Source organism: Cetorhinus maximus, chromosome 1, assembly GCF_964194155.1.
Source record: "Cetorhinus maximus chromosome 1, sCetMax3.hap1.1, whole genome shotgun sequence".
Classification (NCBI taxonomy): Eukaryota; Metazoa; Chordata; class Chondrichthyes; order Lamniformes; family Cetorhinidae; genus Cetorhinus; species Cetorhinus maximus.
The window spans coordinates 203,086,618-203,158,706 of record NC_135879.1 but is presented as its reverse complement, the minus strand read 5'-3'; the positions used below and the strand labels follow the sequence as shown (position 1 = coordinate 203,158,706).

The window sequence follows — 72,089 nt, the reverse complement described above, 5'->3', positions numbered from 1 at the left end:
TAATATTTTCGTTCCCTTTTTGGAAAAGGAGACCCAGCTATTCTGAGTAATTACAGGTCAGCTAGTTTTACATCTAATGTAAAGAAATAACTTGCATTTATATAATGTCTTTTATGGCCCCGGGGTGTCCCAGGGCCCTTTACAGCCAATGACACATTTCCTTGAATTATAGTCACTATTGCAATGTAGGTAACACCCCAGCCAATTTGCACACAGCGATATTCCACATAATAGCAATGCCACAATGAGCAGATCATCTGTTATGATAATATTGGTTGAGAGATATGTATTGCGAATAACCTGTTCTTCGAAATATGAGCCATGAACACTTGTACAGGTTTCCTTTTTAAGGTCTCATTCGAAAGACATCACCTCGGACACTGCTGAGAGAGTCACTGGGAGAGTCAGCCCAGCTCAACATGATAGGTTAAAAGTTCAGTGCACCCACCCTCTTCAAATTTAGACTTGGAGCCGCCTCCATTCCAAGCCCATGTGGAACGACCCTGGATGCTGAGGCCTGAGCTAAGTCCTGGAGCCTTCAATTAAAGACGCTGTTCCTATCACCCTGCTCATTTGTTTAAAAGGAAGCCCTGAAGATTATCAGCAGGACTTTTTCACAAATAATGCATAGAAACATGTCAGTGATGTTTTCTGCACCAGTTAGTTTATTGGTACAGGTTCAGGAATGCTAACCCATTACCCTTATTTGTACATTCCGTTTGCTTACAACAACAGAAACGTTGTTGCCGTTCAGATTTCGAACACCAGTAGTAGTTTTGTTCGGTTGCTCCAAGGCTAGTTTTACAATGCACCGCTTGGGAACTGAAGCAGGTGTGAGACCGCCTTTTGGACGGAATCTCCGTTCCCAGGGTGTTGCACACTTCAGCGAAACCGGCACTTTCCGATTTACAAGTAGCAAGAATATATTTTATCAATATAAAAATGACAGTGTACGGTTACCAGACAGACATGGAAGTATACTTTCATAAAGGCACTGAAAAAAAAAACTAAGGAGTCGTTAATTAACAAGAAAATGTGATGCAATTCAGAAAAATAGTGAAGTTGTGCAGAGTGCACAGATTGGTCTGAGTTTTGATGTGTAAGTAAGCGACTTTAGTTTTACTCTTGGAAATTGGAAGCACTGCAGGTCGTTTACAGCACCTACTGGTCCTGATTGACACAGGAAGCAATAGTTCTTGGTGCAATTTAACTGACACCAGTGGGATTAGAGAAAGTTTTTTTGTCACGTTGACTAGCTTTACATAATCGCTCGTTACAATGTTTGCATTTCACCGGCATCCTCCTGACATCAAAGCTTCATGCAAAGAATTACATCAACAGCATGATTGAAATGTTGGGAGCTTCACATAAAGGAAAATGTTAGTTTAAATCTGTAGTTGAATGGTTTCCCTTCGCCCCATCCGCTTGCCTGTTTCTTCGGAGTGGGGCCCCGACTCAACTTGGAGATAGGGAACTTGAGGAAACAATTGCCCCTTGATAAACTACAGTAATTTATGAGCATTGTGATATCAATGCAGATAGTTCAAGCGGCAACACACCTCGCATATACAATGAAAACGGGAGAAGCACTCAGGTTGGCCTAAGTGTGATCTGGGTGAAATTTTTGACGTTTCACAATTTCGCAAGAACAAAAATAACTCTGGACGGAGTTTGTAGCCTCTAGTTCAGGACTGTTTGATTAAAAGTAACTCAAATGCCAAACATGACATGTTGATCAATACTTCAACGTGACGCACCCGTGAGGGAATAAACCGCTTAAAGCAGCCGAACACATAAAGAGAGGGAGTCGGATTTCAGTCTGCAAACTGGGCGAAACAGACTTAGCACCGAGCTCCCAGTTCTGTTCTTTTTTAATACACCGAACAGCCAGCTTTTGTAACATGTAGTGGAAATGACTGCCGTGTAATTGTGTCCATTACAGAGCAGCGTTAAACAGTAGGAGGGAGGACACAAGAGGGAAGTGTTCCTCTGCACAGGTAAGTGTTTCAAATGTTTTTTAAAAATCAATTATACCGTAAAATAATGAATAATCCGGTCGGAGCAGTTTGGAATAAATCGAATTGGAATAAGTGATTTACGCCTCCACGTGGTGATGTTTAAGGGCAAGCGCCAAACTTGACGGATAAACTTAATTCACAACGTGGTCAAGAGCGAATTCTACATAAACACGTTTACAAGTACATATTCTTTATTAATGCAAATATTTTACTATTAAACGAAAATGTGCTCAATTTTCTTGTCAACTTTATATATATCCATTGTTTGCGGAACAAAATTTGTCTCCCAGATAAATGAATAGATTTAAATATTTGTTTTTGTTTTTCTTAGTGCTTTATTAAGAGATTTCAAACTAACGTTTAAAATTTTTAATAATTCCGGTTTCTCGAAATCCTTGTCACCCATGCCTATGACAACTTTGCTTCATTTTATCAGGATTTCTTTACAGGAGTGAATGACAAAGGTGGACGCAGTGCCGTTGGAGTAATCACAGCTTCAGTTCTGCCGATAGCTCTGGAGTGTGACAATGGTGTTTGTGTAGAGTGAAATCAAACGCCATTATCACACTAAATAGCTCGGGTAGGAACCAGCTACACATACAAGGTCATTCAGCCAGAAACTCGCCACAATCCCTCATATCTGATCGCTTTCATTCGACACCGGAATGTTAATTACCATCACACATCCGCGACGAAATTGAAATGTGCTGCACGATGAAGCACTTTACACTGTCGATACTAATAAGAAACTGTGGTTAGCCTTGAATTTAAACCAAACCCGTGGCTACTTCTCCTTTACCCGACTCTTTGCAAATAGTTCTAAGACACAGCTAGTCTTCAGGGTTAAGGTGTTTCAGTCTATGCTCAGAAACAAATGGATGAAATTACAGAAAATGAATAACAAAACCCAGTGAGGTTAAATGTCAGATTATTCTCAAAATTTGGCAATTATGCATAATGACTTTTAATTTTCCAATTGCCTATGCTAGCAAAACGTGGCGAAAATACATTTGCAATATCCACACTGAGGGTGTGTGAGGTGGCGGACTCGATACTGGGTCACCCCGTTTTAATACAGTAACCCAGCAGGCTTTTGGTACCATACTGCCTGTACGCACATGTTCTACATCACATAAAGTACACTAATTGTGCAAGATACCATTTGAAAACAAATTTATAAGCCCCTGCAGTTTGTGAATGCATTGTTCAGTGTGGAGCAGTAGGAAGGCATCAGAGTGCTAAATTAGTTAATCTCCGCCTTGGTGGGAACTACATTTGGTCTCCCTCACCTCAGGACTGGAGAACGGGCAATGAGAAAAGTGCTTGTGCGCGGATGACTGGTGATGGGATCTAGGAATGGGATGAACAGTGATGGCCCACAGTAGTGTGGCCTAGCAGCTTAGGGTCTCAATGAACAGTGTGGTAGGAGAAACCTGCCTGCACCTGTAAAACTGCACCCGTGGAGTCAGCATTATTAGGAGGATGGAAGATAAAATGGATAGAATTTAAAAATAAGAGTCATGGCCATATATATTCTGTCACTTGTATACCTGGCCCAGCTGTCTAACTGTTATGGAGGTTCCCATGTGAATTTTATTACAATTACCTGGAATTGCTTTACTAAAATGAAAGGAAAATACTACAAATGCTGGAAACCTGAAATAAGATGCTGGGAAAACACCGCAGGTCTGACAACAACTGTGGAGAGAGAAACAGAGTTAACGTTTCGAGTCTATATGACTCTTCTTCAGAAATTCTTCAGTCCTGAACTCTTCTTCCATTCCAAAGAAGAGTCATATTGGGCTTGAAATGTTAACTCTGTTTCTCTCTCTGCAGATGCTGCCAGACCCTTTAGTTTTTCCAGCATTTTCTGTTTTTATACCTGTAATTGCTTATTTGGAGCAATGATGAGTGAAGACAGGATCATCCTGGAATGCAAAGATAACCTCTGGTTTCTTTTCTCCACCAACAGCCGTCTTCTTAAACGTAACCTCCCTTGCTCCTCCACCCTCACAGCAAACAAGGATTGCGAGAGATTCATGGACTTCTATGTTACTAAGATTGCGAGTATTCACTCAGTTGCCTCCACGGTATCCTTCCATTCCCCAGGTACACCAAGCCAAGCTTCCGTCTGCTCTTGTCCTCAGCTTAGAATATTCTCTCCCGCATGCCCTTTCCAAGTTTATGTTTTTTAAAATTCATCCACGGAATGTGGGCTTCGCTGGTGGGGCCAGCATTTATTACCCATCTCTAGTTGGCCTTGAGAAGGTGGTGGTGAGCTGCCTTCTTGAACCGCTGCGGTCCATGTGGTGTAGGTACACCCACAGTGCTGTCAGGGAGGGAGTTCCAGGATTTTGACCCAGCAACAGTGAAGGAATGACGATATATTTCCAAGTCAGGATGGTGACTGTCTTGGAGGGGAATTTCCAGGTGGTGGTGTCCCCATCTATCTGCTGCCCTTGTCCTTCTAGATGGTAGTGGTCGTGCCCTCATCCACGAGATCCACCTACTGTTCCCTCAATCCTATTTATCACTAAACTGCTGACTACCCAACCTTCATTCCTGGCCCATGTGTTAGCTGACATTATTAATAGCCCTGTCTGCTCAGGTGCTATCCCCCTTTCCTTGAAAGCTGCCATCATCACCCCTCTCCTCAAAAATACCAACCCTTAACCGCTCTGCTTTTGCAAACTATTACCCATCTTCAACCTTCCTTTCCTCTCCCAAGTCCTTGAACATGTTGTCACTTCCCAAACTATGCCCATCTCCCCCACAACTTCATGCTTGAACATCACCAAACAGGCTGCTGCTGCTGCTGCTACAGACCTGAGGTGACCCGAATCAAAGTCACAAATGCCATCCAATGTGATTCGGGCCATGGTGCACCATCCCTCATCTTTCTCAACCTGTCTGCAACCTTTGCTAAAGTTCACCACACCATCCTCCTCCAATGCCTCTCCTCCTTTGTCCATCTGAATGAGGCTTGCATGGTTCCATTCTTATCTAACCTGTTCTAGCCAGAGAATCTCATGCAATGGCTTCTCATCACACACTCACAGAGTTAACTTTAGAGTTCCCCAAGAATCTATCATTGAGCCCCACCTATTCCCCATCTACATGCTGCGCCTTGGCGATATCTTCAAAAACACATTAGGTTTCACTTCTATACTGGGGCCAACCCAACTGTACCTCACTAGCACCTCTCTCAGCCACTGCTCCTCTTGTTAGGCTGTTAGCCCAACGTACAATGTTGGCTGAGCAGAAATGTTCTTCAACTAAACATTGGGAAGACTGAAACCATTGTCTTCATCCCCTGGCTCTTCCTTATCCACTGATTACATCATGCCCCTCTCTGGCCCCTATCTCGAGGCTGAAGCAGACTCAGCGTAATAACTAACATTAAGCTGAGCTCATTACCCCATATCCTGTCCATCACTAAGACCACCTACTTCCACATCACCTGTCACTGCCTATCTGTGCTAAAATCCTCAACCATTATTTTTCTGTCTAGAGGTGACCATGTAAATGTTCTCCTAGTTGACCTCGCATCTTCCACCCTCCATACATTTTACCTGATCTAAAACTCTGCTGGTCATAAACTAAATTGTACCAAGCCCTATTTCAGTAACCACTCCCCAAAAGACCAAACGTAAAATCCTCATCCTCATGTCCAAATAGAAATGATGAAAGAAAGAGAGACTTGCATTTTAATATCACCTTTCATGTCCTCAGTGTATCCCATTACAGTTAATTAAGTACAGACACTGTGAAAATGCCAGGTCCCACAAACAGCAATGTGATAATAACCCGATAATCTATTTTATTGATGTTCATTGAGGGTTAAATATTGGTCAGGCACCAGGACAACTCACTGACACTAATTTGCATTAGCATCACTGAATCTTTTATGTCCAGATTAAAGGTTTGGCAGTTTTTGGTTTAATGCCACATTTGAAAGACAGTACATCTGACAGTACAGCACATCTTCAGGAGAGCACTGGGGTGTCAGCCTAGATTTTGTACTCAATTCACTGGATTGGGATTGAACTCACAAACTTGCAATTCAGAGACAAGAGCACTGCCACTGAACCTTGCCCCTCCCCTCTCTGCAACCTCCTTCAATTCTGGCCTCTTGTGCGTGATCGATTTCTTTCACTCACCATTGATACATGTGCCATGGCTGTGTAGGATCTAAACTCTAAAATTTCCTCTCTAAACATCTTTGCCTCACCACTTCTCTCCCCTCTATTAAGATGCTCCCTAAAGCCAACTCTTTTCATCAAAGTTTTAGTTACCTCTCCTAATGTCTCCTTCTTTCACTTGGTGCCAATTGTTTTTTTCTCATTTATCCCCTGTGAAGTGTTATAAATGCAATAAGATAAAAGCAAAATACTGCAGATGCTGGAAAGCTGAAATAAAAACCGATAATGCTGGAAAAACTCAGCAGGTCTGCACCTGTGGAGAGAGAAACAGAGTCAATGTCAGAGTCCATTTGACTCTTCTTCAGAAACTCAAAACATTAACTCTGTTTCTCTCCCCACAGATGCTGCCAGACCTGTTGAGTTTTTCCAGCATTTTCTGTTTTGTTTGATATATATATATGTTATAAATGCAAGTTGTTGTTGGATTGTTGAACATTCTTGGATAATTATCCAGTTTGTACACAGATATTACAACAACTATTTAATAACTAGAATACAAAATCAGAACATGGAGTTAATGTATTTTACCAATGTAATTACTAAACCCTCTGGCAGTAACCTCTGACCATGCCAATGTTGTAGATAATAACTGACATTTTAATGTGACAATTGAATTGTCACATGAATGTGATGTTCTTGTTCTGTGATTGAATTAACAGCAATGATAATAACTATACTTTGTCACAATCAGAAGATATAACCGGCAGAAATTGGCATTAACCTTTCTACTTTTGCAGTATGACATTTAACAGTTTGAGCATTTTATTTTATTAATAAACTGCTATATATTCAAAATCGGCTGATTCACCTAAGATTAAGTGGAAGATGCCCAGTTGGTCCCCTCACAATTTCCTTCCCACAGGGTTTATATTATTATCTCTCATACAGTTTAGGATTTCAAATATAAACTCTACTCAGATGACTGAGTGACAAACCGACTGCCACACGTCTATGTCTGCAACTCACCATTTGGTGACTTCCCATTTGTAACTTTAAATATTGGTTGAGTGGATCAGAGGAGAAGAGCGTTAATTGAAAATGGAAAGGTTGCCGATCCAACGGGTGGAAATCTCAGAGTGCAGGTTGATTCTGGAAAACGTCTCAATAGCCACCTCAAGAACTCAGGGAGAGAAATGGTAAATGTTTATCTACTTACACCGCCTCGAAAAAGAGAGGGAATATAATAGGAACATAGGACATATGAACAGGAGAGCCTATTGGGTCATCTGTGCTTTGTAGAAGATCATGACTGATCTATATTATAACTCCATCTACCTGTTTGAGCTCCATTGCCTGTTATTAACTTATCTGGGAAAACTGTCTAAATAAAAATAAGAGAAGAATTTGGCTAAACCTCTGCTATGCTTGTTTGTTTTTCATTTGCATTTATTTAATACCTTATCACACCTCTCAGAAAAATTCCAAAGCACTTCACACACATTTAATTGCTTTAAAGCATAATCATTTTTTGTAATGTAGGTATTATTAGCAGCCAATTTGCAAACAGCAAGGTCCTATAAATAGCAGCAAGATGACTGCAGTAACAACAACTTCGACCTTTAAGCACCTTTAAAGTACCAAAATGTCCTGAGACACCTCGCAGGAGCATTATCAAACAAAATTTGACACCAAGCCATTTAAGGGGATGGTAGGACAGGTGACAGGGTAGACATAAATGTTTCTAGTGGGGGAGTCCAGAACAAGAGGTAATAAATATAACAACTAATAAACCCAATTCTTACCCGAATAAACCCAATGAGAAATTCAGGAGAAACTTCTTTATCCAATGAATGGTAAGAATGTGGAACACTCTACTATAAGGAATAGTTGAGACAAGTGGCACTGATGCATTTAGGGAGAAGCTAAGAAATGACATGAGGGAGAAAAGAATAGAAGGAAATTCTGAGAGGGTTAGCTGAAATAGGATGGGAGGATGTTTGTGTGGACCATAAGCACCAACATAGACTAAAAATGTTGAAGGGATGTTTCTGGGCTGTGCAGGTCATGTGATCAAAAGCTTGAGCAAAGAAGTAAGTTTTAAAGAGCATCTTAAATGAGGAGAGGGAAGTTTGAGAAGTGGAGAGGGTTAGGAAGGGAATTTAAGAGCTTAGGGCCTAGGCAGCTGAAGGCACAACAGCCAATAGTGAAGTGATGACAATAGGGGATAAGCAAGGGGTCAGAATCGGAGGAGCGCAGAGGCTTCTAACACTGGAGGAGATTATAGAGATGAGGAATGAGGCAATCGAGGGATTTGAAAACAAGGATGAGAATTTTAAAATCAAGCCGTTGCTGTCCAGGAGGTTAATGAGTACAGGGATGATAGGTGAATGCGATTTGCTGCGAGCTAGGATGTGGATAGCAGAGTTTTGAATGTGCTCAAGTGTATTGAAGATGCAAGCTGGGATAACAGCTAGGAGTGCATTAGAATAGTTGAGTCTAGAGGTAGAAAAGGCCTGAATGAGGGTTTTAGCAGCAAATAAGCCAAGGCAACCAACCAATTAACTTTCTGGAGGCATGGGCCCATTCAACTGAGTGGAGGCAAACAACAATGGATCCTCCAGTCCTCCTCATTGGATGAGGAATAGTGATCAATAATGTCCTCCTTATGCAAAGCACCCCCCCCCCCCCACCCCCCACCACATCCCTGCTATGCTAGAAAGTGCAGAGCACAGAAGACCACCAGTGTATGTGAGACCCTGGATGGAGCATACAGAAGGGCTCCACTCGGTCAGTCGAGGCACCTGAGTCTCAACTTCAGCAGCCTGATGGCCTACTTGATGGTCGCTTGGGTGGACCCATTGCAGGTATTGTACCTCTCCTCTGCTGCAGTGTGAGGATTCCTCAGAGGTGTGAAAAGCAATGTAGCACATGTCCTCAAGAATCCAACCCTGAAGGCGCACAGGAGCCAGAAAAGCTGTGACAGCTGGGACTGCTTGAGTAAGTAGGAATCTTCCTGCTTCCCGGGAGCTGGATACATACCTGAAGGATCAGATTTCAGTGGTTGTAGATGAGTTGTAAGGACATAGGCACAGGAGTAGACCATTCAGCCCATCGAGCCTGCTCTGCCATTCGGTTAAATAATGGCTGATCATCTACCTCAATGCCACTTTCCCATGCTATCTCCATTTCCCTCCATGTCATATCCATGTCATTAGTCTCCAGAAATCCATTGAACATGCTCAATGATTGAGCTTCCACAGCCCCCTGAGATAGATAATTCTAAAGATTCACCACCATCTGAGTGAAGAAATTCCTTCTCATCTCAGTTTTAAATGGCATACCCCTTATTCTGAGATTATGTCCCCAGTTCTAAACTCACCAGCCAGGATAAACATCCTATCTACATCCACCCTGTCACGCCCTGTAAGAATTTTCTAAGTTTCAATGAGATCACCTCTCATTCTTCAAAACGCTAGAGAATACAGGCCCAGTTTCCTCAATCTCTGCTCATAAAACAATCCTGCCATTCCAGGGATTAGTCTGGTGAACTTCCATTGCATTCCCTCTATGGCCATTATATCCTCCCTTAGATAAGGAGACCAAAATTGTATGTAATACTCTGGGTGTAGCCTCACCAAGGCTCTGTACAATTGCAGCAAGACATCTTTACTTAACAAACATGACTATATCAACAAAATGCATGCCATTATTAATGATGGGTCCAAATTTGTATCCATTGAACCTGCCGCTCAATATGACCGGACAGCCTTGCTCAAAAGTAAGCTAAAAAAAATGCTTGCTGGACTTGTGTAAGAGCGATGAGCTGTCATGTGATATATATGACAGGGTTCGCCCTCACAGTTTGCTGCATTCGTGTATGTATGTACAGCCTAAGACACACAAAAATGATATCCCTCTATGCCCCATTTTATCTATGTTTAGTTCTGTATAACATGAATTAGCCAAATGGTTGGGTGAATTGTTACAATCTGTTTTGAGCAAGTTTTCCAGATACATCGATCTAAGATCCTCTCTTACAAATGTACTGATCTTGTCCCTTATTATGACAGCAACTCCACCTCCTTTTCCTTTTTGCCTATCCTTCCTAAATGATGAATATGCTTGGATATTTAGTTCTCAATCTTGGTCACCCTGTAACCATTTCTCTGTAATGACAATTAATTACCTCAATTTGTGCCTTCAAATCATCAACCTTTTGCGAATGCTGCCTGCGTTCATATAGAGTGCCTTTAATTCTACCTTTTTAACATTATTCTGATCCTATTTGATGTTTGCCTCTGCCTCTTCTGCCTTCTAATTTCTCTTACTTTTGTTCTACTTGTGTAAGAGTGATGAGCTGTCGTGTGATATATATGACAGGGTTCACCCTCACGGTTCGCTGCATTCGTGTAAAAAGTAATCACTTTTGCTTCCATCCAATCTGAGTTCACTCTCAGGTTCCTATTCCCCTACCAATCTAGTTTAGACCCTCCCCAACCCTCCCCTCCTCTTGTACATTGATGGAATGGAAGCCCTTCCTGTTAATGAAGGCTGGTGGCTGGTCTGTGGGAGCCTTGATGGCCACATGTGTGCAGTCGATCCAAAGACTCCCCAACCGTCTTGACCGTGGCACTGTTACTCTAGTAGAAGGATCTGGTACATTAAGGGTTAACCAGGACTGAGTACAGTACCGCCCACCAGTGATGTAAGAAGGCAACTGACCTAGAGCTAGGTCAGCAGTGTGGAGCCAGGTAGCAACATGTAAGGACATGCCATGAAGTTCTCGCCATACCTGTACCCTCTACTGTAAATATGTACATTGTTGAGTAACATTAATAAAGGCTTCTTGGTAACTTCTACAAGACTGCTTAATGGTATCTAAACACATCACGGGTAGCAACAACTCAACAAAACAATCACCTCTTGGATGCAATGTTGGGCTGCAGCCTTTGAGATCCCACATATAGCCCAGGTGGATCCCTGAAATGATCCGGATATGTAGAAGTTGAGAGCCATGGTGATCTTCAGGGTCACTGGTAATAAGTGTCCACCAAAGCACATTTATGTGCTCGTCCTTCAGCATGGCACATAAATCATTGACATAAATCATAAATCATTCCCAGCAGAGCCTCAGTCTGTGCCAACTCTACCACTCAAACATCTGTAGATAGCTGAGCCATGTACGGTAGGCTTGAATCTGGGAATAGGTCCTTCTTCACATGAGGCTGCTGGCACTCCCCATCTGCATGTTTCATCGGTGTGTCCACCTGGAGGGTGGCCCTCTTACTGCTCCTGCTGAGGCCCCAATGGTGTCTGGTCCTCTCTCCTTCTGCTCCACTCCTCACAGGCCCATAAGATTGGGTGGATCAGTCCTTCAGCCCATGGTTACAAGGTGACCAAGGTTGGGAAATAAATATTCCAGGGTACACAACATTTTGAAAAGACAGACAAAATAGAAAAAGAAGAGGAGTAGCCCTGAAACTAAAGGATAGCATAAGGACAGTAGTGAAAAAGGATCTTGGCTCAGAAGATCTGGAAGTAGAGTAAGTATTGGCGGAGATTTGGAATGACAAATGTCAGAAAATGCTGGTGGGAGTAGTTTATAGGCCCCCCCTCAAACAATAGTTATACCTTCGGAAAGGGCATTAAGTAAGAAATTATTGGAGCTTGTGCCAAAGACAATGTAATAGCTGTGGGGACTTTAATTTTCATATAGACTGACACAATCAACTGGCAAAGGTGGCCTGGAAGGTGAGTTTGTATAATGCTTTCATGACAATTTCCTGGAGGCAATACATCGTCAAACTGACTAGTGATAACACTATTTTAGATCCAGTATTGTGCCATGAGGCAGGGTTAATTAGTAATCCCATGGTAAAAGATTCTCTCTGAAAAGCTGATCATAACAATTGAATACATATAAAGTTTGAAACCAACACACTCAAGTCCCAGTCAAGAATCTTAAACTTAAACAAAGTCAATCACCTAGGCATGAGGGGTGAGCTGGCTAAGGTTGATTGGGTAAACAGACTGAAAGGTTTGGTGATAAATAAACAGTGGGAAACATTTAAAGAAATAATTCAAAATGCTCAGCAAAAAACAGTCCATTAAAAACAAAAACTCAGCAAGAAAGATCATACGCAGCTTACCCAGAAAGTTAAGTACAGCATTAGATTATGACATGCCCAGTAAAGACATGTGTCATGACAGCGGATCACAGCCCAAATTACTTACGGACATATTGAACTGTTTTAAGGAAGGCATGTGTTTTTTAAAAAGACCTATAAGCAAAAGCTGGCTGAGAATGTCAGGTAACCACTTGCTGAGAAATTCCTATGTGGATTACACTTGACCGACTAGTCCAGAGAGAACGGAATGTCGCACCGAAAAGGTGTCAAGGCCTACTTCAGACAGAGATACTTGAAAGGGAGATACAATGCAAAAGAACATAACGTAAGAACATAAGAAATAGGAGCAGGAGTAGGCCATTTGGCCCCTCAAGCCTGCCCCACCATTCAATAAGGTCATGGCTGATCTTCCCCAGGCCTCAACTCCTCTTTCATGCCAACTGCTCATAGCCCTCAACTCCCTAATATTTCAGAAATCTATCTACCTCCTTTAAACACTTTCAGTGTTCTAGCCTCCACATTCTCTGGGGTAGATAATTCCAGACATTCACTACCCTCTGAGAAAAGAAATTCCTTTGCATGTTTTAGATGAGTGTCCCCTTATTCTGTAAATATGTCCCCTAGTTCAAAATTCCCCCACTAGTGGAAACATCTTCTCAACATCTACCCTGCCAAGCCCCCTCAGAATCTTATACGTTTAAATAAGATCACCCCTCATTCTTCAAAACTCCAATGAATAAAGGCCTAACCTGTTTAGCCATTAATAAGTCAGCTCCTTCATCCCAGGAATCAGCCTAGTGAATCTATTTTGAACTACCTTCAACGCCACTATATCCTTTCTTAAATACGGGGACCAAAACTGTGCACAGTACCCCAGGTGTGGCCTCACCAACACCCTATACAATTGTAACAAGACTTCCCTATTTTTAAACTCCAACCCCCTAGCAATACAAGCCAACATTCCATTTGCCTTCTTAATTACTTGCTGCACCTGCATGCTAACTTTTTGTGTTTCAAGCACAAGAACATCTCGGTCCCTCTGTGCTGCATGTTTTTGGAGGCTCTTTCCATTTAAATAATAGTCTGCCTTTTGATTCTTCCTACCAAAGTGCATGACCTCACACTTTCCTACATTAAACTCCATCTGCCAAGTTTTTGCCCACTCAACCTATCTATATCCCCTTGCATGTTCCTTATGTCCTCATCATGACATGCCCTCCCACCTATTTTTGTATCATCAGCAAATTTGGATACATTACTCTCTGCCCCCTCCTCCAAGTCATTAATATAGGCAGTAAATAATTGAGGCCCCAGGACTAATCCTTGTGGCACTCCACTGTTACATCTTTCCAACCTGAAAAAGACCCAATAATCTGACTCTCTGTCTTCTGTGTGTTAACCAACCCTCAATCCATGCTAATACATTACCCCCAATACCGTGAGCTCCTATCTTGCGCAAACCTTCTATGTGGCACCTTATCGAATGTCTTCTGGAAATCCAAATACACTACATCTACTGGTCCCCCTTTATCAACTCTGCTTGTTATATAGAAACATAGAAAATAGGAGCAGAAGTAGGCCATTTGGTCCTTTGAGCCTGCTCTGCCATTCATTATGATCATGGCTGATCATCCAACTCAATAGCCTGCTCCTACTTTCTTCCCATATCCTTTGATCCCTTTCGCCCCAAGAGCTATATCTAACTCCATCTTGAAAACATACAATGTTTTGGCCTCAACTACTTTCTGTGGTAGCGAATTCCACAGGCTCACCACTCTCTGGATGAAGAAATTTCTTCTTATCTCAGTCCTAAATGGTCTACCCTGTATCCTCAGACTGTAACCCCTGGTTCTGGACTCCCCAACCATCGGGAACATCCTTCCTGAATCTACTCTGTCTTGTCCTGTTAGAATTTTATAGGTTTCTATGAGATCTCCCCTCATTCTTTTGAACTCCTGCAAATATAATCATAACCAACTCAATCTCTTCTCATATGTCAGTCTCGCCATCCCAGGAATCAGTCTGAATATCCTCAAAAAACTCTAGCAAATTTGACAAACGTGATTTCCCGTTCACAAAACCATGTTGATTCTGTTTGATTGCATTAAACTTTTCTAAATATCCTGCTATTTCTTCCTTAATAATGGACTCCAGCATTTTCCCAATGACGAATGTTAGGCTGACTGGCCTATAATTTCCTGCTTTTTGTCTCGCTCCCTTCTTGAACAGGGGCATCACATTTGTGGTTTTCCAATCCGCTGGGATCCTCCCGGAATCCAGTGAGTTCTGAATATTTTGACCAATGCCTCCACTATCTCTGCAGCCACTTCCTTTAAAACCCTTGGATGCAAGCCATCAGTTCCTGGAGACTCATCTGCCTTTAGTTCCATTAGTTTGTCAAATACTTTGTCCCTCGTGATAGAGGCTGTTACAAGATCTTTCCTCTCATTCGCTCCTTGCTTATTTTATATCTTTGGGGCGTTTATAGTGTCCTCCACTGTGAAGACCGATGGAAAATATTGGTTTAAATTATCTGCCATTTCCCTGTTCCTCGTTATCAATTCTCCAGTCACATCCTCCAAGCTCACTTTAGCCACTCTCCTTTTCATATACCCGTAGAAGCTCTTGCTGTTTGTTTTTATATTTTTTGCCAATTTACTTTCGCAATCAATTTTCTCCCTCTTTATTAGCTTTTTAGTCATCTGCTGCTGGGTGAACGCCTACTGCTAAATTATTCAATTGGGACATACATTCCAAGGGTAAGAAAGGACACACCTCTTTCAATTTAAACATACTGATTATGGGCAGTAAGAGAGCACATACATTCTGTCCAAGACAATTAAAAGAAGAGGCTTCTAATATTGCAAGGAATCTTCAGTCTAAAGATTGGGAGCATTTCAGAAACCAGCAAAGGGCGACAAAAAAATTGATGAAAAGGGGAAAATAAATGAGAATAAACTAGTGTAGTAATTATAGTTTGGGGAAATGTTGAACTGTAGCTTTAAGAATAATCCTGTGCTGTAAGATCACATTATCTGTGTAAACCAATGTGTTAGCAGCGCGGTGAACCCCTACAGACGAGAGTATTTCTTTAGTTATGAAGCTTGATGAATGCATGTGGTTGCTACTGCTGTCTTGTAAATAAAGCCAAATGTTTCAACTAAGAAAAGTTATCTTGAAGATCAACCCTATAACAAACTGGCAATGAGGATAAATCAGATTCGGTGCTATACCTCGCCCCGTGATTGTGAGTATCTAAGTTTGTTAAAAATAAGGGAAGATATACTCATCCAAAATGCCACAGTTTGGCAGAATCGATCCCTTTGAGCCAGCCACAGATGATTGGTCTCAATATATAGAATGTCTTGCGTTCTTCTTTCAAGCAAACAAAATCACGGGGGAGGAAAAGAGGAGACCGATTCTCCTGAGTATTTGTGGGAGCAAAGTCTACAGTTTAATTCAAAGCTCAATGGCCCCAGTGCCCCAGATTCAAAGACTTTCAGTGAATTAGTAGACCTTGTTAAGGGACATTTTCAACCCAAGCCCTCAGTCACGATGCAGAGGTTAGGTTCGATTCACGGAATAGAGCCCCAGGGAGACAATTGCTACCTTTGTGGTAAAATTAAAGCAACTAAGGGAATATTGTGATTTCAGTGAAACCCTGAAGACATGCTCAGAGATTGTTTAATATGTGGCATGCAGGGAGACACTATTCAGCGAAGATTGCTGGCTGAAGTGAATCTTGAGGCAGGATATTGAGGCCCGCTCACCTTCGCGTAAAATGACGCGGGATGATGTCAGGCGGAACTCCCGACATCACCCCGCGTCATTTCAATTTTCAGGTTGGCGGGGGCGCAGCCGAATCAGCTGTGCTCCAGCCGACCTGTCAATGGCCATTAGAGCAATTTAAAAACTAATTGAAATAGTTAAAGGACCTGCCTGTCCAACCTTAAGATTAGCGGGCAGGCCGGGAGCCCTGGCACGCTTCAGAAAAAGCATGAAACCTCATCCACGGGCGGGATGAGGTTTCATGTAGGTTTTTAAAAATTTAATAAAAGTTTAATTAAAAGTGATGGACATGTCTCAACTCATGTGACAGTGTCACACGAGGGGACACGTTGGGGAAATTTTATTTGTCTATACTTCACATGTTTGAATTTGGCGCCGATCTCCCTGAAGCAGCACTTAGCATGCACGAAAGAGCGCACTCTCAGCTTAGGGAATCCCCCCCACACAGGGAGCCCTTTCCTGGCGGACGTCACGCTGGCCGGGCCTTAATTGGCTGGCCCATGTAAAATGGTGGCGTGCCCCCAATTGGGGACGCTGACCGGAGGTGTGCCCGCTCCTGAACTTGCGCCCCAACGGGGGGAAACTCTTCCCTTGATTGTAAGAAAGCATTAGAATTAGCACTGGCAATGGTAAACACTGCAAGGGATTCACAAGCAATTCAAGGGGCGCAAAATGGCCCGCACTCCAAATCGGGCGGGAACAGTCAGCCAAAAGTGACGCGAAAAGCCAGGACTTCACCATGAAACGGGAAACAGCCGCCGCTAACTGAAAACTGAGAGGAAACAGCTTATCAACTAAATAAAAAAATAGCTTTCAGTGACGTGGAAACAATCAATCTTCTAGCGATTGGCAATTTAAAAAAGTAGAATGTTATTTTTGTCTCAGAAGCGGACACATAATGAGACAGTGGAAAGCCAGATTTAAACAGGCTTTCAACAACAAACAAAATCCAATGAAGTCTATAGTTTAAATGAGCCTGAAGTAGCCAATTCTGACATTTATTCATTATTCAACATGAAAGTTGAGAAGACAGAACCAATATTTGTTACAGTGCAAGTGAATGGTAAACCCTTAAAAATGGAAGTAGGCACAGGAGCTTCAACCACCAGATATTTAAATAAAGATGATCAGCAATTAATTTTGGAACAAACATCTGCCAAGTTGAAATCATACACAGGTGAAGAAATCCAAGTACAAGGTATCAACAGAGCAACTGTTCATTATAGAAACCAATTGGCACAGCTACCAGTGATGGTGGTAGAAGGTGAAGGGCCAAGCCTTCTAGGGTGTGATTGGTTAAAAGAGATTAAATTAAACTGGTCTGAAATCTTCCAGTTGAGAGCAGGTGGACTACCAGAGCTGCTAAAAAAATAAAAGCGATTCAGTTCTCAGAGTGGGCAGGGCCCATAGTCTCTGTCCTTAAACCAGACCAGACCGTCCAAACCTGTGGGGACTTTAAACTAATGGTCAACAGAGCAGCCAAACTGGACAGGTACCCTATTCCCAAAATTGAAGACCTATATACCAAACTAGCAGGAGGGACAACGTGTACAAATCTTGACATGAGTCACGCATATCAGTAACTGGAGCTGGATGACGCCTCCCAGGAATTCATCACCATAAATACCCACAAAGGGTTATACCAATATACAGGCCTGCACTTCGGTGTTTTCTCTGCCTGTGCCATTTTTCAGAGGACAATGGAGAGCTTACTGCAGGGACTACCTCAGGTTATGGTCTACCTGGACGATGTACTGATAACTAGATTCACAGAAAAGGAACACTTGGCTAACCTAGAGGGAGTCCTGAAATGATTTTTACAAGTAGGAGTGTGTCTGAAGAAGGAAAAATGCACTTTTCAAGCAAAAGAAGTCTATTTGGGCCACTGGGTAGATGCCTAAGGGTTACACTCAGTTGAAGAGAAGGTTAAAGCAATAAGTGAGGCACCTACACCCAAGAACACCTCAGAACTTAAATCAATTTTTAGGGATGATAAATTATTATGGGTGATTTCTACCAAATTTATCCACAGTTCTGTCCCCTCTGCATTCACTGCCACGAAAAAGCCAGTGTTGATTTTGGGAGGCACCCCAGATAGAAGCCTTCATGAAAGTAAAACAGCTCTTACACACTTCAAATTAGTTAATGTATTATGACCAGATGAAGGAATTGGTGCTAACCTGCGCTGCGTCATCCTATGGAGTGGGAGCGTACTATCTCATAAAATGGATGATGGCATAGAGAGACCAATAGGCTATGTATCCGGGACACTTACCACAGCTGAGAAAGGAAGGTCTGTCGATTGTTTTTGATGTAAAAATATTCCACCAATATGTGCATGGGCGACATTTCATGATAGTATCAGACCATAAACTACTTTTGGGTCTAATTAGTGAGGGAAAGGCTATATCTCCCATAGCCTCTATAAGAATACAAAGATGGGCCCTAATTTTGGCAGCAGATGAGTACACCTTTGTACACATACCAGGGATTCATATAGCAAAAGCTGATGCCCTGAGTTGCCTGCCTTTGCAAAAGAATGATGGACATGTTCCAGTTCCACAGCCTTGGTGATGAATTTTCTAGATTCCTCACCAGTCTGTGCCAGGCAGACAAGAAACTAAATGAATCGTGATCCAGTCCTGTCTCGAGTGAGAGACTAAGTGTTACATGCTTGGTCACAGGAGCCAGTCTCCGATGAGTTGAAAGTGTTCTTCAACCAAAGACACGAGATGAGCAGTCAAGATGGTACTCTATTATGGCATGCACGGGTAGCGGTTCCTCCACAGGGAAGGGAACCACTTTTAGTAGAGCTACACAGTGCCCATCCAGGGATCTCCCGAATGAAGATCATACCGTGAAGTTATCTCTGATGGCCAGGGATGAACGGCGATATTGAAAATGCAGTAAAACACTGTGTGCAATGTCAGCAGCTACAAAAGTTGCCGGTGGCAGCCCCATTATACCCATGTGATTGCACATTGACTATGTCAGTCCTTTCCTTGGAATCATTTTTCTACTGATTATAGATGCTCATTCCAAGTGGTTAGATGTTTATGAGGTAAAGTTGCCAACGTCGGGCACTACTATAGAAAAATTGTGCTAGAGCTTCACCATCTATGGATTTCCAGAGGTAGTCATCTCGGATAATGGCACTGCATTTACAAGCTCTGAGTTCCAATGACTTATCAGCCTGAACAGTATCAATCATATGAAGACTGCACCCTACCATTCGTTATCAAACGGGCTGACATAAAGGGCAGTACAAACTTTTAAGGCGGGAATGAAAAGGTTAACAGGTGCTTCGCTGGAGATCAAACTTGCTCGTTTTCTATTTCACGACAGAACAACCCCCCACAACACGACAGATGCAACACCTGCAGAATTACTGATGAGGCGCTGTTGTCGGAGAAGACTGAGCCTAACACTTCCCAATTTGGAGGGGAAGGTGGAGAAAAGTCAAGGGAACCAAAATGCAATGCATAATTTGCATAGTTGTAAGAGACAATTTACCGTTAGAGAAGCAGCATATATAAAGAATTTAGGTGGAGGATGAAGTGGTTCCCTAGTAAAGTAAGTCAGTGACCGGACCATTGTCGTACCATGTGGAAGTGGAGAGCCGGATCACCTGTAAGCACGTGGACCATTAAAGAAAAAGAGAAAAACCACAAGATATTGTTCCACTTGTAACCATTACGGAACAACTGATTCCTGTTGAAGTAGCTCAACCAAGGACAGATATGCTTGATGTCTCTGTCAGAGTCGAAGACACTAAACTGCACGTGCCTAATGAGGTACCTGATGTTAATGCAGTTCCAGAGACTGTGTTTCCTACAAAAGAATCTGAAGTTGTGGAGCTGCGACGTTCCACATGGATCAGGAAACTACCTGAAAGACTGAACTTGTAATTTCATGACCTTTGTAAATATTGTAATGTCATGAAATAAATATCCCTGTAAATAGAAAGTTGCAAAAAAGTCAACAGGGGAAGGAATGTAGTAATTATAATTTTGGGAAATGTTGGACTGTAGCTTAAAGAATAATCCTGTGCTGTAAGATCACATGATCTGTGTAAACCAATGTGTTAACAGCACGGGGAACCTCTACAGAGAGACTACTTCTTAATTATTAAGATAAAAGCAAAATACTGCGGATGCTGGAAATCTGAACAGATGAAGAGTCATACGGACTCGAAATGTTAACTCTGTCTTCCTCTCCACAGATGCTGTCAGACCTGCTGAGTTTTTCCAGCTATTTTTGTTTTTGTTACTTCTTAATTATGGAGTTTGATGGACGTGTGTAGTTGCTCCTGCTGTCTTGTAAATAAAGCCAAATGTTTCCACTAAGAAAAGTTGTCTGAAGATCAACTCTATAACAAATAGCCAAGAATATGAAAACATTTTAAGAGCTTTTGCAAATATGAAAAAGGAGACTAGCTAAAGTAAATGTTGGTCCTTTAGAAGCTGAGACAGGATAAATTATCATGGGGAATGAGGAAATGCCATTGAACAAGTATTTGTGTCTGTCTTCACATCAGAAAACACAGACTACATACCAGAAATAAAGGGTAACCAAGGGGCTAATAAAAGTGAGGAACTTAAGACCAACAGAGAAAAAGTACTGGAGAAGCTAAAGTGACTAAGATCTGACAAACCCTGAAGACCTGATGCCCAACATCCTAGGATTGGCATGTTGGGCCTTTATTGCAAGAGGATGAAGTGCAAAAGTTGGGAAGTCTGGCTACAATTGTACAGGGCTTTGGTGAGACAACATCTAGAGTACTGGTCAGATTTATATGCCCCCGTGGGCATATAAATCCAACCATAGCAGGCAGGAGATGTAAATTTGGGTACCATGGTAGTGGCGTTGTGCCTGTCGCCTATCTGCCACTGCTAGTATTTAACCTGTGGTGAGGACAGCCTGCTCACCCATGGACCAATTGTGGCCATTAAGTGGCCATTTAATGGTACACTACACTGAATGGATCAGTGTGTGTCTACCCTATGCTACCAGGTGTGGGTAACCCATTAAACCCCATTTGTGATAGGGATTGGGATTTTGCCTGTGGCAGTGGGTGCCCAGGCCAATTGTGACTGTGGCCTTGTGACTGGCTGGGTTGGGGAAGGTTGCCTCCTGTTCAGGCAGTCCGTCCCAATGGATGCTCTCCCAATGTAGTCCCCACACTATGTCTCCACCCCACCCTCCACCACTCCCCTCACTCCACAGCCCTGCCAAACCAGCTGGGCCCTGGTGAAACCCTGGACTTACCTGTTCTGACGTCTGTTCTTTGGGGACTGCCTGTAGCTCCATCAGTGATCACCTTTCCCAGTGGCACTGCTGGTATGAGAGAGTAGGGGAGCTGATGGCCATTTGATTGACCAGCAGCTCTCTGATGTGGAACTTCCACCTAGGTTGAGGTGAATGTCTCGCTCAGTACCAATTAACCACAAAACGGTCGTTTAATCATTATGGGATGACCATGTCAAATGGAGGCAGGCTCATCCTAGATTTTTTAGCTGGGGCAAGGCTACTACCTCTGTGTAAAATTCCAGCCATTTTATGCAATTGTGGTCTCCATATTTAAGGAAGGATATACTTGCGTTGGAGACAATACAACAAATGTTCATTAGATTGGTTTCTGGGATTAGAGGGTTAACCTTTGATGAGAGGATCAGTATATGGGCTTATATTCTCTGGAATTTAGAAGAATTAGAGGTGATCTCATTAAAGCATATAAGATTCTGAAGGGGATTGACAAGGTAGACACTGAGAAGTTGTTTCCCCTGGGGGAAATCTAGAACACAAGGGGCACAGTCTCAGGATAAGGGGTGGATCAGTTAGGACTTAGATGAGGAGTAATTTCTTCACTCAAAGGGTTGTGAATGTCTGGAATTCTGTACCCCAGAGGGTTGTATATATTTAAGGCTAAGATAGACAGATTTTTGGTCTTTTAGGGAATAGAGAGTGGACAAGAAAGTGGAGTTGAAACTGAAATCAAGAATTACCCATGAATGTATTGAATCCTTCGGAGGCCCACTCCGGAGGTCCCCAGCGTCACAGATGTCAGTCTTCAGCCAATTTAATTCACTCCATGTAATATCAAGAAATGGCTGAAGGCATTGGATGCCTTAAAGCCTATTGGCCCTGACAACATCCCAGCAAAGTACTGAAGACTTGTGCTCCAGAACTTGCCGTGACCCGAGCCAAGCTGTTCCAGTACAGCTGCAGCACTGGTATCTACCTGGCTATGTGGAGAATTGCCCAGGTATGTCTTGCGTACCAAAAGCAGGACAAATCCAACCTGACTAATTACTGCCCCATCAGTCTACTCTCGATCATGAGTGAAGTGATGTCAACAGCGCTATCAAGCGGCACTTACAAACCAAAAACCTGCTCACTGATGTTCAGTTTGGGTTCTGCCAGGGCCATGCAGCTCCTGACCTCATTACAGCCTTGGTACAAGCATGGACAAAAGAGCTGAACTCAAGAGGTAAGGCTGAGGGTTCTTGACTCTCCCTTGACATCAATGCAGCATTTGATCAGCAGTGACACCAAGGAGCCTAGTAAAACTCAAATCAATGGGAATCGGGGAAAAACTCCACACTGGTTGGAGTCATACAAAGGAAGATGATTGTGGTTGTTGAAGGCCACATCTCAGTCCCAGAACATCGCTGCAGGAGTTCCTCAGGGTACTGTCCTAGGCCCAACCGTCTTCAGCTGCTTCATCAATGACCTTCCTTCCATCATAAGGTCAGAAGTGTGGATGTTTGCTGATGATTGCACGATGTTCAGCACCATTCGTGACTCCTCAGATATTGAAGCAGTCCATGTCCATATACAGCAAGACCCAGACAACATTCAGGTTTGGGCTGTTAAGTGACAAATAACATTGGTGCAACACAAATGCCAGGCATTGAACATTACCAACAAGAGAGAATCTGACCATCTCCCTTGACATTCAATGGCATTACCATTGGAATCCCCCACTATAAACATCCAGAGGTTGCCATTGACCAGAAACTGAACTGAACCAGCCATATAAATACTATGGCTACAAGAGTAGGTCAGAGGCTGGGAATTCTGTGATGAGTAACATACCTCTGACTCCCTAGAACGTGTCCACCATTTATAGTCAGGAGTGTAAAGGAATGCTGTCCATTTTCCTGAATGAGTGTAGCTCCAACAACACTCAAGAAGCCCAACACCATCCAGGACAAAGCAGCCCACTTGATCGGCACCCCATCCACCACCTTAAACATTTAATCCCTCCACTTGATGCACAGTGGCAGCAGTGTATGCACCATCTACGAGACACACTGCAGCAACTCACCAAATCTTCTTTGATAGCATCGTCCAAACCTGTGACCACTACCACCTAGAAGGACAAGGGCAGTAGACACATGGGAACACCCTCATCTGCAAGTTCCCCCCCAAGCCACACACCATCCTGACTTGGAGCTAAATTACTGCTCCTTCAGTGTCGCTGGGTCAAAATCCTGGAATTCCCCTCCTAACGGTACTGTGGGTCTACCTACACCAGATAGAGTGCATTGGTTCAGGAAGGCAGCTGACCACCACCTTCGAAAGGGCAGTTAGGGGTGGGTAACAAAGCTTGCCAACAAAGCCAAAATCCCAGGAAAAAAAAAAATAGAATGGTGGATCAGGCTTGATGAGCCATATGGTCTATTCCTATCTATTTCTTATGTTCTTAAGTGATCTTGAATTTGACCAGGCTAATTCTGGAATATGGCATGTAGTTTTGGTCATCTTGTGTTAGAATTTCATTTAGTATTACCAACACAAAATTGGCAGAATCAGCTGAGCCAGTGCAGAAGTTTGGGGCATTTTAAACATAAGCTACATCAAGCGTAAATCAATTTTTACCAATCTTTGATGCAGGTTTACAATTTTGCCTGAACCCAGGCCTGTGCACAAAATTGGCCACACCCCAGATTAAATTAATGAGGATGGCCAGTTTCTGACAATTGCATCCACTTGAGGTGGCCCTTTAACTTGAACTTGATTTTTACGTGAAAAGACACTAATAAGTACATTTTTAAAAGTTTCTATTTGAGAATATTTCGGCCCATGACTTCTGGTCTCCCAGCCCCTGACTGACCGCCTGATATGCCCCTTGATCCATCGTACCCCACCCCCACCTTGCCCCCTCACCATTCAGCTAAAATTTCATTATGCAGCAGTTTAATTATTTAATTCACACCTATTAAAAACATGAATTACAGAAAACTTTACTTAAAGAATATAGAACAAAACTGGCTAGAGTTAAGATACTGATCAGCCATAATTTAATTGAATGGCAGAGCAAGCTCAAGGGGCTGAATGGCCTACTCTTGTTCCTATGTTCTTATCTAGATATCAATGAATGGGGCTTAGCAATGTGTGCAAGCATTCATGCAACAAGCTCTTGCTCCAGTCAATTCAAACTAGTCCAGATCTCAAAGAACTATTAGCCAGATAAATTGATGGCTCGCATAGAACCTCTCTGATTTTCTACAGCATTTGAGGTCCAGCAATGCCATCAGGTCCAGCAACCTGATCGATCTTCAGTGCCTCAAACCAAGCTAAAGCCATTTCTGCATTTACATTTAAGAAGTCAATATCTAATGCATTACTGTATTAACTTCAATAGTGAAAATAAGTACAAAATATGTATTTAGCATTTCAGCCATATCCAACTCCTCAATCCTAACCACGGTGCTAAACCTTTCAAAAGGCCCATGTGGTTTTTTTGGCCTCTAACAGAGCTTATAAAGCTTTACAATGGGAATGCCACCTGATCAGTTGTTTTTTTTCCCAATGCCTTTTTGGCATTCAATTGTGGCTTTAGTTAATTTCAGCTGTAACAGATACCTATACATGCGATCTTGCCATTGTTTTATACTTTGTGAAATAATTTATTTTTGAGGCTACTTTCCCTATGTACCTTTTTTAGATTTCAGCTTGGCATATACTCTCTTATTTATGGGAAGGACATAACAAGATGTCCTGACTATATATTTAAATAACCTTGTTTTTCTCCCTTATTACTTATTTCCATCGACCAGCACATCCCGATCTCCATTTCTGAAACCTTTCTTTATACCTGAAAATTGAGCAGGTATCAAGTTGTCTGCAGCAGTAATTTTCGCAACCAAATGAAATCTAATGATACGATGACTATTAATATGAATTGAGGGGTTGTTAGGACATGAAATTTTCCCACCAGAAACAGTGGCGGGAATAGAATCCATCATATGTTTCACATCTGTAATAAAAAAAGTATAGGAACATGGGGAATAGGACGAAGTGGATTGTTCTTTCTGAGCTGTGCAGTTACAATGATGGGCTGAGTGGCTTTCCTCTGTGCTTGGAAATTCTACGGTTCCCACATGGAAATCAATATCATCTCAGGAGCACTGATACTGATTAAATGCATTACTTCCCAACACCTTGAGTAAGGAAGAAATTCTTGCCTGGACCCACAACTATTTTTTCCCTGCCATCCTATTGATTGAATGAGGTAACACGCACTAATTTCTGACCAATTATCATTGTCTCATAATATACATAGCCCTTTTCATTTTAGGTATTCTGGTTGTGCTTCAAAGAAGATAAATGAAGTGATTGACAAAATTTCTGGGGTTTAAAGCAACCTCTTATATTCCGAGAGAATTTGGCTTTACATGACCCAAGTCTTGATCCTTATAAAATATTGATCAGGTCAGGAAGCCTAAAAAGGTCGCAGCCCTGGTGCTGAGATTCTATAATAGAGGCCATTGCCCGAATTGCTCCTGCTTGTGATAACACAAAAGAAGAAAGGACATTAATCAAAAAGCAGAATACATTGTTCTTTCTGAGGGAACACAGTCTTGAAGTGGACTGACTTGGCCCCAACTCGGTGCCAGGGTGAGTGATTTACCTGCAGAATATGTTTCTCTCTCCCAGTGAGCTGGTGGCATACTCCTGTACGCCACATCCTACTGCGATGGCAGCTGCCCTTTGAACACTTCCAGTAGCCAACTGCATCGCAAAGCAAGATAGTGCCTCCCTGGTGGTGGCTGCTACCAGGATCGGCTCACTCCTGAAGAAGTGGGCCCATTTTCTGGTTACAAATGTGTCACACACACACACACACACGGCAGTCAACCTCTTCCTCCCCTACCACCTCTCCCCAACCAATCTGAGGCTCCGCTTCGCAGAGTCTCACTACTGGGCCTTGCAGTCAGCCTCACCTCCCCGGGGCCCCAGGCCCCACACCCCGGCACTCTGCTCCCTGGGTCCCAGGCCCTGCTCCTGGCATTCTTCTCCCCGAGCCCTGGTTGGAGATGCTGGAGCAGCGCTCTGGTGAATTCTGGCTGCACTACACCCCTGGCTTTATGGCAGATAGTGTCAAAAGAAGGGGCAATGGCTACACTGCACACAGAGGATTCCTGAATAACTGCACTGCACTTTTTCTGAGGAGGCCCAAGCTCGAGGGTTGGGCGAGAAATGTACAGCTGCAATCCAGTGTAAGTAAAAAGGTGAAAGTGACAATCCGACTGTGATTACTGCTCCTCGGAAATTCTGGCACTTCATTCATGAAGGAAGTGAAAATTATACACCATTAAACTCATAAATGGTTCAATGTAGCTTTATTTAAAGTCATTTCAGTTATTTAAAATCGATTTACTCAGAGGTGGAAGACCAGGCATTCTCTTTAAATATGTTCTTTTTTTGTGATAAATCCATTTTTCAGCTGTATTGATAAAACTGTACTAGCTTACACTCTTAAATACTTCTCAATGAAATCCAAGGTTCATGGAAGATTTTACAGCTGTGATTGTGCAAATTAAGGTACATTATCATAATGCTTATGGTACTGGATTCAGTAATCCAGAAGCCTGGACTAATGATCCAGAGACATGAGTTCAAGCCCCAAGCTGAGTTATTTAAGTTAATTAAACTAATATGTAATAAAAAGCTAGTATCAGTAATGATGATCTATGAAACTACCGATTACATAAAAATCTGTCTGGTTTACTAATGTCCTTTAGGGAAGAAAATTTGTCATCCTTACCTGGCCTGGCCTATATATAACTCTAGATCCACAGAAATGTGGTTGATTCTTAGCTGGCCTTTGAAACGGCCTAGCAAGCCACTCAGTTGTACCAAACTGCTACAACAAACTATAGGAAGAATAAAACTGGATGACCATTCTGCATCCATGTAGGCCTTAGAAATGACAAAAGCACACCCAGCCTAGTCAACCCTACAAAGTCCTAAGTAAAACAGAAAATTCTGGTAATATTCAGCTGGTCAGGCAGCATCTGTGGAGAGTTAACGTTTCAGGTCGATTATGACCTTTCACCAGAACAAAGTCCTCCTCAATAATCTCTGATGAATTGTGCCAAAACTGAGAGAACTGTCTCACAGACTAGTCAAGTAGCATCCTGAAACATTCACATTCACCAATTCATACCTTATAGCCAATGCCCCAGGCTCCTTCCTCACCATTCCTAGGTATGTTCTATTCCACTGGCAGAGCAGACTCACCAGAGGTGGTGGCACAGTGGTATAAATTGGGATGGAAAGGCATTGGTACCTCTCAACGTTGACTCTGGAACCCATCAAAAATTTTCAAGGAAAATTACCACCTAATCCCCTTCCTCAGTTGATGAATCAGTACTCCACTCTATTGAACGCAACTTGGAAGAAGCATTGAAGCAGCAAAGGCACAGAATTTAATCTGGATGGGGAACTTTAATGTTCACCACCTAGAATGGCTCATTAGCCTAGTTGGCCGAGTCCTGAAGGATATAGCTGCTAGAGAGTTCCTATAGTAGGTTGTGAGAGAACCAGCGTAAGGAAAAATCCTACTCCACCTCGTCCTCACCAATCTAAGTATTTCAGATGCCTCTGTCTATGACAGTATTGTTAGGAATGACCACTGCACATTCCTTGTGGAGACAAAGGCCTGTTTTCACACTGAGGATACACTGTATGGCACTACCACTGTGCTAAATGGAATAAATTCAGAACAGATCCAGCAGTTTACAACTGGGCAACAATATGGTGCTACAGGCAGCAGAATTGTATTCCACAACAATCTATTAAAAATAAATGACAGCCATTCACTGACTCATTCCTCAGGACAATGCCTTGACCAATCAGGGTCAAGCTGCCTGGTTTAAACTTCAAACAATGCTCGGCAGTTAACTGTCAGTCACCATCAATTGGTGCACTCTCCATGGCAACACCCCTACCAATCAGAATCCACTTGCCAACCAATTGGCACTCGCTATTCATTTGGTATAAATTGTTGTTTTCCCCCTTATATTGGTATTCTTGCAAAGTGTCCTGATGAGCGCATGATGAAAAGCTTCGACATGTCTCTTTTTTCAGTAATAATCAAGCGCTGCACTACCAAATGACTATTTGTAGCAGTTTATCATGTTACAAAGCCTGTACACCATTCAGACTGGGGCTGGTAAGTTGCAAGTTACATTTGTGAGACTTAAGTGCCAATCAATATCCATCTCACCTTGAAATTCAACATCATCAAATTCCCCTACCATCAACATCTTGGGGGTCACTACTGAAAAGAAGTTTAACTGCACCAGCCACATAAATACTGTGGCTACAAAAGCACGTCAGAAGCTAGGAATTCTGTGATGATGAATTCACTTCCTGACTCCCCAAAGTGTGTCTACCATCTACAAAGCTCCAACAATACTCAAGAAGATCGACACTATCTTGGTTGGCATTCCATCAACCGCATTAAACATTCACTTCTGCCACCACTGGTGCACCATGACTGCAGTGCATGCCATCTACATGATTCACTGTAGCAACGTACCAAGGGTCTTTCAATAAGACCTCCTAAACCTGTGACTTCTACCACTCAGAAGGACAAGGGAAGCAGGTGCATGGGGACATCACCACCTCCACCTCACACATCATCCTGACTTGGAAATATATCACCATTCCTTACTTGTTGCTAGGTGAAAATCCTGGCACTCCTCCACTAACAGAACTGTGGGAGCACCTTCACCACACAAACTGCAGCAATTCAAGAAGGTGACATCATTACATTCTCAAGGACAATTAAAGATTGGCAGATTTTCCTTTTTTTCAAAGTAGTAATCTTTCAAGCTCCACTGGAGATTTCACATTCCCATTACAACTGAGTTACCCAGTGGACAAAACAAAATAAAACGACCTCCTCGCTACTGACTGTGTGATAACAACATATGGCATGCTTATGCATGGAAATAGAATTTATAACTAGCATTTAATCTAAGTTACAGAGAATCTAGGTGTTATTAATATTTAAATACCTACACTGACTGTTGCTTTGAAAATCTTGAGCAGAAATGATAAGTAAGTGAGAAATTTCCAAACTACCATTTCCTATGCTCTTTGCAATAACCAGTGCTTCTCTCTTCAGTTGAGTTATCTCCAATGCATTGCTCAGGGGTAAAAAGATCAAATTTTCATACTCTCACTTTCCACATAACTGCATTTCTGCTTATCTCCAACTTCCAGCAGAACTTTTGGCATGTTTCAATTATGGAGAAAGCAAGGAAAACATTAGATAACCGAATCTTGGATGACGATGGAGTGTCTCGGTGTTTCAGTGGCAGAGATGCTGAGGTATGGGAAGAGGTGGACAATCTTATGAAGGGGGAAGGTAAGCAGTCTTGGTGATAGAAAAAAAATGACATCTAAAGGTCAGCTCAGGAGTAGCAGGATGCCAAAGTTATGTTGGGTCTGGTTTAGCCTGGGGAAGTTAGTGGCAAGGGAATAAAGTTCATGAACAGGGCTGAAAATAGTGGCTTTAGTCTTCCTGATGCCAAGGAAGTTACGGTACCTCCAAGGCTGGATGTCAAACAGTCCAGTAAAGGTGTGTTGGTGAGATACAGCTGGATGTTTTTAGCTTCCATGTGAAAATTGACCCCATGCCTATTGATTAATGCATCACACTATCTTCTATCTTGGATATTAACATGAGGTTCTCCTAACAGAATGAAAATAAACTAAAATAAATGAACAGAATGACCCTACCATATACAACATATACTTAACATAAGATTAAGGTTTTATTATATGTTTCTGGGGAACACCACTATTTAAATAGACAGATAACCTTACAATAGGATTACATTCATTTAAAATGCAGTCACAGGTAGAGTTGGCTTTGCCATTTTTTTTTACTTTAAGAAATCTAAGTGAAGCAACAAGTTCCAAACTTCAGGGCACCAAAAAAGCAGAATAAAAGTAGGAGAGAAGATAAACCAAGAAGTAATAATTAGATGAAACCAAGCTTGAGATTTTAAAATACGTAAAAGGACAGGAAGGTTGAGGGAAAGAGAAGTTCCAGCATTTTGAAGAAAAATAGAATGGAAATAATGGAATATAATGGTTATAATGGAAAATACAATGAATCTTTACTTCAATGCAAGGAGGATGCTGGGTGCAGGAGGGATATGCAGTATGGCACATTAGGAGCTCGAAGGAGCAAAAAAATAAAGCTCAGCAGAGCACTGACCACAGTAGAGACCATAATACAGTGCAAGACAGGTAGCAATAAAGTGAGGGAGGTTGGAGACTTGACGTGATACCATGCAGGTAATAGGGACCTTTATCATGCTTCTATTCAGATTGTAGTACTTTGCTAATGCATATCTCTACCACTGAAGCACTTTAGAATTACTTACCTCATGCCCTCGGGAATTTGAACTTGAACAAAGCATGGATCCTAGATATAGCTACTATGGTGTAGTGCAGTTTCTTTCACCTGTGCTTCCTTCAGGTTTCAATGCCTCCTGGGTGTGTGGGATTAATGAATTTACCCTTGTATATTTTCCCTTGCATTGATAAGTTTGATAAAGAAAAATTCATGATAAACAATATACCATATAACCACCACAAAAAAGGTACAGGCTCTTATTGCAGCAGAAATGAATATTTTAAAGGCTTATAGATGTTTCTGTAAAGTTTTGTCTCCAAGTACGCTCTTTGCCTGAGAAGAAAGGCTTCTTCTTGTGCTCTGTGGACTCAGTGGCATTTTCTTTGTTGACCGTGGCATTGGTTGTGACGCTTGGATCTTCAATGAAGGATTCCTCTTGGGCTTATGTTGAGAGACTTTCAGAGATTTCAAACCCATCATTTTACAGTACATATTACACTGATGGAGAGCTTTGAACTGATCAATAAAAGAAATGGAACAGTTCCCTTTAAACCCTTTGTATCTGGAAGAGAATAAACAGGAGATTAGATATCCAGCCGACCTGTTTTGCCTATGGTCCCCACACTTATGCAGCCATGAACAGGTCTACATGTTGGCACTGTGGCTTCCATATACTCACCTTATACCTTAACTAAAGAAGCGGATAATTCCTTATTGATAAGTTACCCTTTGACATGCTCTATCTTTGATTTTTCTTTGGAAAAACTAACTGTGTAACTCAATCAATGGTTCGGCTGATAAAGGGAACCACCTCTTGTCAAATTGAACTGCAAAGACTTTGCCTTTGTCAAAATGAGTCAGAAGTAAGCTTTGTCTTTCGAACAACTTGTGTGCAGCTTTAAGAGGCGACTGTTTGAGATTTCAGTCCTGTAGTACCATACATATGCCACTAAATTGCGCTGTTGCACTTTATCACTTCATGACTTAGTAAGTTGAATGTTGGGCCTTAAAGTGGCCCAGCAAAACCTACTTGTATCACTTGGTATTTTTCTCAGCACAAGGAGAGTCAATCATATTCTTCCTTTGCCGCCACCCCCCCACCTCTTCCCCCCACCCCCAGCCCCACCACTGCCCCTACCAAAAAAAAAGATAAAACTATACATTCCTGAGCCCTACAAGTTCAGATTAGCCTTTGATGGATTTTTCACTTTGCGTTATCTGAGAAAATGATTCCATCAACTCCTTTGATAATTTCCAATCATTCTTCAAAAACATCAACATTCAAAAATTTAAAAAAGATTGAATTATTTTAATCATGAATAAAGAGTGCAACAATCCCTCTGTTTGTTCCCAAGTCTAAGAAAGCATACGGCCGGTCCTCTGGTTGCTGCTGTGAATTGGATTACTGGGAAATGTGTAAACATGTTCCACCAAATAGCTTACCCTCTGGGGAAATGTTTGTCACTCTATGTTTCTCCTTGGTCTGACAAGCCCCACATATGTGGCAAAGATTGGAAATTGTCAAAAGCCTCTAAAGCAGCACACACATATTCCAATTTACTGCATCACTCAACTCCTTCTAAATGCTAGTACATTCACTTGATGACATTGCACCTAAATTAGAACCATAATGCTGTACATCATGCTGTTTTCAACATTTGCGAACAGCGGCGGTTAAGGAACTGTGGGAGGAATCCTACAATATGTGGTATGTGCCAGGTCAACACAAGGGAACAATAATCTCCCTCGCCTAGTGGAAACCAATTTTGGTGGTGGAGGAGGGTGTAGTTGGGGCCGTTGAACTGGAGCAGTGGGGATTTTACTACTTGCTTCCAGAGCTGATCTAGCCAGCTGTAATTTTAAATTATATGCAGAAAGATTTTCAATTGACAAGGGAGTCAAGGGTTATGGGGGGCAGGCAGGAAAATGGGTTAAGGCCACAAGTCAGATCACCCATGATCTTATTAAATGGCTCAAGTAGCTGCATGGACTGTTTCTGCTCCTACTTCTTATGATCTCAAAGCATACCCACTGGAAGCCAAGTGATGATTTGTCCATTAGGCCTGAGGGCTAGAAGAGGTGCAGTAAGGTAAGTTTAAAAAAAATGTTATTTGAAGTTTCTTTTATGCTCCTCCTTCCTGAATCAATGTTAAGTTTAATTTTTACCAACCTGAATCTGTGTCTCCTTGTTATAAAGTATATGGTGTGCAATTGTGATGTTTATGAGATTATTATTTTTTAGTACTATGTCTTTTGTTTTATAGGATTATTATAGCTTGGGACTGTAGCTTTGAATATAAGAAAGATGAAGAGAGCTTGTGACCTGTGCAGGAGTCTGCCTGACAGGAAGCCTGGTGGCTTAATTGTTAGTGATCTGAGGAAGACTCAGATTGTTTATTGAGAAAGTATTTACAATTGGGGACAATGACAGCTATTTCTAAGTTTGCAACGAGTAAGCCCTGAGTCTCCCAAAGTCCCAGAAATATGTTGCAGATATTAAACTGGAAACAATTGTGCTATAAACTATCACTTTGTTTCTAAGGTGAAAAGGAGTTGGGATCAAAGATAACTTAATTAGCATTTCTAATTTTATACAAAGCTAATTTGTCTCTCATTGCCATGGGGAAGAGAGTAAATGAAGCCATTTTGAGATCAGGTTACTTCCCTATAAACCTATGAATATCACAGATAGACAGTAGAGTTGCAGTTTTGTCTTGTGTGATCTGTAACCAACTGAGAGGTATAGAGCAAGGGCTAGAACTAGTCAGGCCTGTATCTTATGCAGAGAAAATACTGACCCTACTGTTCACCATGATAAATGGTGAGTGGGAGCTTGCACTCAAACTGAGTTTGTGAAGCGTTAAGCAGGCTAGATGATTTGCCTAGCTTGGGGCTAGAAGAAGAAATCTACAGTGTAACCCTCAGAGTAAGAGATAGTTCTGGGATTAGAAGTTTCCTGGCTGGGAAAGTAAAAGGGGAGCAATCTATTGGAATCTGGGAGTAACTTTGAACTGTTTGCTAAAAGAACTGTAATTCAGTGGAATGTGCAATGTGCAATAAGTTACAAAGAATTGTTCATTTCTATAGTTTAAAGTATAAGTTGCCTACAAAAGAAAATAGTGTTTAGTTAATTGTGTTTTTTAGTCATTTGATACAGCAAAAGCTTTAAAACGTGAAATCTTGATGTGTTATTCTTTCAGCTAATAACTGGGGGTTCAATTTTTTTTATAGTCATTGGCCCCTATGGAGATTTTAACAAGTGCGAAGTATCTGTACAAAGCATCCTATCATTTGCCTCTTGACTTAAATTTTAACAAAAGAGAGACATAGCAATATATAGTTCCTTATACTATACATTTCTTTGTTATTTATGTTATTTTTACAGCTCTTGAATGCCTCATTTGAACCTGCCTCCACCACACTTCCAGGCAGTACATTCCTGTCCCGAACCACTCACTGTGTGAAAGAGTTTTTTCTCACGTCACATTTACTTCTTTTGCAAATCACTTTAAATATGTGCCCTCTCGTTCTTGATCCTTTTACAAGTGGGAACAGCTTCTCCCTATCTACTCTGTCCAGCCCCCTCATGATTTTAAAAACTTCTATCAAGTCTCCTCTCAGCATTCTCCACTCCAAGGACAACAGTTCCAACTTCTCCAATCTATCCTCATAGCTGAAGTTTCTCATCCCTGTGACCATTCTTGTAAACCTCTTCTGCACTCTCTCCAATATGTTCACATCCTTCCTATAATATGGTGCCCAGAACTGTACACAATATTCCAGATGAGGTCTAACAAGGGTCTTATGTAAATTCAGTATAACCTTCCTGCTCTTGTACTCTATGCCCCTATTAGATTTTGACCCAGTGACAGTGAAGGAATGGCAATATAGTTCCAAGTAAGGATGATGTCTAACTTGGAGGGAACTTGCAGTTGGTGGTGTTCCCATGCATCTGCAGCCCTTCTATGTCATTGAGGTGTGGGTTTGGAAGGTGTTGTTGAAGGACTCTTGGCGAGTTGCTGCAGGCATCTTGTAGATGGTACACACTGCTGTCACTCTGCGCTGGTAGTGGAGGGAATGAATGTTTAAGGTGGTAGATGAGGTGCCAATCAAATGGGCTGTTTCGTCCTGCATGGTGTTGAGTTTCTTGCGTGTTGTGGGTTGGTGGGAACTGAATCAGCATAATGGTTCTTACATATAACTGTAAAAGTTCTATGCTGAATAATGCAAAATAAAATGAAAATAAACAGAATCATTGACCTTTCATTAGGTCAAGAACACATTTTCTAAATAAATCCAATATTATTTAATTTTATCATTAGGACACGGATAACATTGGCGATCAGCAATAATTGTCCATCACTATTTGCAAGTGGTTGTTTTTCCAACTGAATGGTTTGCTGGTCACTTCTGAGGGCATTAAGGGTCAACTATGTGACTATGACTGGAGTCACACGTAAACCAGATTAGACAGTGATGGGAGGTTCCGTTCCCTGAAGAACATTAGTGAATCAGTTGGGTTTTTATAACAATCAAGGAGCTGTCAGGATTTTTATTTCTGGTATGAGATCCGTTGAGCTCAATTCACAACTTTCCATGGTGGGCTTTGAACGCAAAGAGGTTGCTACTTCAGCAGCAATATACCAACATCCAATCCAACACATATTTACCTATCTGTAAGTATGACAATCTTACACGTGCCATAAATTTATTCCTGAAACACTGTTCATAAAATTCAACACACCAGCTATTGTCATTTCTTAAACACAAAGAACTAAAGACACATGCAACAGGAAGAACGACCACATCCTTTCGAAGGATCATTAACTACTTTCAGGTTAGTTGCTGATTGATTTCTATTGGCTCTTGCTGTGATTGTAGAAACATTTGGTGGTTTCTAGAAAATGTTAAAGTTACTGAAATCTACAGCACATGCTGAAGGACTCCTGCCTTTAAAGATTGTGTACAAATCACTTGTTCCCAGACATGAGTGCAATAGCATTTCTCCTGGACTGCAGTATGAGAAGAAGAATGAGCCGAGGTGATATAGAGCACAAACTGCTGGAAGAGGGAGGAGGAGGGGATGAAGGACACTCAGCCATATCCATCCAAGTTTTCGCAGAATGATTCTTCTACTGAAACTCAGTGAGGAAAAATATACGAAATGTCTGCACTTCAGTATTGGTGTTCTTACTGAACTCTGCCAAATGCTACAGCCGCAACTGCAACTTCAGAGTAAGGTGTGAGAAATGACATTGCCAGTGGTTGGGAAGGTGACCATGGCCATGAATCTTTATGTGCTGGGCTCCTTCCAGGCTGCAGCAGATGATATTTGCAACATCTCCCAGTTTGCAGTCCACCGTTGCCTGAGAGTTGCACTGAGGCTTTCTATTCTAAGACAGCAGTATACATTTCAATCTCCCTTTGCCAGGGAGAAACAAGTGGAACACTTCATTTTGTGGGAGCCACATGCCAACTCTGAAACATGCGGGAACCGAAAAGGATTCCATTCCCTCAATGTGCAACTGGCGTGTGACCATAGACTGCGTATCATGCAGGGCAATGCTAATACCCTTGCAAACGTCACAATGTCACATGGTGTCTGCTGCCATCTGCATTTGAGCCACCAGAAGAAACCAGAGAGTGGCAATTGGGTTACATGGGCTAACCATTGACAAGATGACTCATGACTCCAGTGCACAATCCATGAACACGTGGGCAGCATACTGAAACAATGCTTGCATGGCCTGCACTGCTCTGAAGGAACTCTACTGTATGATTGTGGTCAATGAGATACTTTCAGAGCAGATCGAGCACCTCATTACTGAGCATCCACGAGGCGCTGTGGGCCATCAGCAACAGTAGAATTGTATTTCACAATCTATAACCTCATGGCCTGACATATCCCTCACTCAGTCATTACCATCAAGCCAAGGGATCAACCCTGATTCAATAAGGAGTGCAGGAGAGCATGCTAGGGGTAGCACCAGGCATATATAAAATGAGGTGCCAACCCAGTGAAGCAACAATACAGGACCATATATATGCCAAACAGTGTAATGAGCATGTGATAGACAGTGTTAGGCAATCCCACAACTAACAGATCCAATCAAAGCTCTGCGGTCCAGCCACATCCAGTCTTGAGTCGTGGTGGACAATTAACCAACTAACTAGAGGAGGAGGTTCCACAAATGTCTCCATCCTCAATGATTAGGAGGCTCAGCACATCATTGCAAAAGACAAAATTAAAGGACTTGCAGCCATCTTCAGCCAGAAATGCTGAGTGGATGATCCATCTTTGCCTCCTCCTGAGGTCTCCAGCATTACAGATGCCAGTCTTCCGCCAATTCGATTCACTTTACTTGATATCAAGAAACTGCTGAAGGCTCTGGATACTGCTAAAGGCTAGTGGCCCTGATAACATCCTGGCAATAGTACTGAAAACTTGTGCTCTAGAGCCAGTCACGCTTCTAGCCAAGCTTTTCCAATAGAAGTACAACACTGGCATCTACCTAACAATGGGAGAAATTATTCAGGTCTGTCCAGTCCGTAAAAAGCAGGATAAATCCAACCTGGCCAATTACCACCCGATCAGTCTTTGGTCCATCATCGGCAAAGTGATGGAAGGGGTCATCAACAGTACTATCAAGCGACACTTGAAAGGCAATTACCTGCTTACCAATGATCAGTTTGGATATGCCAGGGCCACTTGGCTCCAGACTTCATTTCAGCCTTGGTCAAAACATGGACAAAAAGCTGATTATCAGAGGTGCAGTGAGAGTGACCACCCTTGACATCAAAGCAGCATTTGTTTGAGTGTGGCATCAAGGAGCCCTAGCAAAATGAAGTCAAGGGGAATCAGATGGAAACTCTCCACTGGTGGGAGCCATGCCTAGCATAAAGGAAGATGGTTGTGGTTGTTGGAAGCCAATCATCTCAACCCCAGAACAGTGCTGCAGGATTTCCTCAGGGTGGTATCCTAGGCCCACCCATCTTCACCTGCTTAATCAATGACCTTCCCTTCATCAGAAGTGGGGATGTTCACTGATGATTGCACAATGCTCCATACCATTTGTAATTTTTAAAAAATTCATTCATGGGGTGTGGGCTTTGCTGGCTGGGCCAGCATGTTTTGCCTATCCCTGGTTGTCCTTGAGAAGGTGGTGGTGAGCTACCTTCTTGAACCGCTGCATGTGCTGTAGGTACACCCACAGTGCTGTTAGGGATGGTGTTCCAGGACTTTCACTCAGCAACAGTGAAAGAACGGCAATACATTTCCAAGTCAAGATGGTGAGTAGCCTGGAGGGGAACTTCCAGGTGGTGGTGTTCCCATATGTCTGCTGCCCTTGTCCTTCTGGATGGTAGTGGTCGTGGGTTTGGAAGTTGCTGTCTCAGGAGCCTTGGTCAGTTCCTTAAGTGCATCTTGTACACACTGCTGCCACTGTCCATTGGTGGTGGAGAAGGTGATTGTGGCTGAAGTGCCTATCAAACAGGCTGCTTTGAACTGGATGGTGTCAAGCTTCTAGAGTGTTGTTGGAGCTGCACTCATTCAGACAGGCGGAGAGTATTTTATTGCACTCCTGACTTGTGTTGATGGTGGACAGGCTTTGGGGAGTCAGGAGGTAAATTAGTCACCGCAGGATTCCTAGCTTCTGACCTGCTCGTGTAGCCACAGTATTTACATGGCTGGTCCAGTTCAGTTTCTGGTCAATGGTAACACCTAGGATGTTGATAGTGGGGCATCTAGCAATGGTAATGCCATTGAATATCATGGGGCGATAGTTAGATTCTCCCTTGTTGGAGATGGTCATTGCCTGGCATTTTTGTGATACAAATGTTATTTGCCAGTTGTCAACCCAAGCCTGGATATTGTTCAGGTCTTGCTGCATTTGGACATGGACTGCTTCAGTATCTGTGGAGTTGCGAATGGTGCTAACATTGTGCGACAATCAGCGAACATCCCCACTTCTGACCTTATGATGGAAGGAAGGTCATTGATGAAGCAGCTGAAGATGGTTGGGCCTAGGACACAACCCTGAGGAACTCTTGCAGTGATGTTCTGGAGCTGAGATGACTGACTTTCAACGATTATAACCATCTTCCTTTGTGCTAGTTATGACTCCTACCAGAGTGGACTGATGACATGGTAATTGGCTGGGTTGGATTTTTTTAAAAATTCATTCATGGGATGTGGGCATCACGGGCCAGGCCAGCATTTATTGATAAAAACAAAAAGCTAAAAGCTACTGCGGATGCTGGAAATCCAAAACAAAAATAGGATTACCTGGAAAAACTCAGCAGGTCTGGCAGCATCGGCGGAGAAGAAATCAGTTAACGTTTCGGTCTCCTCTACATTGGAGAGACCAAACGCAAACTGGGCGACCGTTTTGCGGAACACCTGTGGTCTGTCCGCAAGAAAGACCCAAACCTCCCTGTCGCTTGCCATTTTAACACTCCACCCTGTTCTCTTGCCCACATGTCTGTCCTTGGCTTGCTGCATTGTTCCAGTGAAGCCCAACGCAAACTGGAGGAACAGCACCTCATCTTCCGACTAGGCACTTTACAGCCTTCCGGGCTGAATATTGAATTCAACAACTTTAGATCTTAAACTCCCCCTCCCCCCATCCCCACCCCGTTTCTCCCCCCCCCCACCCTTTTTTTTTCAATAATTTATATAGATTCTTCTTTCCCCACCTATTTCCATTATTTTTAAATCTAAAACTAAAACCTTGTTAGTCTTTCCACCCCACCCCCACTAGAGCTGTACTTTGAATATCCTGTCTTCCATTCTTAATTAGCACTTTTCTTAGACAAATATCACCACCTTCAACACCTCTTTGACCCTTTTGTCTGTGACATCTTTTGATTATCTGCTCATCTCCACAATCACCACACCCTCAACGTCTCTCTCCGCCCCCCCCCCACCTTAAACCAGTTTATATTTCTCCCTTCTCCTATGCTTCAGTTCTGCCGAAGGGCCATGAAGGCTCGAAACGTTAACTGATTTCTTCTCCGCCGATGCTGCCAGACCTGCTGAGTTTTTCCAGGTAATTCTATTTTTGTCCAGCATTTATTGCCCATCTCTAATTGCCCGTGTTAATTGCCCAGGCCATTTAAGAGTCAACCACATTGCTGTGGGTCTGTAGTCACATGTAGGCCAGACCAGATAAGGACATTAGTGAACCAGATGGGTTTTTACGACATTCAGCAATGGTTTCATGGTCATCATCAGCCTTTTAATTCCAGATTATTATTGAATTCAAATTTCACCATTTGCCATGGTAGGATTCAAACCCAGGTCCCCAAAGCATTACCCTGGGTCTCTGGAATACTAGTCCAGTGACAATACCACTCTGTCACCGCCTCCCCCTACTGCTTTTTGTGTACAGGACACATCTGGACAATTTTCCACATAGCCGCATAGATGCCAGTATTGTAGCTGCACTGGAACAGCTTTGCTAGGGGTGCAGCAAGTTCTGGATCACATCTGTAGTATTGCCGGGCCCATAATCTTTGCAGTATCCAGTGCCTTCAACAATTTCCTGATATCATGTGGAGTGAATTGAATTGGCTGAAGACTGGCATCTGTGATGCTGGGGACCTCCGGAGGAGGCCGAGATGGATCATCCACTTGGCACTTCTGGCTGAAGGTTGTTGCAAATGCTTCAGCCTTATCTTTTGCACTGATGTGCTGGGCTCCCCCATCATTGAGGATGGGGATATTTGTGGAGCCTCCTCCTCCAGTGAGTTGTTTAATCATCCACCATCCTTCATGACTGGATGGCAGGGTGTCAGAGCTTAGATCTGATCTCTTGGTTGTGGAATCGCTTAGCTCTGACTATCACTTGCTGCTTAATGTATTAGGCATGCAAGTAGTCCTGTGTTATAGCTTCACCAGGTTTATACTTCATTTGCAGCTATGCCTGGTGCTGTTCCTGACATGCCCTCCTGCACTCTTCATTGAACCAGGGTTGATCCCCTGGCTTGGTGGTAATGGTAGAGTTGGGGAATATGCTGGGCTATGAGGTTACAGATTGTGGTTGAGTACAATTCTGCTACTGCTGATGGCTTGCAGCGCTTCATTGTTGCCCAGTCTTGAGTTGCTAGTTCTGTTTGAAATCTATCTTATTTAGCATGGTGGTAGTGCCACACAGCACGATGGAGGGTATCCTCAATGTGAAGACAGCACTTCGTCTCCACAAGCACTGTGCAGTGGCCACTCCTACAGATACAGTCATGGACAGATACATCTGCGGCAGGCAGGTTGGTGAGGATGTGGTAAAGTATGCTTTTCATTCTTGTTGGTTCCCTCACCACCTGTTGCAGACCCGGTCTAGCAGCTATGTCCTTTAGGACTCGGCCAGCTCTCGCCTGATGGATGTTGAACTCCCCCACCCAGAGTACATTCTGCACCCTTGCCACCTTCAGTGCTCCCTCCAAGTGGTGTTCAACATGGAGGAGCACTGATTCATCAGCTGAGGGAGGTGGAGGGTGGTGGTGTGATACGTGATAATCAGCAGGAGGTTTCCTTGCCCATGTTTGACCTGATGCCATGGGACTTCATAGGGTCTGGAATCGATGTTGATGGACTTTCAAGGCAACTCATTCCCGACTGCATACCACTGTGTCACCACCGCTGCTGGGTCTGTCCTCCTGGTGGGACAGGACATACCCAGTGATGGTGATGGTGGTGTCTGGGGCATTACCTGTAAGGTATGATTCCATGAGTATGACTATGTCAGGCCGCTGCTTGACTAGTCTGTGAGACAGCTCTTCCAATTTTGACACTAGCCCTCAGATGTTTGTAAGGAGGACTTTGCAGAGTCAACAGGGCTGAGTTTGCCGTTGTTGTTTCTGGTGCCTAGGTCGATGCTTGATGGTCCGTCCTTTTTGACTTTTTAGTGGTTTGATACAATTGACTGATTTGCTCGGCCATTTCAGAGGGCATTTTAGGGTCAACCACATTGCTGTGGGTCTGGAGTCACACGTAGGCCAGGCCAGGTAAGGACAGCAGATTTCCTTCCCTAATGGGGATTAGTGCACCAGATGGGTTTTTACAACAATTGTTTCATGGTTGTTATCAGATTTTTAATTCCAGATTTTTTTTATTGAATTCAAATTTCACCAACTGCTGTGGTGGGATTTGAACCCAGGTCTCCAGAGCATTACCCTGGATTTCTGGATTACTAGTCAAATGCTGCCTTTACTATTCCAGTAAAAATACCACTATGCCATTGCCTCCTCCCCCACCCTGACCACCCCCGCACCCCATTGCTTCCAAAAGCCAACTAATTACACTTGTGCATTTCCTTAGTGTCAGTCTTCTGTGTGCCTATGCCTGTTCGAGTGCTCCTCTTGCCTGCTGACTTTCAGTGGGACAGACTTAGGATAGCCTTGAGAGGCAACATCGAGCAACTTTGAGCCTTGCTGCCTGATCTTTGAATATCACCACCTCAATATGATTGGTGGCATTCTGGGCTGGCTGACAGGCAGCTGCAAGGGCACTGGCAGAGTAACAGTGGTGGGAGAACAAATGCTGTCATCCTGAGAGAGAGGATATTGTGTTCATATTCCATGGAGTCAATGTCACACACAGTGTGCGCTTGAGCAATGGAGGAACAGACTATTGGACAGCTGTGAGAGCCTTGCAAGCCTTTTGGAACACCAGTATCTGCAGCCGTGATGGCAGTCGTCTGGAATTGGATGACTCATTTGAGCTGCAGAAGCCTGACGTTTGATGGCTTCTGCTTGTGTTGCAATTGAAGTAGAGACATTGACTATAAAACACTGCTATGTGGTTGGGTCCACAAGTGTGCTAATGGAGTTGGCCACCACTTCCCTTCTGGAAAGGATCAGCTCTAAGCTCCGTGCAAAGCCTTTGTAGGTGGTGCTGGATTCCTCCGTGCTCCTTAACATTGCATGCAGGCTTTATGACAAGCCTGCCAATGTATAACCATCTGCCATCACCCACAACCTGACCCATTAAAGCGCTCATTTGAGTCCTCTGCAGCAGAACTTGTGTGTGGCTTCACCCTCCAATGAGCTGCGCTACCTTTGTCCATTGCTCTGGCTGCAGAGCACTCGTGTCCAGCTGGCTGTGTGTGCTGGCTGAGTGTGGCATTGGTGGGGAGTGTGGGGCTTGTAGCAGTGCTAAGTGTGAGAGGATGGGGTGAAACATATAAATGTATAACTCATAATTGATAGAAATGTTTGATAGGGGAGTGATGGGATGTGATGTATTGGGCAATGTGTGAGGCATGTGAGGCTAGTTGCTGTACCTGGTGTGACATAGCATTTCACGATGCATTTACTGACATTGAGGTCATTGAACCTCTTTTGGCAGAGGATCCAAGCCAATGCCCTGTCTCCTGGCATCGACCACTATGGTTAGCTGCTGCCACAGTTTGCCGTGTGAGCATCCTGGTCTTCTCTGGATAGAGGGTCTCTTCTCCACCAAGTTGTCCAGCACAATATCAGGGAAGCTTGGAGCATGCTTTTTCCTTGTTGCACCTTAATTCATTCTCCTTCCTGCTCACTGTTTCTTCCACAAACAGTTCCGACACCGTTTCCTGTTAGAATGAATCTCCCCTTAATGAGATGCAGGTTAGCTTTAAGTAGTGCAGGTTAACTTTAACTCGCACAAATTTGGGCCCCTGCTGAGGCATGAACAGTGCATTTAGCACTGACTGCATGCAACAATCATGCAAAATAATAGGCAGCACAAAATTGGCTCCTCAAGATTGATCTTCCATCCAATATGATCATGGCTGACCTACTGCCTCAACTCCATTTTGCTGCCTGCTCCCCATATCCCTTGATTCCCTAAGAGATTGAAAATCTACCTTTCCCAGCCTTGCATATACTTCATGATGAAGCATCTACTACCTTCTCTGGTTGACAAGATTCACAGCCCTCTGAGTGAAAAAAAAATCTCCTTCTCTCAGTTCTAACTTATCAATCCCTTATCCTGAGACTGTGTTGCTCCTGTGTTCTAGATTCCCCAGCCAGAGGAAACAACCTGCCAAGTCCCTTCAGCACTCCAGGGCAGGAGTTTTCAGTTGGTGGGTTTCCTGCCCTGCCACCTAAAGATTGCATGGGGAACACATCCCCACCTTTCATGTTCATTTTATTCATTCATGGGATATGGGCTTCACTGGTGGGGCCAGCATTTATTGCTCATCTCTCATTGCCCTTGAGAAGGTGGTGGTGAGCTGCCTCCATGAACTGCTGCAATCCATGTGGTGTAGGTACACCCACAGTGCCTAGGGTGAGCGTCCGGTTTCATTCCTTTTTTGTGACTTTGTAGCAGTTTGTTACAACTGAGTGACTTGCTGGGCCATTTCAGAGGGCATTTAAGAGTCAACCACATTGCTGTGGGTCTGGAGTCACATGTAGGCCAGACCAGGTGACAACAGATTTCCTTCCCTAAAGGACATTAGTGAACCAGATGGGTTTTTTTACAATAATCAACAATGGCTTCATGGTCATCATTAGACTTTTAATTCCAGGTTTTTATTGAATTCAAATTTCACCATTTGCTGTGGTAGGGTTTGAACCCAGGTCCCTAGAGGATTACTACTCCAGCAACAATATCACTACACCTTCGCCTCTCCACGTCTCTGAAGAGCATTATCTCATGGCTACAGACAGGACTTCCACCAATTCAGAGACCTGCTAATCATTCTGACTGGCTGGCAGTTCTATAGCCCCAGCAGCACCAGTGACAGCAATGACTAGGTCTGGGACTAGAAGCAAAGCCCAAATTCCAAATCTAGGAACAGGTAAGTGCGGGTGGTCTCAGAACGGGTAGGGAAGGTGAGGCCCCAGAGGGGTGGGGAGACAGTGGTGGGGGCTTTTGATGGAGAGGCCAGGGGGGCCAGGAGGGAGCTTCCATGGGGGGAAGACTTGGGGGTTCGGGGGGCGCCTGATGTGGAGAGGGGGCCCTTGAGGGAGGCAGCCCCTTTCCCGTTGAGGCCCAAGTAGGGTGACCGCCTGGGCTTTCCCCTTGCCCCTGCACTCCTCCTGCCAGCCTCAAAATTGAGGCCGGAGACGAAGCAGCCCTTAAGTGTCCAACAATTGGCCATTTAAGGTTCTGAACTGGGGCAAGGGCGGACCACCCCATGTAACATTGCAGACAGGTCGGGGCAGGCAGGAGGGTGGCAGGAAGGCCACTCGGGGAATTTTATGGGATCTGCGTTTGCAAACCTGCCAGTGGGAAACTTTAAAACTCTGCCACAGGTGTGGTCTCACCAAAGCCCTGTTCAATTGTAGCAAGACTTCCTTGTCTTTGTCCTCCAATCCCCTTGCCATTTGCTTTCCTAATTGCTTGCTATACCTGCATGCTAACGTTCTGTGTTCCTTGTAGGAGTACACCCAAGTCTCTCTGAACATCAACATTTAAAAGTTCCATGTCTTTTAAAAATGTTCTGCTTTTCTTTCCTTACTATCAAAGCGAATAACCTCACACTTGCCCATGTTACACTCCATCTGTCGTCTTGTTGTCCACTCAGTAAACCTGTCACTATCCCTTTTGCATCCTCTTTGAGTCACAGAAACATAGGAATAGGAACGTAGGAACATAGGAGCAGGAGTCGGCCATTTAGTCCTTCGAGCCTGCTCCACCATTCAATAAGATCATGGCTGACCTGGTTGTGGTCTCAGCTCCAATTCCTGTCTGCCCCACATAGCCCTTGTCTCCCTTGCCTAACAAAAATCTAACTCTGCTTTGAATAAATTTAAAGACCCAGCCTCCACTACTTTCTGGGGAAAAGAATTCCACATACCAATTCGGGGAAATAATTTCTCCTCATCTCTGTCTTAAAAGGGAGACCTTTTATTTTTAAACAATGTCTCCTAGTTTTAGTCTCCCCACACAAGAGGAAACATTCTCCGGGAATCCACCCTGTCAAGTCCCCTCAGGATCTTATATGCATCAGTGAGATCACCTCTCATTCTTTTAAACTCCAATGTGTATAGGCCTAAACTATTCAACCTGTCTTCATAAGATAAGCCCTTTATCCCAGGAATGAGTCCAGTGAACCTTCTCTGAACTGCTTCTAAAGCAATTATATCTTTTCTTAAATAAGGAGACCAAAACTGCACACAGTACTCCAGATGTGGTCTCGCCAAAGCCCTGTACAGCTGCAGTAAAACTTCCCCACTTAAATATATTCCATTCCTCCTCACAGCTTACTTTCCCACTTTTGTATCATCAGCAAACTTGGATGCATAATTCTCAATCTCATTGTCTAGGTCATTAATGTCGAATGTAAATAGCTGAGGCTCCAGCACTGATCCTTGTGGCACTCTTGGTTACAACCTGCCAATCTGAAAATGCTCCACTCATCCCTACTCTCTGCTTTCTGTCCGTTAACTAATTCTCCATCCATGCTCATATATTATCCCCAACTCCACGAGTCCTTTGCGTACTAATCTTTTGTGTGACACCTTTTAAATACCTTTTGGAAATCCAATTATACTACATTCACTGGCTCCCCTTTATCTATTTTACTAGTTACATCCTCAAAAAACTCTAATAAATTTGTCAAACACAATCCTTGTGCTTGTTAATATCAGGGGCATTGAATTTAGCCCCCAATATGTACAAAAAAAAAGGAAACTTGAGCACGAGAGGTAATTGCAATTTAAACTTCCATTCTATTAATAATATTCTTGACGGGGTTTCAACCCAGCAGTTATAACATAGCAGCTGCTTGTTTTACTATTTCAGGTTGAAACTTCCATCACAAGTCATTTACAGTAATATTACTACCAATACCATGTCATCAACCTAGCAACAGAGAATGAGCTGTTGCAGCATCATCAATCAAGATACGGAGAATGAGCTACTGTAATAGTATAGACCATCGTTTTCTTCACTTACCCTTTTCTACTAGTTGCTATTCCAACATCAGTTAATTTCATTCCTACACCTACAGAAAAACAATTGGAAAGAGTATGTCTTTTACAAATTATGTAAAACATGCACAAAAGTTATTACATAAGTGGAAATAAAGTGAAAATCTGTGGATGTTGGACGTCTGAAATGGTGGTAATGAAATTTAGGTAGTATCCTTCATTGGAAGGCTGGTGAAGGGTGCCAACTGAAATGTTAATGTCACACTGTCTTTCAGGTGTTTCATGTGCCTTTATGCTTTTCCAATTTTATTTGAGTAAATAGGTAACTAATAAGTAACTGTATGTGAAGTATAAAATGCAGTGTGTGCGTATGGTATTGCCCCAATGGCAAATGTGACATAGATTGAGATGAGATTTGAATACCTGCAATTTGCCTATCAGAAGGGAATTGGCTTTCACTTGAAAAATAAAAAAAATGAAGGGCTATGGTTAAATTGCAGAGGCAACACTAATTGGATAGCTACCTCAAAAGAAGCACGATGGTTTGAATGGTCTCCTTCTATGCTGCAAGATTCTAATGATAATTATGATACTCCTTTAAATTCAGGTTCTGATAATGGATCAGTTATTATACTTAAACTGGCCAGACACTGACCATCCTGCTCATCTCTGGAACACAAAGACATTCGTTCCAATGATTTCAAAGCAATATATCATATTTACCTTGCATATCTGTGACAAGGAGGTTTCCTTCTGTCCACTGATACACCCAGTGCTGGAATGTGCAGCATTTCTGACCGACTTCAGATTCTTTTCTACCAACATTCAGCTCTCTGCCATCCTTCACCGAATACTTAACAAACTCCCCTATCAGTTCCTCTTCTATAGTTGCATAAGGGATGCTGTTTGCTGGGCGATGAATTAGATATATGGGAATGACTCTAGAAAAGAAAACATGATTGTGTAACATCTGTTATAGGATGTGTACCTCCTGCCTGGGTAACAAAAACATTTGTTATTTAATTACAATAACTAAATGACATGAACTATAAGATCATAGGAACATAGGAGCATGCTCCACCCTTCGATAACATCATGGCCAACTCCACTTTCTTGTCTGCCCCCCCATAACGCTTGACTTATTTGTCTATCAAAAATCTACCTAACTTAGTCTGAAATAAATTAAATGACCCTGTCTCCACTGCTTTTTGGGGAAGAGAATTCCACAGACTAAAGACCTTCGAGTGAAAAATATTCCCCTCATCTCCATCTTAAAATGGAGACTTCTTATTCTTAAACTGGAGTATTGCTGAAAAAAGAGACTTATTTTGTCAAAGCCTTTTGTCTTGCACTTATCAGGACAATTCATAAGAAAATACCAATGTTAAGGAAAACAACATATTTATACTTTATGTACAGTACTTAAACTGTGTACTCTAGTTCTAGTTTCTCTCGCAGGAGGAAGCATCCAGAAATCAGTGTGATTATTAAAGGAATTGTTCTGAAATGTGTAACTGAATCATACAGGTGAAAAGGTCCCAGACTGTACAAAGTGAGTTGATCTCAAAAGATTGGCAGAATGTGCACAATTGGCCTCAGTATTAGTGAAATGGGAATGTGGTCCATTCTCCAGAACTAATGTTCCTCATTTGGATGAGCACAAAATTAAGAAAAAAAAATTCTTAACAATTACAGTACGTAGTTGGATACCATGAAGGAATCACTGACAGTCATAAACCATGGAAAAATGCCTCCTGTAAGAGTCTAGGAGTTCAGCATATAAGATGCATTTCCATGGCAGGCACATGATTTTGGTATGATCATTCCAATTACAATGCTCTTCAGAATCAATACACTTCAGAGTCAACTGTAATGCAAATAAGGACCTGGCTTTATAGCACAGATAAGGGGAGCTAAGGCCAGTGCAAGTAAAACACACATTTACTCACTCAGGTGCTTCCCCAAAGCCTTCTAACAATGTCCCCTCTGCTGAAAACATATTGCCATGTTGCCGAGCAGCGTTCTGTACATGGCATTCCTAAAAATGAACAACACTGTTTTTTACTCTACTGCATTAGAAAGAAACATTTATCATATTTGTGTAGTCATAGTCACCACTCCTATTGGTGATATTTTATTAATTGAAAATAAAGCATCACTGTCACATGAAAGTATATTCATAGAAGTTACAACCACAGGAAATGGCCATTTAGTGCACATACCCCCATACACAGGTACGAACAGAAGTCCCAATTTTAACGTCAGATTGGGCAGGTGTATGATGGAAAAGGGGTTGAAAGGATAGGATAACAGGGTGGGTCAATGTAATTAGAACTATTTTCTCATGGGGAATGTAAATGCCCATGTCATCATTTACATTCCCCATGAGAAAATAGTTCTAATTACATTGACCCACCCTGTTATCCTATCCTTTCAACCCCTTTTCCATCATACATTTGCCCAATCTGATCTTGAATGTTGATATAGTTTCTGCCTCAACCACTAACCTGGAAATGAATTCCACAGCCTCACAACTCTATCTGAAGAAGTTTCTCCTGCACTCTGTTCTAAATCTCTTACATTTCAGCTGTGTTACACTTGCCCTAAAACCTCAATTTCCTTCCAATCTTGTGAAGTCAATACTGCACCTCTAACTGAGGTCTTGTGAAAGTTCTATATAGGCTTGTCATCAACTCTTGGCTTTTATAACCCTTGATGTCAATAGAGCATAACATGAGGTCATGGGGTAGGGGTTGGGGTGTAAAACATGTAACTGAACCAAATCCACTTGGTGGGTTAGGTTAAAATTGGGACTTCTGTTTGTACCTGTGTATGGGGGTATGTATGCTGGGTGGATTTTTGTGTGACTACTCCCCTCTGGTGAAAGTAGGTTGGAGCAAACACATTGACTGCCCACTCAATGGTAACAGTCTGAGGCCAGAGCAGTTTTCAATTTGGAGCAACTTGATCAGCAAAAGTGTTGGTAAATCCATTACAGTAAAGTTACAGAAGGAGGACAGTGATGGCTTGTGCATCACAGGCATAGGTTTTTGAGGAGCATTAGTGCTCTTCCTGACCAGATGCTAATCATTTACAAATATGCTTTTTAACGTTTTTGGATTATGAGTGCTCTTCTTAAGGCCTGCTGGTTAGGCTGCTCAAGGGAAAGTGCTAATAGGCAGTGCGTGTGCAGAACACACTCCGCTTATTGGTAGTGCAAAATTGCAATGAAGTCCTATTGTCACAATTCCCTGAATTTCACAGATCAACAGGGCTCGGGCAGTTCCCTGGGCCGCCCAATACAAGGCTCCAAACAAAATGTTGACTGATCCGGATGTCAACAGTAATGGGGCAGTAAGTATTGAACTGCTATTGCATTGCACAACAACCCCATTACTGCTCACTGGAGGGGATGGAAATCAACCCCTATTTATGTGTGTAAATGTTAGAGAAGAGAAACTTTGTGAAGAAATGGCTGAGGTAAATTCTGTGGGAGAAAAAAATCAGCGCGTGCTTGAGCAGATATCAAAATATTGCATGGATATAATGCATTGTGCAATTAATATTTTCTTAACTTAGCAATGGAGTTTATAATAGGGCATTTTTAAGTACATGCTAAAACAATTTTTTATTAAAGCACATTTGTATGATGGATATGAAATATTTCAAGGAGCTGCCTCCTTCTGTTAATCTGTATATTTTACCTGTACTGCCAATATATAGTTCTGTTTTGTGAGCTCGCTGTTTGTTTTTGTCCCATGCAAAATGACATTGTGAATTTTTAAGACACAGTTATGTCCGGGATTAAACAGAGGTACAAGGCCATAAGTAACTTTGGTCCGAAATGCTTTTCGGTGCAATCCTTCACCAAAATGTGATTCTTCTGTTGCAATACTGCCACACATCTTGGCATCAAAATTGCACTCATTTGTGAGTTCCTTTTCAATTACGGGTTGTAACAACTCAATTTCCTCTCCTAAAAAGAAAAGAGTGAGAAAATAATGTTATTGCAGTCTGAGGTATTGACTATCACACTGTGAGCCCAATTGATTGGCACCCCATCTACCATGTTATACATTCAAACCTAACACTGCCAGTGCATCATGGCACCAGTGTGTACCATTTACAAGATGCACAACAGCAAATCACCCAGGCTCTTTTGACAGCGCCTTCCGAACTTGCTACCATCTATAAGAGCGAGGGCAAAAGGTATATGAGAACACCACCAGAATATCACCATTACTTCATCATCACTGGGTCAAAATCTGGAAACTCCCTACCTAACAGCAATGTGAGTGTAGCTACACCACATGGACAACAGTTATTCAAAAAGGCAGTTCATCACCACCTTCTCAAGGGCAATTAGGGATGGGCAATACATAAAGGCCTTACCAGTGTGTAGTAATTATGGTTTATTTGGTGTGTAATGTACCTTTAAGAATAATACTTGTTAAGGAAGATCACATGATCTGTATAAACCAATAGGACAGTAGCTTGGGCCACTTCAGCAGTCAGTGCAGAGATGAAGTGGAGTTGAAAGCACATGTGTAGTTGCTGCTGAGTATATTGTAAATAAACTTAATCTTTCCACCCAAGAAGTGTCTGCAGATCAACTCTATCATTAATAGTACAACTTGGCCACCCTACAACACAGTGATGCCCACATCCCATGAACAAGTAAAAAAAAGGGCTGTTTGTTTCCAGCAAAGATAAACAATTTCTCTGCAATTAACTATGAGTTTGTCTGCCATTCAGGATTTTGCTCTTATTGCAGTGCAGATCTGGGGAATGCAATGATATCCACAGGTACTCCAATATTTTTTCAAGTGTAGAAGTTGCCAGGTTTTTTCTGTATTAAACTTGCATTTTATTTCCCATTATGTTGAAGGTGTAAGGCCTGGGCACATAGCTGCTGGAAGATCAGGTATGGGAGCTCCTGGACATACATCAAAGCTTCAGTGCCCACTATGAGTTTGATGCAATTAGGCAAGTGAAGTTTCAGCAGTAACTATTTGCCCAATGGTATCATTCAATTGCCAAGTTGAAGACCAGACAATAATGGTAATACGCTTGCATATTTTAGGCTAAGTTATGTGGCTCAGCATGAGAAGCTCTTGACAACAAGAAGATTCCTGCCAAGGAATTAAACCCTTGTTTGTCAATTGCCTAATGACTTAGTGGCTCTCCTCTTTGCGAGAAAGTGGGGTAAGTGGGACCTCTTTAAGACTGAGTTAGTTCCAATGGGGGCGAAGGTCTGAATCCTCCATACCAAACTCAGGAGTCCATTACGTGAATCAGGAAAGCTGTAGCACTTCTGGCACTGATATTTGACCAGCCGATTCCAGCTCATTAATAGGATCTGCGGGCCAAAATTCTCCCTACACAGCTTCAGGTAACCCTGTCAACCAATGTCCTGATGGGTAAGGTGGTTTTAGCTAGACAAGCAGTGAAATTCTTACCATGGTCAGAATTTTCCCATCGGCGATTTGGGGGTGGGGCCTGCTCGCCAACGGGAAAATGACGCGGGATGACGTCGGGAGGAACCCACTACGTCATCCCGGTCCATTTAAATTTTTACGAAGGCGGGCAGACAGCAAAATCAGCTGTTCGCCCGCCGACCTGTCTATGGCCAATTGAAGCCATTGACAGGATCATTAAGCTCATTGAAAGGCCTGCCCATCCAACCTTAAGGCTGGCAGGCAGGCCAGGAGCCCCACTGGCGGGATCAGGTTTCATCTCAGTTTTTAAAATGTTTATTAAAGTTTCACTCATATTTATTAACATGTCCCATCTCGTGTGACAGTGTCACATGAGGGGTACATGTTAGTAATGTTTTTCTTTCTCTATTTTTAAAGTTTTTTAAACATTCAGCGCTCTCCCTGAGACAGCACTTAGTCTCAGGGAGCAGTGCGCTCTTCACATGCGCAAAAGAGCGCACTTTGACAGATGGGAAATCCCTCCACCCCCTGCACAGGAAGTGCATAGCCCGCCACCGAGCCGGTGGGGCCCACCCGCCCATCAAGGTCAAAATTCTGGCCCATATCTTTGAGCTGATAAGTTGAAGAGTTTTAGACAAACTCCACTGGTGCTTCTACATATACTTGGGGTGGTCTCTTGACTCTTGCCAATCTGCTGCCTAAACTCCTTGGACTTCGGTTGAGTAGAGATATCCTTCCTGAACAAGAGTGTACTGTCCATATCAGAGAAACAAAATCTCTCATCCGACACTTGAAGGAATGGAGTAATGTAAATCAGGTTGTAGTCCTGATCGCTGACCCAAACTCCCTTTTCGGTAAAATATTGGTGAATTTAGCCTTTTTGTCTGTATTTTTCAGCGGTTTTGTTCAAAAATGTATATTAGAACTTGGTTGACAGGAAGACAGGAAATAATTTCCCATCAATGGGCTTTAAACGTAATGTTATCAAACTAAGGGCAGAATATTTTGAACATTGAGCAGGTGTGCACCTGACCCGAACAAGTGTAAAATGACGTGCGATGATGTCAGACAAGCGTCCCGACGTCATCGCGCATTTGCATGATATTTCGATTGGCGGGCGCGCGCGGGAGTCGGCAGCACGGCTGCCAACAATTAAACGTCCTATTAAGGCCATTAAAGTCATAATTAAAAGACATTTTTTTGATGCCTGGCCAATCTTACAGTTGGTGGGCAAGCGAATTGGCCAGGCAGCCTTTGGATTTTTTGCAAAACCTCATCCACAGGCAGAATGGTGTTTCGATCAGCGATTAACAAAAAATAAAAACTTTTCAAACTAATTTCTAACATGTCCCTGTTCATGTGACAGAGTCACATGAGGGGATATGTTTTGAACATTTTTATATTCTTTATTTTTTATTTTAAAAATCTTCAGCTCCCTGAGGCAGCTCTGTGCCTCAGGGAGCTTTTACTGTGCGCACCCGTGCTCGCCCTCCTCCCGCCCCCACCCCAGCAGCACTGAGTGCTGCAGCACGTGATTCACGATGGCTGTCTGTTAATTGGGCAGCCAGCGTGAAATCGCGGCCAGGGCCTGATTGCGAGCAGAGGTCTGTTTCGCAGCCGCTCCCACTCGCTCCTGCTAAGCCCGCCCAACAACCGGAAAATCCTGGCCCAAGATAAAAGTACAATACTGCAGATGCTGGAAGTCTAAAATAAAAACTGAAAATGCTGGAAAAACTCAGCAGGTCTGGTAGTCATATGGACTTGAAACATTAACTCTGCGTAGGCACTGTGACCTTCAGGGCCACTGGCATGGGCTGTCCACGCATACAGTTGGAGTTGATCTCAGGCCAATCATCTGACAAATGGAGGTCACTGTCTCCCTGGAGAGGTGGAGCCTCCTTCGGCCTTGCAGCTCGGACATATTAAGTTAGCTGCATTGCTGCCTGTAAACCCTGGCAGCAGGATAGTGGCGTCTTCTGCAGCTCCTTACGCCTTGGGCTACCTGCTGGCCATGCGCCCCTTGTGCCTGTGCTTCTCCTCCCACAGGTCGTTACCTTGGAAGCTGCACTGGGACACCTGGCCTGCTCTCCCTTCTGCTCCTTCCTTCCTCCTCAGAGGAGGTGTCACCAGCAGAGAGCACAATCCCCATTACCAGGGTTACAGAAATCTGTTTGATACCTGGAAGGGTCCACACGGTCAAAATCTTCTGGGGCCCTTGGAGGCACCAATGAGACCTGAAATGAAGCCTGGAAATGAAAGAATGAAGCTCAGAATGGAGATGAAGCTGTCAAGTTCAAATAATCAACCAGCAGTAAACTACCTCCTAAACTCCTCACTCCTCACAATGGCAATGCTGCTGACCCTTTTTATCCCACCCTTGGATGAGGTTTTGTAAAAAATGTGCTGCTTACCTGCCTCCTCATAGAGCCGCTCCCAGCAGCCACCGCTCTCTTCTCTCAGCGGGAATCCAAGATGGGTCGTGTCAGGATTAAGACGGTCAAGAAAGCTGCCTGAGTGATCATTAAGAAATACTACGCCCGCCTTGGCAATGACTTCCACACCAACAAAAGGGTCTGCGAGGAGATTGCCATCATCCCCAGCAAGAAACTTCGCAACTTTTGCCCGTGCGATGAGCGCGAAATCGCATGGGAAATGTAAAATCATGAAGAATTGCCTTTTTAATGGCCTTAAGTGGCCTTTTAATTGATGATGGGTGTGGCTCCGACACCCCTGCATGCCCGCCGACCTGAAGATTGTTCGCGTGCAGGAATTTTTTCTTTATTATTCATTCATGGGATGTGGGCTTCACTGGCTGGGCCAGCATTTATTGCCCATCCCTAATTTCCCTTGAGAAGGTGGTGGTGAGCTGCCTTCTTGAACTGCTGCAGTCCATGTGGTGTAGGTACACCCACAGTGCTGTTAGTAAGGGAGTTCCAGGATTTTGACCCAGCGACAGTGAAGGAATGGCGATATATTTCCAAGGTGCTCGGGATGCTTGCCTGACATCATCCCGCGTGATTTTACGCCCAATTGGGTTAGGCATGCGTCAGCGTGCGGAATGTAAAATTCTGCCCAGTATTCCAGTTCCCAAGTGTTTAAAGGCTCCCTAAATCTCACACCTCATCTACCTCTATGCCCTCATATATCCTTTCTGCCCCCTCAGATCATGCATGCCATTTCTATGTCCCATGTATCCTCCATCACCACTCACTCAGTATGCACTAATTATTGTCCTCAGATTCCATGCAATATCCATGGAAAATTGTTTACATTCTTTGGGGGAAAAAATAAATCTTTCACCATCTAAAACACACTATCAACAAGATTGAGGAAAAATTGCATTCTGTGAAAAAAAACTCGTAATATTTATAATCCCATTAGCTTGTGTCAACAGACCAGAAACGATATACGTTTGTTATTACAACTTCTTGAAACTGTCATTCATTCTCAGATGAACAGAACACCTGCTGTGCTCAAACCCTTAGCACTTGAAAATTAGTCAAGCATTGATAATTCAAGACCATGGCATCTAACCATGCTATTTAGAAAATGATTTAGAATTTAGGCTTCATCAGCTATATATCTGTAATTTAGTGCCAAATTGTGACAAATGTTGCACTTGTTAACCATATCCATTGGGAAGAACTTAGTCTAGGACCGTTCATACTCATTTGACATACTGATGGCAGCGGGAGAGAGAGGAGCTTTCATTTAATCAGTTTGAGTTAGAATTTAAACCCAAGGCAATAGTTCTTAATTGAGAGAAGCAAGTGTTAAAATTGATTAACCAGAAAATATGGAACCCAAATTGTTAACATCTGATGAGAGGCTGGAATTACCTCTTGGTGGTAGATTTAGGGGATGGGGAAGGGGAGGGGAGAAGAAGATTTGCCTAATTAAATTCTTAAAATCCTTCAAGATGAAGCAAGCTGAAACTAAGAGTGAGCCGTGATTGTTGTAGGACCGGAATCCTCTCCAACTGGGAAATTTATAGAATATAATTTCAAACCCATGGACATGTTTTGACCTTATGATTGAAACTATAATTACAAAAGCCAAACTGCAGCTAGCAGTACAGGACTGGGCAGCAAGGGGTTCATTCGGACGTATAGTAAAGAAACAATGATTCATCAAAAGGGTTTGGACATTGATTGACTGCTATCAGGGAACAATGGTACCAGGAAAATGCCATTACTTGCCATTGACTAATCCAATCAAGAATTCAGATTACCCAATAAAATGACGCAAAAAATGTATCTTCAATACAATACACTCAAGGAGTTATGCAACTAAGGTCTGCATCACAGACAATAGCGCTGGAAATAGGGTCATTCAAACCCTCATTAACTTTGGAGCCTGGACGATGTTACTGTGTCAACTCAAACAGCAGGAGAATCGCTCATACAATGAGAACTGATAATATTCATTTGAATACATCTTCCATGGAAAATCCCGAATTGTTTCAACTGGCAGGAGCTGATGACATTTGTCTGGACTTGGCATGGAAACAACTAAATGGACATTGGAACAACAAGAAATATGTTTTGACATATCTGAGTTAAGTTATTACAAAAGAAGAGCACATCTGAGTATCTGGGCTATAGTTGGAAGGAGGTTTAGAGCTGGTCACCTTGACTCAGGCCTACATTCTACGCCAGACAGACCAGCCGTGTTGGGGATTGTAAGGGTTTTCAGCCAAACATAGTGATATTGGCCTGAAGGTTTTGGGCTGCAGTCGGAAGAAGGGTCGAGTTTGGTCACCTTGTCTCAGGCCTACAGTCAACACTGGACAGACCAGCCGTGTTGGAGATTGTAAGTTTCAGCCAAATTGTAGTGATATTGGTCTGAGGGTTTTGTGAAGGTTTGAGGTGAAAACTTGGGCCAGAATTTTCCCATCGGTGATTTTGGGGGCGGGGCCGGCTCGCCGATGGGAAAATGACGCAGGATGATGTCGGGAGGAACCCCCGACGTTATCCCGGTCCCTTTGAATTTTCAGAAAGGTGGGCGGACAGCGAAATCAGCTGTCCGCCCGCTGACCTGTCAATGGCCAATTGAGGCCATTGACAGGCTAGTTAAAGTAATTAAAGACCTGCCCGTCCAAGCTTAAGGCTGGCGGGCAGGCCAGGAGCCCCAGCGGGCTTCTGATAATACATGAAACCTCATCCACTGGCGGGATGAGGTTTCATGTTCCTTTTGAAAAACTTTAATAAATGTAATGTTATATTTATTAACATGTCCCATCTCGTGTGACATTGGCAAAATTCTGCCCTTGGTGTTTTTGCCGGTTCTTGTAACTTGTTTCAACCATATCTTAGTGATATTGGTCTGAGGGTTTTTTCCTAATGGTTTCAGGACAAGACATAGTATTTTGCTTGTGTCTTTGCAAGTTTAAACTGAGTTGTGGAGAGTTAGCATTTTTGTGAGTTTAAGCCCGAGTCGTGGTGACTTCGTGTTGGGTACTGGGAATGGGTTGTTTTGAACTTTGGGGTTTTGTACTGTGGGGTCGTGGGTGATTCAATAAAGCGATTGTGAAATATCAGAAGAAACTTGTCTCTCTGGTCACTCTGTTCAAGCCATACACACATGCACCTGGTGTCACGAACTTGGGTGTGAGGAGGGTCTCTGAGGAAAAATGGGAACCCCTACATTGCACAAATTGCTAAAATATTCCGGATTGAGAACTTTTATTAAAATAAGTAACAGTCGGCGGAGCCTACTCCATCCCAACTCCATCTCTCCCAGAGTGAAAATCGCATTATTCAGGCTACCTTTTAACCAATGGGTCCAGAAGCTACTCATTTGGGTAGCAAAAATCTGGACTAACGTTTCTACTACTAGGATTCTGCCAAGTCAAAGTATATATGGCTTGCAGCATATATTACAGTGCAATCCATTCATCTGCAGTCTGACCACGTGTCACAGGCATTACATTACACATTAGTATCTCACCTGCCAGTGAACCAGGGTAAGCATGAAGGTCACTAGGATTGACTGACTCGGCAAGGCTCTGCCCTACTTATTCAAAACAAATGGTTTAAAATCAATTAATTCAGGTGGCAAGAAAGTATGTAATTATTTTTCACACACCATACCACCACTCTGAAACATATTCGTCCAAAATACTGCAAAATGTCAGTACTTTGAATTCTAATATATTAAACAAATAGATATTTTAATATCTTAGTTTATATGTCTCATGCATCTTATTTAAGATATATTGTATTAAATTATTTTCATTTGCAACATCATATCCAACCAAAGAGTTTAGCTAACCTATGCACAATGCCATTTGTAGTTTAAAAAGGTCAGTACCTTCATTAACTTGACAACTAAGAAGTTCATTCAGAACTGGGGAAGTAAAGACAAGTTGATTATCACTCCATGTGAACCTCTTGCATAATTTTATTGTAAAACTATAATCAGGTATTTGGCATTTTTTCTGATACCTTCAGTGGTGAAGTCAAACTCACAGGACACACTTCCATACATATTCTTCAAGGAGCACTGATATAACCCTCGATCTTTCTTAGTAGTTTGAACTATTGCCAAGGAGACTGGACTGTCATCTCCTGCACTACAATTTGAAAACAGTTGGGACGGTAAAGATAGAAAACTATCATCGTGATTGTAGGAATGGATTATAAAAGCATGGAATGGAATTTTTTAAAATTGTAAATAAAATCTGTTTACTAACAGATTTTGTTTCTTTTCTGAATTTCTCAAATTTGTAGTTTTAGATTTTTGAACAAATATAAAGCGTTAGAAATGCTTTGGCGAGCATCAAATTATTCTCATTACTCTTTACAATGTGACAAAGTAGAGGATGTACAGTGACTAAGCAGTACAATGGTTTAATTTTTTGCTCTCTTAAAGTGTGCTCCCTTACAGTTAAATATTACAGAATGAAGACAATTAAAACTCTACATTTTTTAAAAAGGTACATTTCTATATGAGATAAATTTTAAAATACCTTATACAAATTAAAACTAAGCATTCTCAAAATAAATGAACTGTAAATGTTGTTGACAGTAGCCAAATTGCAGGGGCCCTGGCAGAAATATTTAAAATGTCCTTAGCCATGGGTGAGGTGCCGGAGGATTGGAGGGTAGCTCATGTTGTTCTGTTGTTTAAAAAAGGCTCCAAAAGTAAACCAGGTAATTACAGGCCAGTGAGCCTGACGTTAGTAGTAGGTAAATTAGTGGAAGGTGTTCTGAGAGATCGGATATATAATTATTTGGTCAGCCAAGGGCTGATTAAGGATAGTCAGCATGGCTTTGTGCGTGGTAGGTCGTGTTTAACGAACCTTGTAGAGTTTTTCGAGGAGGTTACCAAGAAAGTAGATGAAGGAAAGGCTGTGGATGTTGTCTACATGGACTTTAGTAAGGCCTTTGACAAGGTCCCACATGGGAGGTTAGTTCAGAAGGTTCAGACACTTGGTATCCATGGAGAGGTTGTAAACTGGATTCGAAATTGGCTGTGTAGGAGAAGACAGAGAGTGGTAGTGGATGATTGCTTCTCAGACTGGAGGTCTGTGACTAGTGGTGTGCCTCAGGGATCTGTGCTGGGACCATTGTTGTTTGTTGTCTATATCAATGATTTGGATGATAATGTGGTGAATTGGATCAGCAAGTTTGCTGATGACACTAAGATTGGAGGCGTTGTGGACAGCGAGGAAGGCTTTCAAAGCTTGCAGAGAGATCTGGACCAACTGGAAAAATGGGCCAGAAAATGGCAGGTGGAATTTAATGAGGAAAAGTGTGAGGTGTTGCATTTTGGAAGGTCAAATCAAGGTAGGACATACACAGTAAATGGTAGGGCACTGAGGAGTGCGGAGGAACAAAGGGATCTGGGAGTTCAGATACATAATTCCCTGAAAGTGGCGTCACAGGTAGACAGGGTTGTAAAGAAAGATTTTGGCATACTGGCCTTCATAAATCAAAGTATTGAGTATAGGAGTTGGGATGTTATGGTGAGGTTGTATAAGACATTGGTGAGGCCAACTTTGGAGTATTGTGTGCAGTTCTGGTCGCCTAACTACAGGAAGGATATCAGTAAGATTGAGAGAGTGCAGGGAAGATTTACTAGGATGTTGCCGGGTCTTAAGGAGTTGAGTTACAGGGAAAGATTAAACAGGTAAGGACTTTATTCCTTGGAGCGTAGAAGAATGAGGGGAGATTTGATAGAAGTTTACAAAATTATGAGGGGTATAGACAGAATAAATGCGAGTAGGCTCTTTCCACTTAGATTAGGAGAGATAAACACGAGAGGACATGGCTTTAGGGTGAAAGGGGAAAGGTTTAGGGGGAACATTAGGGGGAACTTCTTCACTCAGAGAGTGGTGAGAGTGTGGAACGAGCTACCATCTGACGTGGTAAATGTGGGCTCACTCTTAAGTTTTAAGAATAAATTGGATAGATACATGGATGGGAGAGGTCTGGAAGGTTATGGACTAGGTGCAGGTCAATGGGACTAGCGGAATAATATTTCGGCACAGACTAGAAGGGCTGAATGGCCTGTTTTCTGTGCTGTAGTGTCCTATGGTTCTATGGTTCTATGTCATCTCATTTATTAACTGTTAATGAGATTCAGTTGTATAACTATGATATTAAGCACGTGCTTCCCAAGTAGCAAAGTAATTTGAATTTGAAGATGGGAAGGAATGATGTTAAAATATATAGTGTGAAATATTTGGGTATGGCAGCCTAATAGTTGTGTTACTAGGCTAATAATGCAGAGAATGTTAATTCAAATCCCAACAATAGTGGTTGAGAATTTGAATTCAGATTTTTTTAAAAAACTGAAAATAAAAAAGCCAGTAAAAATGCCCACGAAGCTGCTGGAATGTGTAAAAACTCAACTGGGTCATTAATGCCTTTTAGAGAAGGAAACTGGACATCCTGACCTGGCCTTGCCTATATGTAACTCCACCCCAATACGGTTGACTCTTAACTGCCCACTGAAGTGGCCTAGAAGTAAAAAAGAGTGGCTGGTGGCCACCATCTTCTCAAGACAAGTGAGGATAAGCAAAATACATTTGCCTTAGCAGTGATGTCCATGACCCAGGAATGACTTTTTTTTAAATTGTACTTTTGTGCTTAGTAAGCAATTTATACAACATTCAACATTTGGAGATCCTTCACCAAAGTTTAGGCCAAATACACTGAATTGTTGAAACAAATAATTTTAAAAAGGCCTTGGAGTCAGTGGGCCAAGAGAAGATGGAAAGCAAATATTTGTACCAGGGTGGGAGGAATTTGGAGCGGAAGCTGGTTCTGCCCTATCTGCACTAGCCCTTTAAACCCTGCTCAATGAGCAGAGACACACTTACATCAATGTGGCATGCCCAGGGAAGTTCCCAGGCTTTCGTTGAATTCTGGCCATTACATCTACAGTTGGCCGCTGCAGAATATATGCCAGAATAGTAGCGATCAATTATTATATTCTGCAGGTACCAGAACAAAGATAGATTGTTTTTTCAAATCTACTCTTATCCAGCACAAATGAAACTTGGACAGTGGACTTGCTCTATCCACTAAAACTTTGATTATAATGTAACACCCCCTTCAGTAACATGCCTAAGGAAAAATTCCAATCTTTGATTTCGGACCGTAGAAAACTCTATTAGTTGTATTACTATAATGTTTTGCTAAACATTAAGTCTCTTCAGAACAAATAGATTTGACATGTAACTACATTGGTACAAAGGAATTTTGAGGCGTGCTTTACAACATGCAACAGAAAACCATCATTATTGCACTCAGAGTATAGATGACAACTGCAATGTGTACGTTCAAAAATCTAATGCTACAATTAAATATTTTAATCTTCCATACTCCATAACTCATATATCTTGTTATTTCTTTATAATAAAACATTTCTTATCACAAATCTAAAATATTTTAGTTTGTACCGATGACAAAATATTTGAAAAATTAAAAATAGATTTCAATGACCTAAAGTTAGGTTGGAAATTTCCTTGGAGCTGTTCCAGTCCATCCGCATAAATTGGATTTCTGCTGCACTTTTGGCAAAGCTACTGTGGCTGAGCAGGAGCAACTCCGAGGAAACTGCCAGCCTTTAGTCCTATTATGACAGCACTTGTGGTCAAGTCACACAATGGCTACTTCAGGGAAAACCAATGAACACTAACCACTCATGCAGCTTACCTTCTTTCTACTTTACTCAATCTAATTCCATCTTTTGTCCATATAATGGTGGAATCTGCATGGATGTCACAAAATAGGCATGATAGCTTGACATTTCCTGATATATCAGGGAATGCTTTGGCGTGGATTTTTTGGGTCAGTTTTGGAGCTGGAAAAGAGCTTAGTTCTTCAGCTGGTATAGTGAGGTTTTCAAAATCTCAACAGCTTTGTGACATTAATTTAGTTTTCATGCAGTTTTGTTCCATTTTTTAAAAATTGATTTTTTGGTGGTAAGTTGGAAAGAAAAAACTTGCATTTATGTAGATTTTTTTAAGATCGCATAAGTCCTACAGCACTGCACAGCAAATGAAGTATTTTGTGAAAGCGAGTCATTATTGTAATATCGGGAAACATGACAGCCAAGTTGCAGGCAGCTAGACCCCACACAACAATGAGATAAATGACCTAAGAAGTATGTTTTTGTCAGGATTGGCTGAGTAATAAATATTAGCCAGGATATCTCCCCTGTCCTTTCTCAATTAGTGCCATGGGATCATTTAAGTGTATTTGAGAGAGAGGGCAAAGCCTTTGTTTAATATTTCATCCAAAAAGCATCATTTCCAGAAGTGTAGCACTCCTACAGTGTGATCTCAGTCTAGATTGTAGTCTGGCACTTTTTTCTTCTGGAACTTGCTCGTGCAAGTTATCAAAAATAGTTATAATTAGTTCTCAAAATAGGCTTTGATCTTCCACAAATAGTTCAAATTTTCCAAAAGAGTTACAAATGATCTATTAGCAAATAACACCATTTGATGGAGAACCATCTCATGTTACACATGAAAACAATATTTAGTTAGTCATTTGGTAGTACAGGACTTGAGTATTGCTGAAAAAATAGACATGCTACCAAAGCTTTTCATCTTGCACTCATCAGGATAGCTGGCAAGAGATTACCAACTGTAATTGGAGAACAACAATTTATACTGCATAAGAAGAGAGTGCAAATCAATCAGCACTCTCTTCTCATTGATTTGCACTCTCTTCTTATGCAGTATAAATTGTCATTCCCCTATTACAGTTAGTAATTTCTTGCCAGCTATCCTGAAGTGCAAGATGAAAATCTTTGACAGCATGTCTCTTTTTTCAGCAATACTTAATTAGAACAGCTGTGTGGGAGATTGGTAGCTATTTACTCATTTTTAAATGATAGATTTAGAGTTTAACTTAAGATTGGAGAAGCAGGCAAATGACTAGGTTGCAAAGCTAAAAGATCTGTTAAATGATCTTATCATTAAACTTGTATATTTCTAATCAAATTTGTGTGGCTTTCCAAAAGCCAATTATGCTCCCATAATTGGCTTCAGATATTACTACTGACTATCCAGACATCCTGCTGTTCTTTCATTACAATAGGTCAGATTTTATTGTCAAAGTAATAGTGAATCTAATGGTGCTCACTGTTTCTTCTGCATAAATGGTACTGCAACTTCAGCCAAAGGGCACATGCACATTTAAATGTCAATAACTAAATGTTGCTGCTGCAGATGTGCTTTTCCATCATTAGTTTTGTGAAAATGCTGTCTGCCTCATTATTGAAATGCACTGAATGGAATGAAGTTGCTGTATTTGTATGGTGGATAATAACTAAACCTGCCACATATATTTAGGGCTATTAATTGTGAACATAAGCATCCTTTTAATGGTATGATAAGTGCTAATGTTGTCAATCACTCTCTCTGGCACTAAGAATTAACTATTATAAGTGTGGAGTCACATTCCTTCAGGTTCATAATTGTTTAAGGAGATTGCAGGCCAATGCTCACTGATGCCCAGTTTGGGTTCCGCCAGGGCCACTCAGCTCCTGACCTCATTACAGCCTTGGTTCAAACATGGGTAAAAGAGCGGAACTCCAGAGCTGAGGGGAGAGTGACTGCCCTTGACATCAAGGCAGCATTTGACTGAGTGTGGCATCAAGGAGCCCTAGCAAAACTGGAGTTAATGGGAATCAGGGAAAACTCTCGGCTGGTTGGAGTCATATCTAGCATAGTGGAAGATGGTTGTGGTTGTTGGAGGTCAATCAGCTCAGCTCCAGGGCATCACTGCAGGAGTTCCTCGGGGTAGTGTCCTCGGTCCAACCATCTTCAGCTGCTTCATCAATGACTTTCCTTCCATCATAAGGTCAGAAGTGGGGATGTTCGCTGATGTTTGCACAATATTCAGTACCATTCGCGACTCCTCAGATACTGAGGCCAGTCTATGTCCAAATGCAGAAAGACCAGGACAATATCCAGGCTTGGGCTGACAAGTGGCAAGTAACATTCACACCAGACAAGTGTCAGGCAATGACCATCTCCAACAAAAGAGAATCCAACCATCGCTCCTTGATGTTCAATGGTATTACCATCACTGAATCGCCCACTATCAACATCCTGGGGGTTACAATTGATCAGAAACTGAACTCAACTAGCCATATAAACACCGTGGCTACAAGAGCGGGTCAAAGGCTCGGAATAGTGCGATGAGTAGCTCACCTCCTGACTCCCCAAAGCCTGTCCACCATCTACAAGGTACAGGCACAGCCACTTGCCTGGGTAAGTGCAGCTCCCACAACACTCAAGAAGCTTGACACCTTCCAGGACAAAGCAGCCCGCCTGATTGGCACCACATCCACAAACATTCACTCCCTCCACCACTGACACACAGTGGCAGCAGTGTGTACCATCTACAAGATGCACTGCAGGAATTCACCAAAAGTCCTTCAACAGGACCTTCCAAACCGACAACCACTACCATCTAGAAGGACAAGGGCAACAGATAGATGGGAACACCACCACCTGGAAGTTCCCCTCCAAGTCACTCACCACCCTGACTTGGAAATATATCGCCGTTCCCTCATTGTTGCTGGGTCAAAATCCTGGAACTCCCTCCCTAACAGCATTGTGGGTGTACCTACATCACATGGACTGCAGCGGTTCAAGAAGGCAGCTCACCACCACCTTCTCAAGGGCAACTAGGGACGGGCAATAAATGCTGGCCCAGCCAGCGAAGCCCATATCCCATGAATGAATAAAAAAAATACAATGTTGAAACAGTGCTGTGTTGTCGGAGGTGGCGACTTTTGGATGAAATGTTAAACTGAAGCCCTGTCTGCCTTCTCAAATGTATGTAAATGATCCCATGGTACTATTTCAAAGGAGAACAGGGAAGTTATTCCAGTGTCCTGGCCAATATACTATGTTGGGGGGGTGGGTAGTCGGGATTTGGGGGTGTGTCCTGTGGTGGTTGTTGGGGGGAACCGGTCTGTGTCTTTGCAATAGTTACCCAGAAGTTAGAAGAGGTTTTAATTCTTTTAACTTTTTCTGAGTAAATTGTGTAAGTTTAAAGTTTGGGATTTAAACTATATTTTTGTATGGTTCCCAGGGCAGCGCAATTGCCCAGAGGAAGTTTGCACTTCTGGACAATTGCCGTGCAAACCCTAACCTTTGAGATTTCGAGAGGGGTTCCCCAGTTCATCTTTGGGGTACCCCCAAATCCGACACTGGGGAGCCCACTCTGTTGGTAGTGCTGTTCAATAAAGATCCAAGGGCCCAATTTTCCTTGCTGTGCTATTATCAGCTCGCATTTTCAGCCCCTTTTTGAACTGAAGGTTGTAGGGGCAGGTCTAGTTAACAGCAGACACCATTAGCTTCCCTGCTACAGCAAAATAATCCAGCTTCGGGTTATCCTCTTTAGCCTCTATCCAACTATGGTAATAAAGGGTGCATGGCAACATGAATAGAAAGTTGGTCAAAGAAAATATCGCTGGAGATGAAAATATGTAATTTTTATGGAGGATGAATAAAAAATCACAGAATATTTACTGTGCAGAAGGAGGCCATTTGGCCCATAGAGTCTGCACTGGCTCTCTAAAAGAGCATTCTAGCTCGGCCCGCTGCCCTGCCTTATCCCCGTAACCTTGCACATTCTCTCATTTCGGGTGGCAGTCCAATTCCCTTTTGAGTACCTGGATCAAACCTGCCTCCACCACCCAGTCAGGAAGATTGTTCCAGACTCCAACCACCCACCTGGGTGAAAAAGTTTACCTCGCATCACTTCTACTCCTTCTGCCAAATTTTCTTTGAATCTGTGCCCTCTAGTTTTTGATGCTCTCCTGAGTGCGAACAGTTTCTCACTATTTACCTCGTCCATACCCCTTAGGATCTTGAATACCCCTATCAAGTCTCCTCTCAGCCTTCTTTTCTCCAAGGAAAACAGACCCAAGCTCTCCAATCTATCCTCATAGCTACAGTTCTTCATCCTGGGAATCATTCTTGTGAATCTCCTCTGTACTCTCTCCAATGCCTTCACATCCTTCCTCAAGTATGGTGCCCAGAACTGGCTGCAGTACTCCAGATGAGTCCTAACTAGTGTCTTATATAAATTCAACATGACCTCCTTACTCTTGTGCTCAATGCCTCTATTAATAAAACCTAAGACACTACATACTTGTCCATGGGTAGAATCTTCTGGTCGGCGTGTGGGGATGGGGCCTATTCGCCAAGGCATAAAATGACGCGCGGTGACATCAGGCATGCATCCCGATATCACCGTACGTCATTTTGATTTTCAGTTCAGCAGGCGCACAGCCGACTCGACTGCGCACTCGCCGAACTGTCAAAGGCCTTTCAAGGCCATTTAAAAAGCCAATAAGCTGAGCTTAAGGTTGGCGGGCAGGCAAAGAGCCCAGGTAGCCTTTTCACTTTTCATGGAACCTCATCCACAGGCCTGTTGAGATCTCATGGACGTTTTTAAAGTGTTTGAAAAATTTTAAATAAAATTAATGGAAATGTCCCAGCTCATGTGACAGTTTCACATGAGGGGGCATGTCCTCAAAATTTTTTTTAACCTTTATTCAATGTTTTATAAGTGAAAGTAATCTCCCTAAGGCACCTCTGTGCCTCAGGGAGATTTCTGCGCTCTTCCGAGAGTGCCTCCCCAACCCAGGCAACCCCCCCCACTCCCGCACAGGAAGTGCTCAGCGCTTCCGGGCGCGCGTCATGCTGGGCAGACCTTAATTGGCCCGCCCACGTAAAATGGCTGCACGCCCACCCACGCCTGCTCCCGCCCTACCCCCCCAACGGGGAGGAAATTCTCCCCTATGTCCTTTTGAAGTTTAAGGCTATCCGCAGCACAGTTGACAATGCTTCCAATCTTCGTATCATCTGCAAATTTTGAAATCAAGCCCTAAACACCACAGTCTAGGTCATTATTGTATATAAGGAAGAGCAAGGGTCCGAACACTGACCCCTAGGGAACTCCACTACAAACTTTTCTCGAATCTGAAAAACAACCATTTATTACTGCTCTCTGTTTTCTGTCACTGAGCCAATTTCTTATCCAAGTGCCTATTTTCCCTTTTATTCCATGAGCTAGAATTTTGCTCACAAGTCTGTTGTGTGGCACTGTATTAGATGCCTTTTGAAAATCCATATACACCACATCAACAACATTGCTCTTATCAATCTTCTCTGTTACCTTCTCAAAATACTCCAGAAAGTTAGTTAAACATGATTTTCCCTTAATGAATCCATCCTGGCTTTCCTTAATTATCCTGCATTTGTCTAAGTGACTATTGATTATGTTCCGAACTATAGTTTCCAGAAGTTTCCCTACCACTGAAATCAAACTGACTGGTCTATAGTTGCCAGCTTTATCCTTGCCCCCTTTTTGAACAAGGGTGTAACATTCACAGTTCTCCAGTCCTCTGGCACCTCCCCTGTGTCTGAGGAAGACTGGAAGATCATCACTAGTGCCTCTGCAATTTCCACACTCAGTTCCCTCAGTACCCTTGGATGCATCTCATCGAGTCCTGGTAACTTGTCAATTTTAAGTACAGATAGCCTTTCTAAAATCTCTTCCTTCTCAGATGTAAATTCTTCTAGTGTACTAGTCACCTCCTCTCTCACCTCAGCCTGGGTAACATCTTCCTCCTTTGGAAAGACAGATGCAAAGTATTTGTTTAAAACCTTCGTTACTTCTCCTGCCTCCACATGCAAGTTCCCTTTTTTATCCCTGATCAGCCTTACTCTGTCTTTTAAGACCCTTTTATTATTTATATGCTTACAGAAGACCTTGGGATTCCCTTTTATGTTAACTACCAGCCCCTTTTCATGCTCTCTCCTTGCTTTTCTTATTAGTTGTTTTCACTTCCCCTCTAGTCCTCCTTTATTCAGCCTGATTCTCCATTGCATTTTCTACCTGACATCTGTCATACATGCACTTCTTCCTTTTCATCTTTACCTCTATATCTCTTGTCATCCAGGAGATACTGAATGGGTACTTTGTCTCACCCTGCACAGAATAATGTGGTAGTAGAAACGAAAGGGTGCAGGAGGAGGAAGTGGAGGAATTAGCTAAGATGAGAGTTATTGCGTTTAGAGGTAAATCAATGTTAATTTTAATAAGGTATCAAATTATATGGAAGTAAATGGGGTTGAGGTAGAGACCACGCATGATCTGATAGAATAGTGGAACAGGATGAATGGCCTACTCTTCCTAGGCCCCTAAGTTCCTATGTTGCTTTGTTGACCTAGTCACATGCATGATAAGTTTTGACAAGTTCACTAAGTTCACTACAAAGTGGAGAACATTATCTAAGTCAGCAAGAAAAGCACAATCTGCCATATTTTAGGTATTGACAGTTACACAAACATGCTATATATCTTATGACTCAAGTCATGCTCATTCTTTCAATGGTCCAATCTATCAGAAAATAACTATTTTGAGGATTAGAGTATCCAAACTTTTAAAATTTGTTTTACTTTTGTTGTGGGAAAAACATGATTTGAGTCAATTGAGCAGTTGTTTTTATTACATTTCAACAGAGATGGAAGCTATTGTAATGTGATGTGTGCTTGCTAGTTTAATGGGAAAAAATGTACCTTTGTGATTGTCCGTCTGAGGGTGCTTTACTTTTTTCAGCTCTTCACGCTCCATCTTATGAGTTGGTTCCTCCTTTGTCTTTTCATACGTTCTTTTCATCATAGCAAAATTTTTATTAAGGTTCTCTTTTCCTGCCGAAGAATATGCCTGTTTGTGTTTCTCTAACATGCTCTTCCCCCCATTGTCAGCTGACAGGCGTATGTGTTTGACTGGTTCCTCCTTCTGCTGATTGTTCAGAGATGGAGCCAGACTCACAGTCTCAGTGCTGGCCATAGCTGCCTCAATTGATGGCTTCAGGAAGCTTGTTTTTTCCTGTGCACCTGACATCAGCTTTTTGCCCCATGCTGCTGATAACGGTTGTTTAATCCTAACTGCTGTAGTCTGCTGTTTACTGAGTAATGATGTGAGTGAAATGCTCTTCTCAGTTAAAGACTTGATTTGTAAGGAAATGGCTGGTTTAGGATCAACAGTCTTCTTCTGTCCTTCATATAACGATTCTTTCAATGATACGTCACCACTTGGGGGCTCCGTTTGGTTTTTATCCTTCTTATAAATCAGTGGGAGATTTTCATTTTTAGAGTCAGTAGAAAACTTTTGATTACTTTTGCTGGGCAATGTAAATGCCTGGCAAATATTCCCTTTACATTCAGCTTCGGTGTCCATTTTGATGCATTTCAGTGGATGATCTGGCACTGTTGCTGTGTAGTTAACCTTGTTTAGGTTATTTCCTCTAGGTCTTTTGCTACAATCTCTGCAATCTTCTAGTGCATTAGAATCAACATTCATTATTTGACCCACCATGGGTTGAGTGATTATGCTTGATCCTATTCTGTTGACAGCTGTTATTTGGAAAAGATCATTATATTGAACAGTTTTATCATGTTCTTCAGTGATAACTGCAGTTTCTTTTTCCTTGTAGTTCCTAAGTTGCCATTCTTTTGATTGTATCCCTTCAATTTTGTCCACATTTGTTACCAAACATTTTGAAACCTCACTCGGTTTTGCCTTGCAATCATCCAAATATTCCACCTTTTGAGTGTTTTCATTCAAACCTATTGTTGCTGATCTAGTTTTTAAATCCTTAATCTGTTCACTTTCTGGTGGCATTTTCATCATTGAACCAATTGAAAATGCTTCTGTTGTCCTCATTTTGTCAGTAATGTGGCCTTGACCTATTTCACTGCCACACTCTGCAGAAGTGACATTGTGATTTTCTGAGTTCTTCTCAACAGGGCCTGGAAATGCCATTGTCCCATCAAAATATGATGAAGGATCTTCTGAATATTTAAAATTTGCAATTGTATTAATATCAATGTTACAGTTTTTAACTATGGCTTTAATTAATGAAGATTCCAAACTGTCTATTGTTTGGACATCTTGCACTCTCCCATACTCATCTTTCATATCAACCTCAGCTACATGTTCCATTGAGTGCTGAATTGGCCTGGGTATTTCCTGAAGGCTGTTAGATTGGCCAGGTGGACATACTGTCGATGTTTCTTGTTCTTTTGGATCAGGATAGTTAACATATTCCATGATGTTCAGTACATTATTAGTTTCTATGTTACTCATTCCTTGTTGATCCCTTTCTGTTAAAGGAGAAATATTTTGTTCTGTCAAACATAATATGGATGATTGCAAGCCATTTGATTTAACAACTTTAGGTTCATCATTGTACTGAAGTGCCATAAAATGGTCTTTCAAATTTAGCACAGTTTCAGAATTTGAAGTTTGGCCAGTTCTTGACTGAAAATTGAAATGTTCATTTTCAATTGGTGGACAACTAACAGGAGACATAAGTGTTTCTGTAGAATTATAGATTTGTTTGCATATTTGTTCATTGCTCTTGTCACTGATATCATCTTCCAGGTGGTCATCATTTATATCATGTTCTGTTTTACAAGTGGCTTTATTTTCAACATATTTGACATGATTGATGTTTTTTGTACTGTTGCCTGTGCTGTTCCAACAAAGACTTTCTAAGAGAGATGGTTTATCATTTTGCATTTTCTCATGATCTACAAATGTGAATGTACTAGCATCTTGATGAGTAGCTATTAAAGGTTTAGTAGCAATACTTTTTGTTTTATATTCTATTCCCTGTGAAGGCCAATCTGAACCATCAGTTTTACTATTGAAGGGTACCAATTGATTTGACTGGATTTCTAAATTGCATTCAAGTAATACAGGCTGTTCAACAGGCAATTGTTCCTCTCGTTGACAAATTGCAGATCTGCTAGTTTCTGGAGAGCTTAATGTTACTTTATTATTATGAGCTTCATTTTCTGCTGTCTTGGTACACTGCATTGACTGATATGTTGATCTGTTTTCGTTGCATACTTTATTTTCTGAAGCATCGAAATGACACTGTATCCGGTCATGTTCTTCTGCTGTGTTTAGAGGAATATGACAGTTTTTGGCAACACCTTTTTGACTTGTTCCATTCTGCAATACAGGTTGCTCAAATTCATTAGTTAGTTCTTTGCACATGTTACAATTTTCAAGCTTTGCTATTGGTGAAACAACCTCCACTGAGTCAGAATATATAAAGTCATTTCCACATGCATCCATTTGATTGGACTTACTTTTATAACATTTACTGATTTGAAAAGTGCTTTCATCATGTATGGACACAGGATTATCATTAGTGTTAATATTTGAAGTGGATTTTGATTCTTTAAACATTCGCCACCAATCAGGAATATATTGGAGCTATACTGTATGAGAAGAGAATGCTGATTGGTTGGCAAGTGGACTTTGATTGGTAGAGGCAATGCAATCAAGAATGCACCAGTTAATGGTGACCGATGGTTTAAATTTCAAACAATAGTTTGTAGTTTGGTAGTTAACTGTCAGTCACCATTAACTTGTGCATTCTCCATGGCAACGCCTCTACCAATCAGAGTCCACTTGCCAACCAATCAGCACCATCTTCTCATACAGTATAAATTTGTTGCTTCCCCTGACATTGGTATTCTTGTG

At 42.3% G+C, this 72,089-nt stretch overlaps 1 protein-coding gene across 1 annotated transcript; it reads right to left on the bottom strand.

Moving 5' to 3' along the window:
• Positions 1-30,133: 30,133 nt before the first annotated feature.
• alpk2 (alpha-kinase 2) lies at positions 30,134-71,816 on the bottom strand. The gene is made up of 10 exons (XM_078551901.1): positions 69,107-71,816; positions 62,208-62,355; positions 58,488-58,615; positions 58,354-58,389; positions 57,991-58,053; positions 50,308-50,579; positions 48,553-48,641; positions 47,327-47,544; positions 46,629-46,677; positions 30,134-31,307 (listed from the first exon to the last, which is right to left on the bottom strand). Exons 1-10 carry the CDS (start codon positions 71,790-71,792, stop codon positions 31,034-31,036), a joined length of 3,963 nt encoding a protein of 1,320 aa, XP_078408027.1. The 5' UTR covers positions 71,793-71,816; the 3' UTR covers positions 30,134-31,033.
• Between the last annotated feature and the right edge of the window lie 273 nt (positions 71,817-72,089).

Coding starts and splice junctions, on each gene's coding strand:
- alpk2 (XM_078551901.1), bottom strand. CDS start 71,792: ATGTTTAAAGAATCAAAATCCACTTCAAATATTAACACTAATGATAAT. Junction 58,616..62,207: donor TTGAGTAAAGTAGAAAGAAG/GTAAGCTGCATG, acceptor TTCAAATTGTAG/TGCAGGAGATGACAGTCCAG. Junction 31,308..46,628: donor ATAGCAACTAGTAGAAAAGG/GTAAGTGAAGAA, acceptor ATTCTCTTCCAG/ATACAAAGGGTTTAAAGGGA.